Raw genomic sequence first — 70,468 nt, forward strand, 5'->3', positions numbered from 1 at the left:
TTGTTCCTAATATAGGTATATCTTAGTTGTATACTTAAGTTATTCATTATTATACAGTGTGGCCGGTAACAGAATTAGGAATTAAAAGCTAACTTAAAAAAGAATTACTAATGATAAGAGTTTATTTCCATAACTAACAAAGAAGACAAGTGCGGATAAGTGATGTCGGGTTGCCATTAACCTCGCTAACTATATTTTTTTTTAGTGCTGAGATCCATATATATATCATTCGTTGAATGCTTGACGTAACTCCTTCTCCAATTTGTCTTGTGCATTTTGATGTTGTTCCAAAAGAGTAGGTCCTATTCTTCTAAAGGGAAGATGTTTTGTTATGAGGAGCTTTTTCATGGCAGAAATACACTCTGAGGTTTACCCTTGTCTTCCAATTTAACCCTGAACTCTACTGAACTGAAGTCACGCACAAATCCATCCGGCTAAATAAAAACTACAGTATGTTGCAGAAATCGGAGATAAAAATCGAGTACGATATCTTTCTTGGTTTTTGCGATATAGGAATCAAACAAAAAAGATTACGCTTCTTTGTGTTAAACACCTGAATTTCTAAGAATTTGTTTGATATGGCATACTTTTCGAGACATCGAAAGGAATTTATTAACGAAATTTGTGGTACAACTTTTTTAATGAAAAACTTGTTCATTATCTCGCTTAGTTTTCGATTTTATTTATTTATCATTATTTTATTTAAAATAAATTAACAGTTTATTACAGAATTCTTTGACATAAAAATCGTTCAGAAACTGTGATACTGAATTTTAAATAAATCGTGCACCACATTTAAACCGTAGACGTTGACGTAGAACGACCCATGCCTATTATTAGTACATAACACATGGGCTGAAAAGCTCATTTGGACCAAAAAAAAGTGGTTTCTTTGGTATACCCGGGACTTTTCAGCCCATGTGTTAATACTACATCAATTTTCCAGGCAGGTTGAGAATTCAGTCGACTGTGGCAGATTATTAGCAATATAAGTTGCTTCTTCTTCTTGTATTTTCTTCATATCGTTAATAATAATTAAACAAACCAAAAACTCCAAAGTATTCCACCAAAATAACTGAAGAAACCCCTTTCCAAGGGACTTGTCGCCAATGTAAAGAACTGGAATATGTATAGAAATAACAAATTTTTTACAAAACATACATATATGCATGCACATGAAAAAATGTACATATTGTATTGGAAATGTCATGGAAAAAAATGAAGCAATCGTGTAAATATTCCTCCTCTAAACATCCTCATCAATAATTAATATTGCCAAGAATATTGCTCATTATAATTATGCAAGCCTACAGATCGTGTTTTCTTTCAAAGCGATGTTGAAAACAATTTTACGGCAGCTATCAACCATGTTTGTAACTTAGGTTTAAAACAATTTGCCTCATGTATGCCGCGCTTTACGAAACAAATTTAACGTACCACTGAACGCAACCAAATACCGTTTGCCCATGGCGGCATCTAACGAGATATTAAGTAGTTCCTCTTTCCGCCTGGTTACTTTGTAGAAAATTCAAAGTCAAAAATTCAGTGAACACCATCTAACTTCTCACAACAAGCTAACCGGAAACTAAAATAAACAGCACCGGAACAAATACTAGCAACTGTGCCAATAATGAAAAGTTAACAATACGAAAATTGACTTAGCATTAAGTATGTAGTGTATTAAAAATACGAAGTATATATTTAAATTCTGACTAAAAGTGCATTGAATATTTATTTCAAGCCATCTCTTCAGATATAACATACATAAATAATGCCGCAGAAACAGTTGTCTACAATTATGTACAGTGGTCACACAATTTATTCGTACACCCTGCGTAGTACGAAAAAACTTTAGCTTTGGGCAAAATATTTGCTGTGACAATATATTTCTTTTGGGTCACTGTAAGAATGTTACATTCCTGCTGAATTTCCCCAAACAAAACTCCCGTTATTTCAACTCACACTGAGGGGGTCCAAGGAAAGTGGGTAGACGTAGCAAACTGCTGCAAAACATTTATTCGTACACTATCAACTCATGATATTCTTGCTGCAAAAGTAACAGTAAAAATCGTTTGTGTTTTTACTAATATTGCTGAAAACGAAATAAGATTGCTTTCAGTTGCGCGTAATATCTCGATTGAAAGTGACAAAATGGGACGAAGTGCGGATTTACCATTAGAAATGCGCGAAATTGTTATTAAATTGTACTTAGAAATAAGTCTTTGACAAAAAATTGGCAAATCGCATTATACGGTGCAAAGTAATTACGTTAATACTGGTAAATTGGAAGCTAATCACCACCAAGCTGGAAGGCGAAAACTATTGGCTTCATGTGCCGAACGCAATATAGTAGCATCAGTTGCGCAAAATCTAAAAATAACCTCCACGATACTATGCCGAAATATTCAAGTCTTTGCATAAAAAAGTAAGCCCACAACAAGTGCGTAATTGCCTGGATACCGTTGGTTATCATGGCAGAGTGGCACGCCGCAAGCCGCACATTTAAGATATTAACAGAAAGAAGAGATTGAAGTTCGCCAAACGCCTTATAAATGAGCCAGATTCTTTATGGGAAAACGCCAAATTTAGTGATAAGTCGAAATTTAATGTTTCCGGAACAGATATCCCTCCAAAATTTTGGCGGAAAGAAAATACAGAACAGAATGAAAAAAATCGTATTCCTACCGTTAAGCATGGAGGAGGGAATGCAGTGGTTTGGGGGTGCATAGTTGTATCTGGAGAAGGAAAAATGGTTTTTATTGATGGTAAAATGGACAAACATCTGTATTTAAATATTTTGAAGAATAATTTGCGCCCATCACTGCCGTTAAACTTGAACTGGATGCTGAAGGGTTCTTGTTTGAACAATACATTGACCCAAAACGCTCATCTCATCTCGTATAAGAATGGCTTATTTACCACTGTAAGCAGCTTAAATATTCACCTCAATTACCGGATCTAAACCCAAATGAGTATGTCTAGGAGCTCTTAGAAAGGAGAATCAGAAAGCACGAAATAACATCAAAGGCGTCATTAAAGACAGCTTTGAGTGTTGAGTGGGAGAAAATTGCAGCTAATGAAACCAAGGTATTGGTGAAAAGTATGCACTGACTTTTGGGAGCAGTTATTAAAGCTGAAGGCGGCCCAAAAAGCTCCTGAGTACTCGTTTTTTTTATTATTTTTTTAATAAAATATTTTTTATATGGCTATGTACTAATATTTTTTTTTTTTTGCATAAACTTGTGCCTTATTTCATTATTGCCCTAAGTTCTCTAATTCCAGAAATGTATTTGGAAGTTTTTGTTCCTTAAATACTGAATAAATGTTTTTTTAACGAATATATCCAAATTTTGTTCTTTTGTATAAATCGTGCCAAGTATCAGGTGTATCTGTTTATAAACTGTGAGTCTACCTATAAATTGTGTGACCACTGTATATTTGACCCAACAGACAAGCTTGAATTAAGGGGGCAGATACCTGTAAAATTTCGATTTTTTTTCATAAAATATTAATATAAGAATATGTCAAAAAATTTTTAGAATGTAAATTTAAGTATTTCTTATATATTATTATATGTAGATCGTCAGCCGTGACGACTCTTTCGTTCGAGCGCTGGGAGAGGTATAGTTATGTATTGAAATTTTAGAAGCGGTTTTCTCAAAACTATATTTTTCGAATTGGCGTACAATATAACTCGAAAAATTATTGACCGATCTCCATGAAATTTCGCACATATCTTTTTTATGATATTACTTTCTATGTGAATTTTTTTCGAAGCAAAAATAGTAGGAAAATTCGCCCCAAAATTAATTTTTTTAAGCATTTTATTCCGCGATTTTTTTTTTTCATTTGCTTTTAATTCATATAGAAATTATGACATTAATAAACCAAACAATTTTTGGTTTTTTGTATTCAAGTCACTAAAACCGATGCTACAATGCCCGCCGATTGAGAAGCCCCGCTGAGACCTTCCTGGAAGAATTGAGTGTACAGCCGCCATTTTAAATGATTAAAATAAAAAAAAATGTATATTTATTATTTTAATCTCTATACTACAAAGGTGAATGTCTGCACGTTGTCCGCGCATCACTACGAAAGGACAACACCAAATGACGTAAAAATTTTTATATATTCATATTTTCACCCAATGAAGGTTATAGACATGTTTTTATGATGGAACTCCCTTCCCACAGCCCCAGGCCGCTCCACCAGTGGCGTAGATAGGGGGGGGATCAATCCCCCCCATGAGAAATTGAAACTAAAATTTTTGAAAAATTGTACTTATACATGTATATGCGTCCATGAACACCCTTTGCTAAGAATAGCGAAAATGAAGAAAATGCAGAATTACCTGCTGAAACGACTGCGAAGAAACTTCGTTGTGAAGCGTCAGTCAGTGAAAATACAGTCGAAGAAAATTCTCTCGATGAAAGTGGAGAGAGTGTTGAACATTGCATACCCCTAAAGGAAAAGCCATTTTGGAAAACACGATTGAAGAATCTGATGTAACTCCACGAACGAAATCTTTGAATGAAAAGATTGAATCTGACTCGATGGGTTTCGAAATATGAGGCCGTCAACGACTTTTTTGAGTTATTCCCGTTTGTTTACGAAACTCTAGATGCAATGAGAACCTCGGAAAAAGACGCCAAAAATCTGAAAAACGCCATGGATTTCGAATTTTTAATATGTTTACATATTATCAATGTAATTTTTCAACTTTCATTGCCTTTGAGTCGTGAATTGCAAAAGGTTAATTTAGATTTGGTCAAAGCCATGGATCTCGCCAAAGATTTGCGCGAGGAAGTAAAAAAGATTCGCGCAAAAGAAGAAGCTTTTTCTGCAATTTACGAAGCTTCGAAAATAATTGCTGAAAATCTTGACATTGAGATCAAACACGGAAGATTATTTTCGTGTGACAGCGTTCAATCCTTTTCTAGATTTTTACATCATGGATCTTGGAGAAAGATTTACCAAACATGAAAATATATTAGAAGGATTGTCGGCCCTATTCAAGCATGATTTGAACGAAATCGACAAAGTAGCTGATAAATTCATCAAAACAGTCGAGTTTTACCAGAAATTTCTCACTGCGGGGCCACATGCTGTTCTTGTCGAATTAAATGTGTGGAAGAGATATTTAATTCGTAAAGGCGATATCAAACCTGGAAACTCATTGGATGCACTTGATCATTGTCCAGAAGAAAATTTTCCGAATATCAATGTGTTGCTAAGGATATTAGCTACTTTACCAGTATCAACATCTACTGCGGAACGCAATTTCTCTAGTTTGAAACGGATAAAGAAGATTTTGAGAAACACAACAAAAGAAGTAAGTTTCTTTAAGATCTTAATCTTTTCTCTAAGATCTATCAATTTTATTACAAAATTATACATTTATTTTTGTCTCTTTTTTTATTGTAGGATCGCTTGAACGGATTGACTGCTCTAGCTATTCATCATGATATTCCAATCACAGCTGATAAAGTCATAGATGAGTTATCGAAAAAATCCCGAAAACTTGATTTTCTTCTTTAATTGATGCAAGAATTTTTTGCATATTGAGGGCATCCAAGTGAAAAAATGTATCCGTAATTTTTTGTTTGTTTATATAGAGTATGGTAAGTGATTCCCATGATTACGGAAAAAGAAAACCGACAAAAATATATTGAATGTAAAAAAAAGATATTGTCAAATTATATAGTCCTTATGGGTGTTGAATATGTGATATTTGGATCTTAGATGAGTAAGGAGGTTGCAATCAAAAGTTTGGTGTGTGTAGGAGTCGGTAACGCCGCATCTGCAGAGTGCTGTGTTTACAACTTTGATTTTATGCAAGTACACATTGTCATAGGAATGACCTACGATGATTCTATTGCACAATTTGATATCTGGAACGTCAAGGTGGAGACCTTTAAACCATGGTTTAGATGGAATTTTGTCAGTCAGTTTGTGATAGAGGTTGGGATTATTTTGTGAGAACTCATTAAACCTGTGAAACCACTCCCTGTAGATGTTTATTTTGATATTTCTGAGTGCTTCATCAACCGTGAAATTTACTTCTAATGGTAGCCCTGTGTCGACGGTCTCTTTTGCAATAGGGTCAGCTTTTCATTTATTCGAATACCAGAGTGGCCCGGCGTCCAAATAATGTGAACATTTTGAAGTTTGTACTCTAGGATTCTGCGATTTAGTAGGCCAGCGCAATAGTTGTTTGAGTTATCTTTTGCTAAGATTTTGCAAGCGGTTAGACTATCAGTAAAGATTGCAAGGCTTTCTTCATTGTGCCCATGAGCTATGTCAGTAGCCTACAGAAGCGTCGGTTGCCAATATGCTAAATCCATTCCTCTTATACCAATTTATCTTTTGAGTAAATATAGCTTTCATTTCAGGCGCGGATACCTGATTTTTGACGTTGGGGAGCGTCTTTAGATCAACTTTTAAACCTTTATGTCTGGCGAAGGGATCGGGACATTTGGTATTTAAGAAAACACCTGAGAATTTTTGAAAGACAAGGTTATAACTTGTTTTAAGGCCGGGATTTCTCTCAATTGAATTGAATAACTCTTCGTTCGTTTGTTTGAGCTTTAGAATTTCTTTCGCTGTCAACCACCAGGATCTCTCCTCAGGTGGAAGTTCATGTGCCACTGCATAGAGAAGGGGCACAGGGTTTGAGGGAGGAACTCCTAGACACCTGCGCAGGAAGGTGTTCTGGAATGTTGTGATTTTTTTAACAGTGGTCTTATTGGCCTGCGCCGTGGTGGTTCTGCAATATTCTAGTTTGGATCTGACAAAGCTTCTGTAGAATTTTAGTAAAGCTTCCGGGTGCAATCCTGCCCTGACGTGGTCAATACTTTAAAAAGGTTTGAGTTACCGAGAGATTTACCGACCACCTCAGTGTAGTGGTCCCTCACAGCTAACGAGTTATTTATGACCCTCCCCAAGAACTTCAACTTGTTTACTTGTGGTACTGCACAGTTGTTATGTTCAATGTTTACCGTCTTCCTGTTTCCTTGAGCAATAAACACTTTTTTTCATTTATCAATATTAAAGGATAAGTTCAGGTAATTTGCAGTATCTGCAAACCTCTTTATTTTATGGCGCAAATTGGCTTCTGCGATCTCAAAGTCTTTATCGTGAGAGATTAGAGCAAAATCATCAGCAAATTGGAAAACTGAGGTTTTATCATCTTGTACTGAGTGTAGCCATTTGGTGTAAACATTGAACAGAACTGGAGACAAGCAGCTTCCCTGCGGTAGCCCATCCTCCACAATAGTCGACTCCTTGCCTAGTTTCAGAACCCATTTCGACAGAAAGTCGCAGATCCAGGATGTATAGTGTTCATTGACACCAGCCCCGTCAAGGATTTCTTGAAGCTTACTTATTTTTACGCAGTTGTACGCATTCTCAATGTCGAGTATAAATAGTAAAACTTTTTGATTATTTTTCTTTAGAATGGCTACTTCGTGTAACAATTCGTTGATACACATGGCCGCCGACTTATTGTTACGGTAGGCAAAGGTTTTCTTGGGGAGTGTCTCCGTCCGTTCAAGAAATTTCGTCAACCGTCCTTTGATAATGAGGTTGATTGTTTTGATGAACACCGAAATAAGCGAGATCGGTCTGAAGTTTCTGTAGTCGGACGTATCTTTGTTTTTCTTTGGTATCGGTACAATCTTGATCTCCCTCCATGACTCTTTTATTTCCTTGGAAAGAAAGGAGTCATTCATGGCAGTGAGCACGGTGCATAAGTTTTTGTCGGTCAAGGCTTTTAACATTTCATATGTGACGCCGTCACAGCCACCCGCTGATCTCTTTTTCCTCCGGTCGAGGACAGCCACCATCTCCTCATACGTGAAGCGAAGGCTTCAAGGTGCGCACGCCCCACTGAGTCCACTCCAGGAGCCAACATCAGAGGAGACTTGACTTTTTAAAAAGGCTAAATAGTCCCTATTTTTATCATCGTTCCAACTATAATCGGAAGATGACTCATTTACCCCCTTCAGACATTTAACAAAGCGCCAAGCTTCAGTGGTGTTTGAGTTGTGATTGATCTCGTCAATTTTGTTCTCAAAGTTTTCTTTTTTTGCTTTTTTTACATCGGATTTCCATTATTCCCTTCGTTGCAGGGCAACATCAAGATTTTCCGGCGTTGGGAATTGTTTACTTTTTTTGAACGACGCTACCATTAACCGATATGATTTAGCAAGTGCATCATTCCACCAAGGCTTGGGCGCCATATTGTCCTTTAGACGAAAGGTGGCAGCCTTCACCTCCTCTTTGAAAACCTTCTCAATATTTTCAAAGCAGGGGTCGAAGTTTGCATCTTGTAAGGCATGAAGGAGTTTCTTTTTGGCGATGAATTTGACTTGTTTTTTCACAACCGTTTCAATATCCAAAACGATTGGGAGATGGTGGCTGCCTCCGAGAGGAAAGGGGAGGACTTTCCAAGTACAATTTTTGGCCAGGCTAACAAGGGTAAGGTCTAACACCGATCCATTTGAACTCTTTAGGTATTTTTTAAAAGTGATGTTGCCATCATTTAAGCATACGAATTTTGAACCGAAAATGAGACTAGCTAGCTTTTTCCCCTTTCCTGTGTCTATTGTATCACCCCACAATTTGCTTCTAGCATTAAAATCACCCGCGATGATAACATTTTGGCAGCCTTCTAAGAAACCTAGAAGTCTTTCAATTTCTATTACAAAGTCACCAGTAGAGATACTGGGCGGGAAGTAGACTGATACGAAGGTCAAGTTAGGGACTAGGTTTTTTGTTTTGATAATTAGGATGCCTTGAACAGTTTGATATGCCACTCTTTTGAATTTGATGTTTTTTTCGTATGGCTATGGCCACCCCACCATAACCACCCGCTCTGCTTTTCTTGCAGATTTTGAAGTTCACAAATTTTCTACTGTTTGACACTTGAAATGAGAAGATTTCGCTGAGGCAGCATACGTCAACATCATTGTTATTGATATAGTAATCAATGCTGTCGACATTTGCTTTGAGTGATTGACAATTATATTGTAATACTCGAATCGAGGTCATTGTACGAAGTCAACTTTCTTTGGCTCACTAGAGCAATGTCACTACCGATGAGGATTTTGTCCTTAATTTTGTCTAAAGAAGCCAACTGCTGCAGGGCATCCTCATCCTGCAATTTGACAAAGGCAGCCCTGGCCAGTTTCAGCACCTCAAGGAGAACTTTCTCCAGCTGGGAGCTGACCACATATCCTTCTCTTTCGTAACAGGGTGTGCTGGTGGCCTTGGGTATGGCCCCCGTATACTTAGCCTTTGGTTGGGATGGTTCCTTTGGAATATGATGGTTTTTGACTATATTACTAAAGCTACGCTTGGTGAGCTTTTTGTTAACAACAATGTCACTGTCAAAGGTTGTGTCACTTACAGGAGAGAGCGGAGGGAAATCCATTTCTTTATCCTGAAGGAGGCTAAATTGGTTGGTGGACGAAAAGTATGTTTTCAGTACCTCCTTTCTGGAGATTTTTTTAATCGTTTTTATTTCATTAATGTCGTTTTCTTTTCTCCAAACATTGCATTTGGCTTTATTGTTTGAGTCATGAGAAGCTTCACCACAAAGGATGCATTTTACTACATTGCAGGGAGGGTTGCAACCATCCGGCTTGCCGCACTGCAGGCATCTCTTGCCTGAGCGGCATCCTTTTAGTGTGTGGCCCAGTCTGCCACAATTGTGACACTGACGCACAGGGGGAAAAAAGTGGCTTACACCAAATCTAGAATATTCTAGGGTAACGTTTTTGGGGATTGTACCTCCACTGAAGCCAATTTTTACCGTTGTTGTTGGGGTAAAATTGGTTCCGTCAGCTGATCTGCGCTGAAAACGATACACTGAGAGAACTTTCATTTCAGATTTGATGTTTTTACGTATTTCGTCTTCTGTTAGATAGAGTGCAACTCCTCTGATCACTCCATATGTTTCAATGGCAGATCTCGGGATGAAGGGTTTGATTTTCATGGCTTTAATGCTTTCGTTTTTTGTAAAGTTGTTCGCTGCCTTGACATTTAAGAAAAATACTTTATATAGGGAGATTCCCACAGCCTCAATTAAATCAATGTTTTTGATGTTTAAGTGGCGAATGTGCTGATAAAGCCCCATTCCACTTCTAATTTTTTCATTTTTAAAAAGTTCACATTCTGTCACATCTACGTGCACAAAGGCTAGACCTGTATGATCGCTTGGATATTCTATTGGGTCTCTATTACCTGGTTTCCCTGCATTTTTTGCGTCTTGACTCTGTTGCTTTGGTGTTGAATTAGCAAGGCTGGAGCACCCAGATTGCCCCTGGCTCAGGTTACTGACATTTTCAGAGAAGCTGCTGTAGGTTGCTTTGTCTTGGGAGATTGTGTTTACTGGCTCTTCACTTGAACCAGTTACGCCCGCTTGGAGCTCCTTGCCCACGCGTTCAGGTATCTTTTTCCTCTTCATAATTTGCGCTAAATTACGCGCCTTACTTTCCGCAAAATCCTCAAAGTCACTTTCATTGGCTGACAGCGAGTTCCTCACGTCATTACACGTTTGCTCACACCTGACGCCACCGACAGTAGTGGCGAATACCGACACTAAAACACCACTTACCAAACTTATGAATTTGTGATACAACTTTTTTATTCCTTAAAGGCCAATTATAGCAACCGCACGTTGCTAAGCTGTTTGTTTTGTTTTTGTGTAAAGATAAATAGATGCACAAATAATTCCTTAAAAAGATTCACTGAATAATTTAGCACACCAGTTCACTCGAAGGCTCAAGCGAGAATGATGTAGGCGCTTCAAGTGAAATAAACAGTTAATTTATAGAAAAACTTATTTTGAAAAATTTAAATTTATTTCGAGAAGTTTATCAACTACAGCGCCTATAGGTTGAAGGACCACAATTAGTGCTATAAAATATAAAAGTAAATAATTGGAAAAGACCCATGGAAGGAGAATCCACACACCATCTTTTCGTCGACTTCAAAGCTGCATTCGACAGTACGGAAAGGAGTTACTTGTATGTCGCGATGTCTGAATTTGGTATCCCCACAAAACTAATACGGCTATGCAAGATGACGTTGCTCAACACCTGCAGCGCCGTCAGAATTGGGAAGGACCTCTCCGAGCCGTTTGATACCAAACGAGGTTTCAGACAGGATGACTCGCTGTCGTGTGACTTCTTTAACCTGATGTTGGAGAGCAACGTACGAGCCGCAGAACTTAATCACTCAGGCACAATATTTTATAAGAGCGTACAATTGTTGGCGTATGCCGATGATATTGACATCATCGACCTTAACAACCGCGCTGTTAGTTCTGCCTTCTCCAAACTGGATAAAGAGGCAAAGCGAATGGGTTTGGTGGTGAACGAGGACAAAACGAAGTACCTCCTGTCATCAAACAAACAGTCGGCGCACTCGCGTATCGGCACCCACGTCACTGTTGACAGTTATAACTTCGAGGTTGTAAAAGACTGCGTTTATTTAGGAACCAGCATTAACACCGATAACAATGTCAGCCTTGAAATCCAACGTACAATCTCTCTTGCCAACAAGTGCTACTTTGGACTAAGTAGGCAATTGAGTAGTAAAGTCCTCTCTCGACGAACAAAACTAACACTCTACAAGACTCTCATCATGCCCGTCCTAACGTATGGCACAGAAGCGTGGACGATGACAACATCCGATGAAGCGACGCTTGGAGTGTTTGAGAGAAAGATTCTGCGCAAGATTTTTGGACTTTGCACGTTGGCAACGGCGAATATCGCAGACGATGGAACGGTGAGCTGCATGAGCTTTACGACGACATAGACATAGCGCAGCGAATAAAGATCCAGCGGCTACGTTGGCTGGGTCATGTCGTCCGAATGGATACAAACGCTCCGGCTCTGAAAGTATTCGATGCGGTACCAGCTGGTGGTAGTAGAGGAAGAGGAAGGCCTCCTCTTTGTTGGAAAGATCAGGTGGAGAAGGACTTGTCTTCACTTGGTGTGTCCAATTGGCCCCGGTTAGCACGAGAAAGAAACGACTGGCGCGCTTTGTTAAACTCGGCCAAAATCGCGTAAGCGGTTATCGCGCCAATTAAGAAGAAGAAGAAACAATTGGGGCATACAGGAACAGGTTAATGTAATTTTCAACCAAGATATGAAATTAATTTTGAAAGCATACCTATTTGCTTGATGTTAAAGTTCATTGCTTCAGATTTCCAACACTTCATATCAAGCCAGAATATCAATTATATATATATAAATAATTGGCGCGTACACCCTTTTTGGGTGTTTGGCCAAGCTCCTCCTCATATTTGTGACGTGCGTCTTAATGTTGTTCCACAAATGGGGGGACCTACAGTTTCAAGCCTACTCAGAACTTCAATTATAATGTCTAATATATATTCCGATGCTTTAATGCACTTATTTTCAAAGCCTCTTAGAAATGGGGCCTTTATTTATATACTATTTAAATTTTTAAGTAAATCAGTGAATTGATAATTAAACTGACATTAACAGCTGCATTGGGCGAGTCCTATGGATAATGACCGCTTGCTGACAGAATCCGCAAAATTCATCTTTAAACGATTGAGTTCCCTCACTTCATTTCAGCTGTAAGTTATGATGACCGCTCTAAAGATAATCGAATTCATATCTTGTCAAGGACCGTCACTATTGCAAAAACATGAAAAAAATAAAAATACGAAGTTATTATTGTAATAACAATTCCGCACAACTAAAATGTTCACATCTGCATAAAAATGCATCACCTCTTCGTATGTACACATGTATGTATGTATATACATATTTGTTGGTCAATCTAAAACGATTTCGAGTAAACATTACAGCTACTACATTATAATTCAATTTATTAAACAAAAACACTTTGTATTTCCCACTTGTCTATAATACATCTAAAATATTAGGTGTTTGTTACACGCATCGGCAGCTGCGCTAAAACTGAAAAAAACCGCCCAGCGTCAATTATCTATAACTGATAAGAAAATGTTAATTTTATACGTAACTATTTCATAGGCGCATATAAATCTATACACTTATTACTTTATACAAATTTGAGCGCAGACGTTTGTATGTGGGCATAAAAAAAAACAGTTAACTTTGTCAAAACTCTTACATACAAAAATAAATAAATATGCCCCATTGAAGGCGTCCTCTTAGATTTCCTTAGCATAGCCCATTTCGACCAGCATTTGTGTGGTCTCAGCAAACTCCTTATCCAATAGTTCTACGCGCAACTCTCCATCGTTCATTTTTTGTACGACCCGCACTTCGATACGTTGATTCAATAACATAACAACTAACATTTGCACAGCTTGTTCGCAGAGAGACTCGTCCCCGTTAGTAATATCGGTTATACCAGCAAAACGACAAAATACTGCACGAAACGGTGCCGTCTCTTGGGCACTATTGCATTTGGCCATGCTCTTCAATGACACCGTCTCTGTATTACCATAATCCAAATAGAATACCTTCAATGAAAAATACAAATCAGAAAACCATAGAAAAAATTGTAAAACCATATTTACCTTAAAAACATCATCATCGACCACATCAATGACTTTAGCGCGATACCAAAATTCATCTTTCGCATATTGCGCCAATATTATATCACCCAATTTGGGTTGCGCTGTTAGCTTTTGCTCCAACAGAACTTCGCCGGTATTCCAAAATAGTTGTTCCAATGTTTCCGATTTATTTTTAAGTATTTGTGCATGGAAGCAATCAGGTCGGTCAATATGCATAACTTGCAAATATATAATATCATTTTTGAAAACCTTATCTGTGCGCAGAGTTAACAAAAATTTCAAATTCTTATTGCTGTCAAATTTGGTTTTTGGTGGTTGAACGTCACTGTTATATGAATTTTCATTAAAAGAGTTTACGAAAGGGTTGTTTGATAAATGTTCTCCTTTTTTATCCTGAAGTAAATTTTTTTATTATTATGTTACTTTAATGCAATGGACCAAACCTACCTTTGATGATTTTGCCTCAATTTCTCGATTCTCAATTACATACACAAATAAAACTCGACCTGTTTTTCTTACAACTTCGAAATTTACTTCTTTAAATTCATAGTTTTGTAGCTTTGTACCCAATACACATGCATCCATCTGTGCACATTCATCTAGTGCTGCTTTAACACCCAAAAGTATACATTTCATAGCCTGTGCAGGCAAATCCCGGTACACTTTTGGTAAATCATAAAACTGAACATCATTGGGATTCAGGGGCACCAGTTCTCCATAATCGATGAGTAGCACATGTAAGTTACCATTTCCGCCATCGGAAGCACCGTCTAGATACTGGAGTACTCCCCGCAAAATGCTCTTACTATTAATAGAAATACCAAAAACGGTATTCGTTGAAGGCATGCGTACGCTCTTGAGCAGGTTGAACATGTTACTCAATTCGTAGAGCATATCGTTGCGCATTTGGCAAGCATAAAAACTCAATGCTCCTATGTCTTCAACGTATGTCACAAATGCAGAAAAGTGGTATCCAGCAACAAAAGTGGATAAGTCACGCAATTGCACACAAGATGGCCATACTTCTAGCGTCAACGATTCTGGCGTAGCAAAAGTTATTTTACGCACAAGCGGACATTTTTCTTCGCATATTTCATCAGTTGAATGTACTTTTTTACTGACATCTGCCACCGTAGTGGTAGCAGTTGATGGTCCATTTTCACTTCGAAACGGTTTCAAATCGAGACACTCATCGCTGTCCCATAAAACCTTGCGCCATTCCACAAATTCATCAAATAGGTAGGAATCAGGTGCCAAGCCCATTCCAATATCAAGAGCAAATATCTTATTCAGATTATGTAGTTGCAAGTGAATGTTAAATTTCCGTGCAAGGTTTGTTACAGCAGCTAAACGCGACATATATCGATCATAAGCCATAAGTGCAAACACGTTGGCGTGTGTTGGAAAGCCGCTTTCTTTTCGAGAGTTTTTTAATACATCATTTCTCAGTACAGCTTCACTATCTATCAGAAACCTAGACAAATTTGTTTGCAACTGCTCAAGCTCTCGTGCGCACATTGCATGCATTGTTTGCATGCGGTCCATATTTGAGCGAAACGCCATGACCAAAAACAACGTAAAAACGTAAAATTTAAAAAACTTACTGAAATACAACTGATTCAAAATTGTTCACAATTGTCAAACTCAACATTTTAATACAACATCCGTTATACAAGCCAAAGTAACGGCACTTAGCATATGATATTGCCAGCTACAACAAATTTACAGCAAGTAGAAGCGACTCGGTACCCTCGCTTTTTGCTCGTCACTCTTGTGGCTATAACTTACGAGCTTGCCCCACAAAAGTTGCCGTACCTGAACGCAGTCACACAAGTTTATAGCAGTTGTACAAAGTCAAAATACATGTAATACAAAATGCATATATGTAATTGTTTTTTTTTGTTTTTGTTTTTGCAGTACCTGTGGTACACCAACCGCCAAATAATAGCAATTATGCAGACAGTTGGAATCAGCTGAATGTTGCAGCAACATTAAATAGTCCACAGAAATTTTTGTATACATAAATATACTGCTGAAGCACCTTTTAACAGGCTTTTGAAATTTTGTCAACGGTTTTTATTTGCTGAATATTGAATGCGGCACTTTGTGCTTAAAAACAGGTAATCTCAGCTGGAAAAATGTTTCAGTCAACTGACATCTTATCGAAAAATTTGTATTTTTGAAGTGAAACTGGTTGAAGTGATCTAAAACCCTGATTGTTCCTTTGGAACCAGCTGAATAGCTGAGGTTTGTAATTTTCGAAAAAAAAAAATTTATAGATAATGTGGTACAAGAACTCCAATGTATTTTTAATAAAATCTCATCGAAGGCAATCCAAAAAGGTCTCATATCTCCGAGAACATCTTGTTATCCTATTTGTTTATGCATTTTGTACCGGAAAGACCCAAATTATTTCCGGCGAAGGACTGTTGCTGCAGCAGCATTTTCCTTACATGTATGCTTGTTCACGCTCTTGCCAAACTTCAGTCGCGCCTCATAAATGCAACGTTAAGTGTCCTTAAAAAAGTCGGATATGGGTAATCATTTAAAGTTCCTAAATATATGCATCAAGTTATTAATACTCATTTCAAACGAAAATTGTTTATAAAATTTTTATGATGCAAAGCATCGCAGTGATAAAATTCAAAGCGGCGTTCAGGAAGCCAGCCATATTGAGCAGTCAAACCTTTTTAATTTCAGTACCATGTTTCACCCACTCTATAGGTATACCAATATTTCACATATCTTAGTAAACAAACGAAATTTATTTTATTTTCTAATCTCTTTATTCTATGTATATTTATCAGCGAGTGTCTTAAATAAAATAATTTGTGTTGAGTTTCTGGACTTTATTTGAGTAAAACGTTCTAGGTTACGATAGGTTTACAATGAAGCCGCCCAGTTCTATAGAAAATACTTATTTGTTTAATATTTTATCGTCCTTCAACTATAAATAAATAAAATAAATTAGATCGTAATTAGTACTGTACACTATTCCAGATTAAACAAATACTTACTATACGATGATAAATCAATTTCATCTGGTAATTCAGTGATATTGACATCAAATCGGTCTTGCACTTCATTCAAAATTTTAGCATCCGCCTCATCCGATACAAATGTTATAGCCAAACCTTTGGTACCGAAACGACCAGCACGGGCCACACGATGCAGGTAAGTGTCCGAATCTTCTGGCATATCATAGTTAAATACAATGTTTACACGCTCGATATCCATGCCACGACCAAAAAGATTTGTGGCTACCAGAATACGCTTTTGAAAATCCTTAAACTGTTGATAGCGATTTAGACGCTCTTCTTGGGTCATGCCACGATGTATGCCAATTGCGGGAAAGTTTTGTTCGGTTAGTAACTGTGCCAACGCCATGCAACGTTGAACAGATTTTACAAAAATCACGACCTATTTCGCCAAAGTAATTTTTTAGTTCGAATTCAAAAGGAATGAAAATCACTTAAAGCCAAATACATACTTGGTTGAATTCGAGTACATCCAACAATTCGAACAGTTTTTTATTTTTCTCGTTCTCCTTCAGCTTAACGTAATGCTGTTGTAATCCGTGTAATGTCAATTTCGCTTCATCATCCACATAAACTTCCATGGGCTGCAATATAAAATTAAACAAGGCATATTTAAACTTACAGTTATTGAAAACCAGCATAATTAGGAATCATCATCCTGCCGCTGAATCGTCAAAAGACAGATGAGGTGCCTTTAGCTCATTCACTGCCTCCCAATATTAGACTTAGCAAATTTAGAATCATTTATATGCTATAATTACATACGGCCACACAACCACCACATCTCATTAGTTTCGAAACAGGCTACTGGTGCAGGCGCACGCAAACACTTTCAAGCGATCCCCAAGAAAAGTTTACACCTATATCCGTTTCGTTCTCGGCTTACAGATGCATCCCCAAAGGCATTCCATTTGTGAATGATCGATTCAATGACTATATTATTGTCGCATGTTGGACTGTATATAAAAGTACGTCGCATATAATCCACGTTGTTTTACAAAACAATTCGACATACATTGTTCTTGCATTTTTTGATTATGCAGCAAGTGACGCATTACTAGATCTTTTAAATGACCGTTTTGTTCCGGCCTTCTTTGCATTTATAATTAATTTTGTATGATCAGCTTGTGATAAATTAATATTTTGTTATACTTTATGTTTTTTGATATTAACTTAATGTTTGATCGTTTTTTAATTGGTATTTTAATGGTGTAGTGGTGTTTATGGTGTGGCAGTTCAGCAATTGAGATAAAGCTTAGTGGTATAACTAGTAGTAGTAGAACAAGTAGAAGAATGGACACGTAGATATTTACATCTTGCATGAATTTTTTGCACACCGGACGTATTTCCTTGCTCAACGTGGCGGAAAACATCATGACTTGTTTTCCATGTGGAGTGCTGCGGAAAATCTCCTGTACATCGCGACGCATATCTGCAAATAAAACAAAGTTATTAGATGTAACTTTTTCACTCTATTAACTCATTGATTTAGCTTTCATCTTACCAAGTTGTTCCAACATTTTGTCGCATTCGTCAAGAATAAAATGCTTCAAATGCTTGAGGTTAAGTTTTTTGTTGCGTATCAAGGCAAGGATACGACCAGGTGTGCCTACAACAATGTGTGGCGTGGTGCCCTTCAAAGATTCTTCATCTTTTTGAATCGACAAACCACCAAAAAATACACCCACCTAAAATATGCAATAATAAATATGTTATAAAAATTCACAAAATTAACTTTTTGAGGTCATTACCTTCACTGCTGGCATGTACTTTGAAAATCGTTCATACTCTTTGCTTATTTGAAATGCTAATTCACGAGTATGACACATAACCAATACGTATACCACATTTTCCGTCGGTTCTAACTGCTGTAAAGTTGCAAGCACAAAAACTGCAGTCTTACCCATACCCGACTTGGCCTGGCAGAGAATATCCATTCCTAGCACGGCCTGTGGTATACACTCATGTTGCACTGAAATAAAATTAAAAAATAGATACATATGTAACATAGTAGTTAAATGTACATACATATGTCGCTTGGCAGAAGCAAGCATGCAGAATAAAATTTGATAAATCGATCATTTTATATCTTATGCATATATTTCATTACTTAAACAGCGTACATCTTATATCTTATAGCGCTTATTCATTATATATTTTTCCTTACCTTCGGACGGATGCTCAAAACCGCAGTCGACTATTGCACGCAAAATTTCTGGCTTCAGTAGAAAATCACGAAAGCCCGAGCTATGAATTGACACGTATGTGCCTTTCACATCCTTCTTTGGTGCTTCTGGGACCTCGGCGACCGTAGTCTCGGTCTGCTCCTCATCCTCATAATCCAAAAGATCATCATTATCAGCCATTTTTATTGAAAGTTGAGAATCGTGCTTTACTACCCGGGAAAAATATAAAGTTAGGTTAATCGTGTATCGTCGGCAAAGCTAAGCGCCGCATTAGACGCCATTTTATTTTTCTTCCAATTAGGTACAAAAATTTATACCTGTTTTTACTTACTTAAAATTGATTTCAAAGACTGAAGAGGAAACAATTATTATCGTCTAAAGATTTATAGTTAATTGAAATGCAAATATTTCACAATTTATTCTAATTAGTAAAATCGTGTAAAAGCGCGTCACACTTTTTCACTCACCGTCCGAAATTCTACAGGGATGAATTTAAACTTGTGCTACCATATCGGAAAATAATTATCTGTCACTTTTTGCATGCTTCCATTTATCGATAGAAAGGCAGAAAAGCAGCAAATTTAAAAAGTTTGAAAGTGACTTTTTTCGAATGTACAAAAAGGGTAATAATATTAACTTATTTAAAGCCGGCACATATAAGTTCTGCTTTTCCGATTATCAGAACGTTTTGCCGATTCCAACAATCTTTGCTCTAAATATTATATGATGTGAGCGAAATACCGATTTTTTACGCAATCGGCATAGCATTCGAGCCGGGAAGAAAAGCAGAACTTCAAAGAATCGGATCCGGCATCACAGGCTTCTACGATAACCTGAAGGTGTTCTTTCTATATGATATGTTCACATCGCCGCACACAATCGATATCAAGCTCCTTTCCGACTATTTGAAAGTTCTTTCTCTATTGGTTTAATATAGATCGCCACAAACTTGAATTAATTTCAGTTACATTTTATAGTAATTTGCGAAATTGAACATTTAAAATTATCTATTGAAAATTATCCATGTAGTCATTGCTTGTCATTCCCTTTCCGGCAATTTCTTTTGTCATCTCAATCGTATCTGTGGATGATCGCTTCTTCCTCTCTTCCAGTCCTCTATAAACAAATGTTTCTAGTTGGTTTTTGACGTTAAGATCGCATAACTTGCCGGTAGGGTCCAACATTCCTATCGAACGATATGCAGGGGGGGGACAAAGCGCCTGAATAAGTTACTTTTATTAATTTTTACAGCCTCCAGCTACTTGGAAGAAGCCCTTCTTACAGGTGCATATATACGGATTTTGACACCGCTTTCTCTCAGCGTTCCTCCAGTATATCGGCTTACATCTTTTACACTCTCTTAGTCGGGTCATAACTTAGCCGAATTATGGCTTGGAATTTCAATTTCATTTTCATTAAGGTCTGATTAGCTGATTTCGCACTAATTCAATCATTGTGAATATTTTAAAATGTTTGTAATTCACAAAAACCATTCTGAAAACACGAAAACTGCACATTGTTTCTTTAAAATTTAATTGTGCCATTGAACTGGTGGTAGCAGTAGCGAAGAAAAAACAAGAAAAATGTATTTTGTTTTTGCTTTTGGTCCTTAAAATGAAAACGAAAATGCACTAACAGAGTAAACGGTATCTCTGAAGACAATTTGATTTCTTCCACCATTATTCAGCATCCTCCTCGACTAATAATTTTTTATACAATTTCTTTTTTTGGCTCTGTTATTATAAAACAACTTTTTTGAATATTAATCAAGGTTTATTCATTTTATTCCATTGTTTTCGTTAATTTTTTCATTTCGATGTGATAGCTAATTTCGATAAATTTCCGATAAAAAATAGGCAAGACAACAATTTTTTTGTAATTTTCAAGGTATCAATAAGGCTGAATTACTTACAAACGAGTTAATTCGCTTTAAAAATATTGTATAGCGAACTATGTAATCGAAGCAAGGATGATAGATTACCTGACATTTTTTTACAATATATTCGAATTATCTGGGAAGTGAATTACGAATGAGAGAGCGAATTATGAATGGCAGAGCTAATACGTGCCGTGGGAACTTAGCTTAAGAGAAACCTAAATAATCAAACAATCCAACATGACTTTATTGAATCAAGTAGCCGGTCAATAATATAAGAATATATAAATAAGCGCTGGTAGGAGTGGTTGGTGGCTGGTTTACCTCTTCTGGTGACATATTTCAACTTCAAAAGGCCAGTCTGTTCGTGCATGTTATAAAGCCAATTGATAATAGTGAACATACGAACATGCCGACCACTGCCACATATTCACTTCTAATAACCGTATTATTGATTGTGTTTTCAACGATTGAAGCTACATTATCACCAAGGAAAGGACGTGCTGAAAAAACCAAAACAATTAAACCTTTAAATGTGTTAGCTGGGCCTCACGATGAATCGGTTTTCGAAAGAAATCTAATTGATATGCGTCCCCTACCCCAAGATATTCTAGAGCACAATGCGGCATATTACAAGGATACTTCATTACGGAATTTCAACGGCACTGTACTTGGCTATGTTACGGCGGTAATGTTTTTAAATATCTTTACTATATTTGCTATTTATAATAAAATGTGTATGGCCTTGCAGTGGAACTCACATGGGTATGATGTGGCAAAATGGTTTGCGCGAAAATTCGATATTATCTCCCCGGTGTGGTTTCAAATTGTCAAAAATGGTGATGAATATGAATTAGCTGGCACACACGACATTGATCAAAGTTGGATGCGAGAAGTGCGCCGCAAGGGTAAAAACGATCGTGGTACTACAGTAAAGAGTAGGTATTTGGCTGATAATCCATTAAGAAACTAAAATAGTAAGAACGCTTAGTTTTTCCACGCTTCATATTTGATAAATTTACGGAACGGGATTTTTCTCGATTGTTGAGTTTGGAGAGAGAGAGGGTGCGTCTAAATGAACTGTTAGTAAATGCTTGCAAACAAAATGAATTCGATGGCGTTGTTATAGAGTTTTGGACGCAAATTGGAGGACGTGTGGACGAACATTTTCTCATTACATTGGTGCAACAATTACGTAAATTATAATATATTTATATTATAATTTCGATTAGTTTTCATCTTGACTATTATTTCTTTTTTATTTAGATGAAGCACTCAAAAAGGAAAATTTACGTTTAATCCTTGTGATACCGCCATATCGACAAGAGGTTCCAAACTTATTCACTGAAAGGCATTTAAATCAACTATATAAACATGTTTATGCATTCTCACTAATGACTTATGACTATTCGAATGTACAAAGACCAGGTACGTTTGTGTAAGAATATTTTATATTTACAACTCGTCTTGAGTTTGAATATTTTCAGGCGCAAACTCCCCTTTGTATTGGGTCCGCCAGTCAGTTGAACTACTAGCTCCTGCTACAAGCCACGATGTTAAGACGAAACGTCGCAAAATTCTTTTGGGCCTTAATATGTATGGAAATGATTATACGTCTGACGGTGGTGGGCCAATTGTAGCTGCACAATATTTAAAACTTTTGAATTATGCAAAAAAACGTGTACCTTTCGATGAGCTGGATGTGGAAAACTACTTTGAAGTGAAGTAAGTAAATTTGTAAATTGTAATGATTTGAGTATATATGAGAGGTATAATAATTATATAAATTTTAGTATTTCAATATTTATCGACCTAAGCAAATTATGTAAGGTTATGCAATGAAAATTATTTAATTGAACAACTTTCTCCGGTTGTTATAAAGTTGAAAAAATTAGCCAAAGTTGAGGTTGTAATAAAGCACGTTTTGTTGTTGTTGTTATAGCAGCTTACTATGCTTATCAGCTTAGTAATTTTCTAGTTACGATTCATATGCCCGGTACATTCAAAGGCCTAGAGCAAACGAAGTTGAAAGTACTTAAAATTTCGCAAAGAATAAAGCAAAAGAAGTGCGACTAAAAATATCCACCTTTATAAATCATTGTTTCTACACTCAGTCGGCTCTACATTACCGGAACGACCGGGATTTATATCCGGCCAAGACCTGTCACTTCAGCAGCATTATCCGCATATGTATGAGGAATTTTTATGCTGCTACAACAACAACAATGAATTTTTTTTTATCTTAAGTAATATCCATTATTATTACTATTAATCATTTTAATTTCGATTTCCCCTAGAGCCGAGGATGGTCGACATATGGTGTTTTATCCCAGCCTTTATTCCGTGCATGAACGCATAAAACTCGCTCAAGAATTGGGTACTGGCATTTCTATTTGGGAATTAGGTCAAGGCTTAGATTATTTTTATGATCTCTTTTAATGATGTTATTTAAATACTTAATAATATAAGCAATTATCGTCGTGGGTAAGTAAGTTATTATTTATACGAATGCAAATCAAAAATAAGTGATAAGAAACTAAACATTCCCAGTAAAATGCTGATATAAGGACACAAGCGTATTTGAAATCCGTTTGCGACTAAGAATATAACCAATAAACTTTATGGGTGTCTATTCTCATATTTATATATTTTTTAATTCTATCACTTTAAAGGGATATATGTATAAATAATTTTTAAATTTGAAATGGTATTAGTGATAGTAACTGCATTTTTTAATGTGTGAAACATCGGTTGTTATGTTGGAAGTTGTTTTTAGTTCGATCCCACCTTCTCGTACATGGGAAACCTGTTAGTTGTTCTTAATGGCGATAGCGATTGGAAGGCAATGTCTCCAAGAGTATTTCTATCTTAAAACCCCAAAAAATTAGGAATTCGTAACACGTAACACAAGGGATTTTTTTTAATAGAAGTTAGAAACATCATTACATAGTGCAGACCCTTCAAAAAAACACGTTTCCTAAACCTAGCGTTAGATGTTCTCAATTAAACACTGAGCGATACACCAAGATAGGCAGGACCTAGTAACAACAGCAAAACCAATCGGTGTGTTCTAAGTTTCTGAATTTTTCTATGTACGATTATATTTTTCGATTCTATTTATTCTTTGTTTTCTACTCTTCTCAACAGAGTATATACCAACAAAATACAATGTGCTTATTTAATTTTTTACTTTATTTATTTGCATTATATGTATTGTAGAAACAGGCTTAATAACCTTTCAGTCTAGATTGAAAACATATACATTTGATTGGATAATGACATGAAAGTATAAATACTACATAGTTACGCGAAAATAATATGTAATGGATGTACTTTGTGTAAATGAAAAATTATGTTGTAGCTCTAAGTATAAGTAATACATAGATAGATACAATAAAATTTAAATTAGTAAAAACCAAATTAATTTATGCAAAAACTAAATACAAATTTTGAAAACTACAAAAATGCTTATGTTAATCAAATGCTATGGCGTCTGAGCTGATATTTTCGTTCGCTCACAAAGTTTTTTTTTGTTGTTTTTAATTTCACTAACGCCACAGACTTGTTCATTTGTAGTATACTTTATAATCCTAAATTATATTTAAACTATTAACTAATTTTTAAACATATTCCCACAATCTACAATTCTTTTTATGCTTTGATCAAGTCTAACAAATTTTACTTCCATATCCCTTCCACTATGATTTTAGCGGCGGCTTCAAACAGAAATGCGCAAAACTTCACTGCCGTTGGTGCCGCTTGGATTTGCAGTCGCATTCGCGCCCTTACAGTTACCTACTGCCGTATTTAATTGCCCATAATCAGTGAGCATTTTGAATAATTGCTGTTGTTGCTTCAACAATTTTTGCTGCATCTGAAGTGGTTGCGTGCGTTGCTGTTGTTGCTGCTGTTGTTGCTGACGAGTATTGCGGGCGAGGTCGTATAGTTTTCGACGCCGCTCGTAGAAGTGAGCAACACGATCTAATTTCAATTGCTCATCAGAATTAGTTGAGGTGGTATTGTTGATGCTGGCGTTGTTATTTATAATGGCTTCGTGGTTGTTGTTACCGCCGTTAGTGCCAATATCCGCACATTGTTGTCCCGACATCGACTTATGGTTGCTACTACTCTTATTATTGTTGTTGTTGTTATGGTTAACGCCGCCTAAGAAATCAGCAATTTGACGCGGTGAAAACTTCTGGCGCTTGCCGCCATCATTTCTGCTATTGCTGTTGCTGCTGTTGACGAGCGGCATACAACGCTTGATCAATTTGACACGATCATTCCCAATCGCAGGTGTGTTGTTCACAAAGATGGTTTTGCTGCTTTGCGCAAGCACCGGACCAGCAGTGCTGGGACGCGGTGGTGGCGGTAAACGGCTCGTGGGCGTGACTACGGCAACAGGTGCGCCAGTTTGTGATTTACTACGCACAAGTGTTGCGCCGCCTGTGGAACCGCCGCTACCGGCCGATGAATTGCCCGACTTTGAGCGCGAACGTTGCATTGATGACACAGGTGACATAGCCGGCCCACAGCCATTGGAATTCGTATTGAAAGTAATCTCCACGCAGCCGCTGCCTGTCCCACTATTATTACTACCCGCGTTCTGGTGCTTTTGTTGTGCTGCATATAGTTGACTTTGCGAAACAGACGAGTTAGTTATGGTAATACTGCCAATCGAAAACTCATTGCTAACCAAAGAATTCGAGGACGAGGTCAAATTGGAGAAATAGTTTTGCATCGACTTGGAATTGTTGGACAAGCGTGCAGCGGCTGATGGGTTTGAACAGACAATGCCGTTAATGCCACCGCCGCTCAGTGTAATAGGACTGTTGTTGGCTTTACGTGCATTCAGAATGTGTTTTCTGAAAGTTGTTGCGGCAGCGAATGGCAGCTTGATCAGGCCAAAACAGTTGATAGCAATCGGCTTAGGTATGCCCGCGTAGAGGTAAGCATTCAAGTAAACGTCCTCATAATATTTACTGTTGCTGCTAGCGCTGCTGCCGGGTTCAGTTTTAATGGGTTTCGAGTTACCGCCGCTGCTTCCGCTAACCCCGCTATTACTGTTGTTGATGGTTTTCACCGTCTCTAATAGTGAGTAGTCGAACTCGAATAAATCTTCATCGTTTTCATCACTAGCTTCTCTCATTGGCATGTTGTTGCCGTTGTTGCTTTGTTGCAACAGCGAGCCTACTTCGTTTGTGGCATCAATATTCGGTGCATTCGCTGTGGCATTCATATCTGTTGTAACCTGATCGTAGTTGGCACGTGTTAGAAACTCGGTAAGCATTTGTTGCTGTCGATGTTGGCTTATTACAGCCACCTGATTATTATCAGTTATTTCATAAATTAGGTGGTCTTCACCTGTGCCGCCAGGCAGTACATATTGTTGTGAAGCGCGTTGCATGCCATTCACGATGTTAGGCATTAGAATGCCAGGTTCACCGCCATTGGGTACATGCTCTGCCGTTTCCACATTATCATCAGTGAGTGAGGGCACATTGTATAGCTGGAAGTGTGCTGCCATATTATCATAACCACTAGCAAATGAACCAGCTGAGGACATCGTGGAAAAATCACCCAACTTATTCGATTTTATATCAACCGTGGCACACATATCAATCAGGTGCTTTGCACTGACAACACCAGTTTGATCGTATTGTTGCTGCTGCAAAGCTAAATGGTTCGGATCGGAAGAATCATCAACCATACTGCTGTCGTAGTGTGTATTCAATGTTTGTTGTTGTTGGTAAAGAAGCTGTTGCAGTTGCATTGCATCAATAGCAGTGAGTTGCTGTTGTTGTTGCTGCTGCTGCTGCTGTTCTGCCGCATGCTGTAAATGCGTTGATATCTGTTGATGTTGCTCCACCAACGGACCGGAGCCATTAAACATCTTCAAATCCTCTAATGTCGCAACATTGTAGGGCACATACTGTTGCTGCTGCTGATAGGTCACGAATTCTCCTGTTATTTCGACGCCCTGACCTTGCTGTTGGTGTTGTAGCTGTTGCTGTGGTACACTTTCCAATATTGTCTCATCATAGCGCATGCGCTTAGCCGGTGTTACCTGTTGCTGTTGATAAACCTCATGTTGTTCCTGTTGCTGTTGTTGCTGTGCCACAGCTGCGGTATCTAATTCATTTTCGTCAAAATGTATTTCCGTATCGGCCGTGCTGAGAATCTCATTAATAAATTTACTATCGAAAACATCGTCAAATGTGAGTATGGAATTATCGTCGGAGGTATTGTGTGGAAGCCCATCTTCGCAGGCTTGCACCATTTCTTGCGGAACCACATAGTTTGGTGGCATCGCTGCTTGCACAACATTCATGTTATTGGGTGCAGTGTTGGCAATGGGCTGATGCAGTTTTTCATTGTGGTTTTCCGTAACCGCTGTAGTACTTGGCATATGAAAAATATTATTTGAAGTTGCTGTCAAATTAGTTGTAGAATCAACAACGTTTTTCATGGAGCCTCCCATTTTCTTATCAGATTTTCCTTCCACTGCAGGACATTCAGTAATTGAAGATACGGCCTGGTCAAGTTCACTTAACTGGGTTGAGTCAAAGCGTGAAATTTCTTTCACAGCAGAAGCTTTAGCTACTTCTTTGACAACAGGAATAGAGCAAGAACTGCTTGTAATTGCTTTGGTTGTTGTTGTATTCGCTATAAGCGACGATTTTGAAGATACCGCTTTGCCACTTGAACTAGTGCGCTCGTACTCACTGCTCGAACTAGAAACCGATGAATCGGCGAACTCTTGAGCAACGAAAGCAGGGCTTTTCACCTAGAAATCCAAAATCATATTAAATGCATTAGTGAAATACAAGCACAATTTCCAATTTATACAAATTTTTAGTACCATTTTCATTAATGAATTTTTATATATTTTGGTTTAAATAGTGAATGAATCATCCAAGGAGTAGTATATATGCATCTACAACCTTTACCTACCTCAGGCAAATGTGTAGTCAGTTTTGGTGTCGGCGGCAATGAACATGACGAATTCGACGAGGACGAGTAAAGTGCTATAGGTGTTGTCACTGTCGCATCCAGCATTCCTGTGGTTGGGTCTTTACTATGTTTGCTGCTATTTGCTACGGCACTAGAAGTTGTTACTAATGCGGACGTTACTACTGCTGGTGTATTGCTCACGTTCTCGTTTTTGTTCGTTTTAGAGCCTGAGGTGTGGGCAGTTTTTTTCGAACTTTTCCTAGGCGCTTGCGTATTCTCCGAATTGGTGGTGTTGGGCGTATGAATCCCGACCGATGCTGCATGGTTGTTACTACTGTTGTGACGCGATTGTTTGCTCCGCGATCGACTGCCACTGGTGCTACTACTTCTGCCAGAGGAACTGCTCCCAGCCGTTGTACCACTACTTTTGCTACTTTTATGACGCGGTTTAGCTGTATAAGTTGAAGATGTTGTTGATACGGAAGATGAAGATGACGATGCATTTGACGATGTCGACATTATGCCGGATAAATCTGAAGGCGACCCTAAAATTTCAGTTGGTGCTGTTGAACCTGATCCATCACGAATGCAGTCTTGACTATTATCGTTTGGTATTAAACTGTATATGTCACTCGTGGTTGGTGCATTGGATAATTTCGAGGAAGCGGCGCCCCATGCAGCTGGATGTTGCATCATCATGTGATTGTTGAAGCCGACCATAGTGTAAATGCCGCGACATATACTGCAAACAATAACATCAGCCGATGTCTTCTTGGGCACGATGCCATAATAATGCATGTCGTTGCCATTTAAACGTTGCACCTGTCGTAGAGATCGTCCACCTCTGGAAGTAGAAGTACCGGACTTTGACGGTGGGGCAGATGAATTGGATGAAACATTCTTTCCATTATTACTTGAAGAACTATCACCTTTATAGCGGTGATGGTGCTTTTCAGCGACACGGATCTGCTTTAGCAATTTATCAAAATCGAAGTATTGGTGCCACTTTTGTCCCTGATGCTTAATCAACGAATTTTCGATGTTTTTATTAGAATTACTCGAGGGCTGGGTCTCTGAGGATGAATTACTGCTTTTACTTGTTGCCATTGTAGTTGAAAAGCTACTGCTTCCCGATGAACTTTTTGATATTTTTTCGGAGTGTGCTGCAGTAAAGTCGTTGCTGATGAGCATGACTTACATACAACGATTAAGATATAGTATCAAGGCGAATTCGCTTTTTTATAGTATTGTTTCTTTATTTTGCAATTATAAATGCGTATGTTATTCGATCCGTATACCTGGTATGGACTGGATTAGTGTTCAATCACAATGCGTATACAACCTTATTAGTGTAATTTTTGCAGAGTGCGTTCTTGTGACCAAACGATATCAAACCAGAGTACTGAAATTTTAAAATATTCCCTTGAAATATATATACATAAATATGTAAGTGTAATTACGTTGCTAGCTTTTAAAATTCTGTAATAATACACTAATGCCATGTCATCCTTAAATAATTTGTTTTTAACTTTTAACTCCGTGTACTTGAATTTCGTTTATATTAATTCCCCTGTGGTTGCGTATTTCGTTCATTTTAGATCTTCCAATTAGCCAAGGAAAAGAAAAAATGTACCGTATGTAAGTGATTCAATCAATATTAAAGGTACTAGTTGGTAATACAAATAATATACAACACTGTTATGGGCATAATAATGCCTAACAAACAGCTGTTACCACATATAACAGCTGATAATCCGTAACTTATATACCTCTCTTTTACACGCCTTGTCAAGTACACTAAACATTGAATGAAGGACAGGTAGATAAAAAAGATGAATGTGATGCAGAAGCATGTCAATGCAATTATTTTTTTACCCAAAAAAGATGTGGTGGCTTAAACTACCTACTCAGGCCACATCACCAACGCACCATGTATATACAAATCTCGACAAGAAAACCCAATTTCACTAATATCGAATTTGTAAAAGAAAGCACGAACTCAAAGTACTGCTAAATAACCAACGCGCTTTAGAGTTTAGCCAATCATGTACCGAACACCTATCGATAACTCATTTTGCGTTTCCGGTGTACGAATAGAAGCACTCCTCACCCAATAGCCGTGTGAATGAAGCCCTGCCGTTACAGCATATCCCGTTCTAGATTCGATTCATTATTTAGGAATTACTATGTAAAATTATAAAATATATGGTCGGCTCTCTGTCCGAAACAGACACGGCAGAAAATTTTACGTATTCGTTACTTTTATACGATTACTTTATAGTGCTGAATGAAAAGTGTGCTGTATTTTGTAGAGTTGTATTATGCATCGGGACACAATAGTTCTTATACACGTCTTCACTGGCAAAAGTTTTTAACATATTAATTTTAACAGTCAATACTCTGCCAATGGAGATATCATACTGCTTATTGAAAGTAGTAATTAGGCATATTTGAGATTCAAAACAATGAACATACTTTTTTAAAGCCTCTTACAAGATACTTTTATCAAGGTAAAAAATTTGCACACACAAATATTACCACTGGTAAAACTTATATCTGGCAATCAGAATGACAGGAAAATTAAAATGGAATGCACTGCAACTGAGATGTAACCGCTACTACGTACATCACGGCGTACATAATACTAAAGGTCTCGCCTTCCGAAAACCACTACTTTATTTTTAGCGATTTCAACAACCAGGTGACAACATCACTCGGCTGTCGGTTCTACGTTACCGGAACGACCCGGCGGCAAGGCTTAATATTGTATATTGAATTTTCACAAACATGTAATTTGCCCTCCATTTATTTGTTATTTGGTTTGTTTTGTATTATTAAGGTGCCTGACTTCATACTTGTTAAAATCGCGAAAAATAGAATAACTGTTTTGGCAAGACGCCGCCTTTTGTACTCAATACGTCTTGGTATTCTATCATTATTGATATCACCTTGTATGAAATCGCCTTACTTATTATCACTTAATAGAAATAATCGCCCATTTTTAGAACTACTAATACTAGGCGGCCGCCGTAGCCGAATAGTTGGTGCGTGACTACCATTCGGAGTTCATAGAGAGAACGTTGGTTCGAATCTCGGTGAGACACCAAAATTAAGAAAAACATTTTTCAAATAGCGGTCGCCCCTCGGCAGGCAATGGCAAATCTCCGAGTGTATTTCTGCGAACGTTGGTTCGAATCTCGGGGAAACACCAAAATTAAGAAAAACATTTTTCAAATAGCGGTCGCCCCTCGGCAGGCAATGGCAAACCTCTGTGTGTATTTCTGCCATGAAAAAGCTCCTCATAAAAATATTTGCCGTTCGGAGTCGGCTTGAAACTGTAGGTCCCTCCATTTGTGGAACAACATCAAGACGCACACCACAAATAGGAGGAGGAGCTCGGCCAAACACCCAAAAAAGGTGTGCGCGCCAATTATATATATATATATATATAATGCTATGTTGTCACAGCAGATAATTCACTACGTAATTCGCGAGTAATCATGTTTTCACGTTGTATTCGTAATTAATTTTGCCAGCTCTCCTTTTTGTTATCTTATTATGTACTGTGAATCGGCGATGGAGAGAAAAAATAAGTTTAAACTAAGATTTGTTTTTTATATGTAGCGTACTTAATTATATAATATTAACTAATTCCTTCTATTTTCCAGCAATTAGAAAAGTGGCAGCAGGTCGGCCAAAGACTGCTGATAGAGATATATGGCAGTTAGCGAATAGCGTGGGTGCTGTAAAAACAGCCAAATCATTTTAGAAATGGTGCCGAAATAGCAGAACCAAGATTTGTGTACTCGTTGCTGGAGATGAAAAAGAAAAAGCACTACTTGAGTACATGGCGCCCACCTCTCAAGGCGCATCCATTAAAGATGGTGGCTATAGACCTACAACAGTGTTGCGAAACAGTACATATTGAAATCATTAGCAAAACAAACTTAGATAAATTTATATTTTTATGAAAATATTTTAAATACGCTCTTTAATAATGTTAATTATAGATAAATGAAATATGTATTTGTATTTGTTGGTTGTTAGCTTTGGTTGATTATATATTATATTATATAAAATGAAAAATTGTAGCTGATAACACGGATGTGTGTAAAAGTAAGTATACCAAAATATAAATGGCAACATTATGTCGATGCAACCCACACAAACCGATGTATTGGGAAATATGTAACCAAACGAAAGCAACTGTTTTCTACGGGCTCAAGTTTTGCTCAATTTTGTGTATCTCATGGGCAACGGACAGGGACTACGGTAGAAGCGGTGAGTGGGCACCAATATTTGTGCTTTTCAATTTGATAAACAACGCATATTCAAAATTAAAAAAAAAACTATATAATATATAACTTTTAAATAAAAAAGTTTTTTTAACATAGACTTCAACAAATTATATATTCGATTTATTGTCTGAATAAACCGCTGGGAGCTATGCCGATAATATGTAGTCCTGCCCTTAAAAAGCTTAGCAATAAAATTATATCTTTCGATTAACGATAAATAAAACGGGTATCGTTTATCGGCTTTATATTATTAGAGTTTCACTAGTTTTTGCTTAAAGTTGAATTGATTTTTACAGTTCATCTATGGACAAAAATAAAATTGTAAATAGTTTGAACAAGCTAGTATGCATTTGATTTCAATGATAAAAATATACAATACCATCACCTAAAGTGCAAACAGACGTGACTGAATTTCAATTAATGCATTTAAGGATTGTGGAATGGTCTATATAACTTTATGCAAACACCAATCTCGGATCTGGACGTTGGCATATAAATAAGTTTCTAATTCTAATATTGTTAAAAAACTGTTGCATTTCGTTTTGATATACAAGATATTGAAATGGAGGAGTCGCCAGGCACAATGACGCAGGAGACAACAAGACCGTCCACACCAAGTACTGATGTCGACCCTACTGAGCTTGCAGTAAATGTGAAACAAGAAGTCGAATTAATGGTAGACGAATATGAAACAAACTCAAACATCGAGGATGAAGATTATGACGGTAGTGACTCTGAAAGTGGTTATCATTTTGACTATGAACCTGAAGTTAAACGGCCTTGCCCAGTCTTGCCTGATTTAGATGCAAAGAAGAACGCGTACATAAAGAGTGCAAGTTATATTTACAGCAAATTTGTTATGAGACAATGCCCGATGTGTGATTATGAGTTTAATTCGGCACATTGTTGGAAGAAGCATTTAAATTTTGTTCATCATCTAGAGAAACCGGAAGATTTGCAGTTTAAGTACAATGAAGTAGGCGCGAAGTGCAAATTGTGCGACTTTCAAACGGCAACACCAGACTTCAACAAATTACTAGATCATCAAATTTCTCATATGCCATTCAGTCATTATTTGAAATGCAAATTATGCGAATGGAGGACAAAAACACATCCAAGTATGAATTTTCATTTGCGCCAACAGCATTCGGATATACTCGATGTAACGTGTAAAAGTTTAGAGTTAACGGTTTGTCCATATTGCCAGCAAGAATTCGCGTCCCAGTGGTATGTGCGTAAACACATCATACAAGAACATGCAAAAACTATCGACGATAGAACATGCTTTATTTGCTTAGAATGTGGTGAAGAATTTTTGACAAATGCCAGTTTACGTGCGCATGTGGCCGAAAAATTCAAAGACAAGTCCGTGATCGAACTAGGTTTTAAGGAATTTCCTGCTAATGGCGATGATGAAGCTATGTTTAAATGTATTCAATGTCCAACTGTTTTCCGAAAAATTACATCGAATCGCACGATAATTAATTTGCGAGAACATTATATGTTGCATTTAGGAGAACCGACAGGTAAACATGCTTACAAATGCAGATATTGTGAAGAAAGCTTTCGACGTTTCGATAATATGCGAGTACATGTTTGCGACGAATTACGTAAGGTATTGGAAACAATGGCGGGCTCCAAAAATATGAGTTTTGGCACAAATAAAGGTAACTTTTCATATTAATCCATTTAAGAAATATGCTCATCATTAATCGTACATTTCAGCACCATCGCTTAGTCGAAAACGTAAGATGGCAAAAAGTGAGTTGGAAGACTTTTATAAATATCTAAAAAATTCGGAAATGGATTTTAGTTTTGGCTTTAGCTTAGATTTGGCACCTTAATCCTATGCCTATGGGTCCATCGCGTCCGGCGCCTATTTCTACTATATAACGCTACTTGCCCTTGCTCCAAGGTAAACCACTACCTCGCCAGCCTTTCTCGGTTCTTCACTACGAGGCATCTACAACTCTTTCCCACTAAATCCACGGCGACCCTTTTCACCACCTGGACAAAGGAGGTCAAGCTACAACTCAAGGTGAAAGTCGATGATACACAAATTCCGACGGTTAACCCCAAAATATTGGGAGTCACCTTTGATAGCTTGCTCTCCTTCTCAGCGCTTAGAACCGTTATTGCAACTAAAGTACAGAATCGCAACAAGGTTCTCAAGTAGCTCACCGGCAGCACTTGGGGCAACGACAAGGAAATATTGCTGTCGACTTTTAAAGCAAAGGCCGACCGGTTCTAAACTATGCTGCGCCTGTCTGGTCGACTGGAACCAGTGATTCGCAGTGGACGAAGCTTCAGACCTGCCAACACACTGCTTTAAGGACCGTGACAGGATGTCTTCCGATGTCACCTATACAAGATCTACATAATGAGGCCCAAATGCTGCCTGTTAAGGAGCATAACAAATTGCTCAGTAAGCAGTTTCTGCTAGGGTGTTACCGCAGGCCTCACCCATGCAGACACCTGCTCGAGCCTGAGCCACCTCCCAGGCACATCTGGAGGCATTTCCTCAACTACGCGGACGAGATCTCCGACATAAACAGACAGTTATTGGATCGGACAGTGTACGGACAGGCCACAAACGGCATTCATCGGGAGACTCTCACTACCTTCTTAAGCTCCCGACCCCCCGAATGTCGTTATCGGAGTCCAACCACCACCAATCGCAGACGAAGAGCTCCAACTTCAGATTTCTCAAAACTTTTTATTTTAATAATATTTTATCATAAATGGTATGAAACATGCAACGTGCAGTAGTTTCCTAGAAAATGCATGATTTTTCAACGAATTGGCCGGACACGAACGAACCATGGGCATGTGATTAGGGTTAATAGAGCTGCAGATACCGAAATAAATTATAACCGGAACGCGCAAGTGCAATACTATATGGCAGGTATATCAGAAGCACGCAGCTAAGCTCTCTCAGTCTGGGTAGTGCCTTTATGGAACACTAGGACTTTTCTATTGAATTGTTTACTTAAATAGCATTATTTGTTGACAATCAGATCAGAATTAATGATGTTGTTGTTGTAGCAGAATAAACATTCCCCATACTTATATACGGCGAATGCTGCTGGAGTGACAGTCCTTGGCCGGGTCGTTCTGGTTACGTAGAACTGACTATCGTGGGAACGCAAAATTAATGATCTGATCAGGCGATGAACATCATAATATACTACTTCCTCCCATTAACACCAAACACACAGGATGTACCTGTTTGGTGACAATCTAAACTGGGAAGCTTCAGCTCGCTTTGTCCGCTATCTTTCCATATATTTGTATTGTACGTGATTAATATTTCATCACCAGTTTCAGTAGCGTTTCGAAACCGGAAATTCGGTCCATTATATCCATTCTATGCAGCCACAAATGCTGTACGCTAGCAATATCAGCAGTCCTCCAAATTTTTTTTTTGTTTTCCTCGGCATTTGCATTTTCGATCATGTTCCACTACATTCTGTTCTACGCTAACGGAAGCACTCGGCTAAGGACTGTCACTTAAGTAGTATAAAAAAAATAAATTGGGCTTATGATTTAAAATAAGAACCGTCCAAATTAATTTCAATTGAATAATAAATTGAAATCCATCTATTCACAAACTTGTTTCCGAATTTTTTTGGACAACACAGTATATAAAATATTATTTATTGTAGCTTTCGTTTTGTTTTACTTAGAAATGCAATATGAACCCGTTATTGGCCTGAAAAGAGATTATATGAAATATATTCGGCATGTTTGTTTAAAATGTGGAGTCTCATTTGGTAAGTTGTTTCATTGCAAACGGCATATGTTCCAGAAGCATGGGATGAACAAACCGGAGGGTCTCGATTTTAGAAAGGTCGGAAATCAAAGTGCCTCGGATGTATACGAATGTACAGTATGCGAAGAGTTTACCTCCGATTTTGACTTAAATACGATGTTAGTACACGCACGAATACATACAGTATTTGATCCTTTACAATGCAAACATTGTCACCAGTCTTTCGGCTATGAATCCGAAATACCTGGACATGAGTGTGTAGATGTGGAAAGCGTAAACACGTTGACTGGTAAGCATATTAAATGTTTATAACAATGAAAAATTTTGTTTTAACAGTGATTTTTAAACAGAAAAAAGAGGTCCAAGAGAGATACCCATACCTAACATGGAAAGTTTTTGCCCAAAATGTGGGCAAACCTATTCAACGCCCTCTTGTCTAACTAGACATATGAATAGAGTGCATGGAATGAATGAACCATACGGGCTCGGTTTCGAAATCTGCGAACCGATTGACGTCACTGAAAAAGTATACCGTTGCAGTGAATGTGAAAATTTCACAGCTATGGAGAAGAATTTGAAAGCTATGCTAGAGCACGCTCGGGAACATTTTCCCTTTGACAGTTTCAGGTGCACTCTATGCAAAGAGCGTTTCCGGTTGAAAGATCAAGCGAGGAGACATCAATGTTCAAATGACACCAGCAAAGAAGATGATATGTACGATGAAAAGATATTAAAGAAAGCACGGCTGAATAAAATGGGACGATTTTGCCCTAAATGCGGCAAAACGTTTACTAAAACTTGCATTTGTAAAACGCATATAACCCAGGTGCATGGATTCGATAAACCGGCTGGTCTGGGGTTTGAAAAAATTGAATCGATGGATGGTACTACTGAAGAAACATATCGTTGCATTGAATGTATCACTTATACAACAACACTGGATTTAGGTGTTATGTTGGAACATGCCAGAGAGCATTTTCCTTTTGAGAGTTTTTGGTGCATGTTATGCAATGAGCGCTTTAGATTAAAAGTACATGCAAAAGAACACAAATGCTTAAATGCTACAAGTAAAGCTGAATATGAAAAGGATGGGGAGAACGACAAGACGTCACGAGCGAGATATCCAAAGACTTTTGAGAAGTGTATAAGGAAATTTTGTCCTGAGTGCAATACTGAAATGCCAAGTGTGAAAACATGGCGCTGGCATTTGTGTAGATATCACGAAATGGGAACTCTTTCAGGTTTACATATGAAGCAAACAAAAGGCAATTTGGTAGAATGTTTGATTTGCCAAGTACAAATGACATATGCAAGGAGACAAGAGCACAGATTCGTGCATCTGCCTTTCAAACCGTTTCAATGCAAATATTGCAGCGAATATTTCATCGAGATTGAAAAGGCAAAATTTCATTGCAGCGAATGCACGCAAATACCATTAAATTTCGAGGAAAGTGAAGAGCCAAAAGTAATCGTAAGAGATTTATATAAGAGGTTTCCGCGACGCGTTGAAATAAAAATTGATGATAAAAATGAACAAATGAACGGCTTACAAACAAACGTGAGTGATGAAAGAAAAGCGCAGACGATGAAATGCCATAAACAAACAAGCAATAATATGAGTTTGGAAAAATTAAATGAACAAGAAGAATTGGACAGTGGAAACGAAAGCAGAGCTACAAACAAAGGCATATGCGTAGTACTCACGGATGACAATGATTTCGCAAAGTTTGTTAGAATAAGCTGCCCATTATGTCCTGATACCGAATTCGAATCCAATCTATTCCTATCACGTCATTTTAACGAAGTACACGATAACTTCCGCGAACACTTTACAGTTCATAAAACAAACTCGGCGAATTGTAAAACGTGTAACAAATATTTCAATATTGTATACAAAAAGACAATGATAAAGCATTATTTAAGTGAAATCAACGCAACGTGTTTCTGGTGTCGACTATGTGAAAAGAACATGTTATATTTTGAGACCATGCGGACACACCTTTTGGAGGATCACCAAGCCGTGATAGCAGGGCAAACACAAGAGGCGAGTAGTTCAACATCCACGACGGCTGATGTGACGGATCCTTTGAAAGTAACATCTGTAGACATTTCAAAAGTGTCACGCACCACCATGGCTATACCCACAAGCAAGACAGCTGTTTTCAATGAATTTAATGCTTACATTTCATACGCATGTCCCGAATGCAATGTGCCATTCGATACATCCGAGCAATGGCATTTGCACATAAATGGGGAGCATGATTTCTTTGATCAGCATCAGTTGAATATTGAAGCCACACCGGATGGCTTTAAGCGTTGTAAACAGTGTAGTGTCAATATAAGTGGTGGCGTATTGGCGGAACAGCGTCATAAATTGACGCATATGCAGTTTAAATCGTTTATATGTACCCTCTGCCAACATCGCTCAACCACGCTGGGTGTGCTCACTCAGCACTTTCGCAGACGTCACTTTGCCAAGGGTGCGTTTAAATGCGGTTTGTGTCCACGCGTTCTAAGTACTTCATGTGAACAAATCGAACATATAAAGAGTGAGCACGATCCACGTGAATACCCACCAAGATTATGTCGCGTTTGTTTTAATATTTTTAGTTCAGCCAGAGCATTGCTTATGCATATGGATTTGCATAATCCCAATCGCGAAGTTTTCCAATGTAATTTCTGCGATCGTTTGTATAAATATAAAAGAGAATTACGTTTACATGTGCGGGCTAAACACCCCGGAAAAGAAGTTACAATTAGTGAAAATAATTAAACTTAAATTATGAACGAAAACTTGATAAAACTTTTAATTTAAATAAATTACAGTCATAAGAAGAAATGCAATATAATTTAAAAAGATTTAAATTAGACACATAGTTTAAAAAAAAATTAATTTATATTTTAAAATTTAAATTTTTATAAAAAGGAATTTAATTTAATTTGTAATTTTAAAATTACATTGTTTAAGTTTAATTAATTAACCTGTACAATAAATAAATAATAATAATCAAAAATTATATAACCTTTTATTGCAAAACTTTTAGTATAAAAATCTGACGCAATCAATTCACTATACATACATACATATACGAAAAATAACTTAAAATAAAATTTAAATCAATATCTTACCACTATTCAAAAATACAAAATTTTATTTTAAATTATTTTTCGTTCCCAGTTTTAAATATTTACATGAATGTTATATGTATATGTATGTACATATCTATGCAACATATTAATAATTAAGTTAAAATTAAACAAAAAATTCCTTGTAACATTTTTTAAACATTGTCAAATCTTCATAACCATTTTATTGAAAATGGCAATGAAAAGGAAGATCAAATTATGAACTCTTATTAGTTATGAACTAATTTTAAAGTTATAATATATAATAAGTTATATAAGTATGAACTCACTTTACAATGTAAAAATACGATAATGATTGATTTCAAAAATGTATGAATTCGAAAATGATCCATTCAAATTTCTTTCCTACCACTTCAAACATAAGAATTTTCCTACCATAACAACAACAAACAACAATTTTTAAATTTCAACACAAAAGTGTAAACAAATAAGTTCAATCAAATCACCATCACTTAAAAAATTCACCTACTTTATTATTTTACCAATTAAAAAAAAAGCTAGAAAATACACTAAGAATACTTAATTTAACCCTTCGTTGGGCACCCGGGTCTTTTCTGGCCAAAATTTTCGACTTTGGGCGTGAATTTAACATATCTCTGTTATAGCTAACGACTTGAGCTTTCAGGTAGCTTCCTAAAATTTAATTTTCTATCGATTTATGGATGTAACCTTAAAAAAGAATCCTCGAACAGGTCGAAAAAAGGCCGGACCCGGGTGCCCAAGCGAAGGTTTTAAAAAAAGACCCTCCGTTAAAGTTATAAAAATTAGTTCAATTCAAATATAGCAGAGGGCATAAAAAGTATACATTTTTTATTGAAAATTTTGTGAAATTAATCTACCTATAAAAATTAAAAAAAAGAGGAATTGGTTTTATGAAATACATTATTTAAGGTCGCATCTGCTTTCATATATAAAAAAAAATATTTAATACATAAATTATTACTTTAAAAGAATGTGTGAGTATCTACACACTGTGCGCTAACTACAAAAAATGTCGCCATTCAAAATTGATCCATTAAAATGAGAGTAAAGGGATCGGATATTTTTTTCTGATAGTATTATTTATAAAAACTGTCGTATCTAGTTCTACTTATATATCACATTAACATATCGCACCCTAAATACAAAAGGGTCACAACTCAAAATGTACCTTCTGCTCAAATATGAACGAGACGTTATCAATAAAACGGTCCGCGGATGACATATGGCAAAAATAATTTTTTTGTTTTTTGGTAGGACTGTTATAAGCTTACATGGCAAATTTCAGCGTGATATGTCACATAGTTTGTTTTCTGTGCTACTGTAAACAAGTCAAGCTCGAGTGTGGAAAATTTTGAGTTGTGACCCTTTTGTATTTAGGGTGCGATATGTTTGTACGTATTTAGTTTCAAATTTGAATCTATTACAAATTTTCCTATGTATAAAACCAAAATTTCTGTAGAGATTGGAAATATTCAAGCCCATAACATAAATGCGTTGCTGCAAAATATCAAATATCATTAAGTGCATATGTTTGTATGTATATGCGGGTAAGTATATACATGCATACATGCATACATCTATACATACATAGTTTTATTTTCTAATTTAATGGCTTACTTGATATTCTTTTATTATAAAATGTAAGAAATGGTTTTTTAGTTTGGTTTTTTCTATTCTTAAAATTAAAACTAGACAAAAATGTATTGAACGTTGATTATTATTTTTTCTGAACTTTATTTAGTTTAAAATATATTTACAATTTATTTTAGTTAAAAAAAATTATAAAAAAAGTAAACAAATTTTAACTTAAACCATTAATTTTTAGGTATTCTTATAAAAGAAATCAGTTTTTTCATACATACTTTTTTATGATTTAATTTATTGTTGTTTTGGGTTATGAGTGTGACGCCTGAGGTTGGACGCTCTCAAAACGCCAGGTTGTCGCTCTTCTTCGCATCTTCTCAGTATGTAAGTTCGATTTTAACCAAGGGGGGTTCATAGAGGGTGACTTGCGTAGAGCAAGAATAACATTAACATGTGGAATGTAAAGAACCAAATAAGGCAAAACAAAGAAGCAGGACACTTTGACATTCAAACCACCAAAACGAAAAACGAAAAACAAATAATCTGTTATACCGAAGTCACCTTATGTGGATTCGCTCTGTATGTACTGCACTACTTTAACCTCTTTGCCTAGTGTTGAGCAAGTATATTGCATACCGCATTAGATTATGTAGTAGGCAACGAAGATGGTGGCTTCAATTTGCATTAACAGCCTTAATGCGCACTAGTTCGTGATTTATCGCATCTCTAATGTCTAGTACGGGAATGTCTATTTCTAGTACGATTGCACAATAGTATGAAACGTAAAAGTTCAGTACATGAGGACCCACATTGCACGCTGTAAAGTTACAATAAAAGAATAGTTTCGCATTTGTCATGCTAGGCATTTAATAAGTTCATCTTGTTATCTGTATCTCCCGCGGAGTCGTCTTTTTTCGACTTATCGAGGCGGCCAACTCTTCAAAATTGAGTCGATTTCTCTCGCAAAATCTTTTTTTTTTTTCTTGTTTAACCATTTCTTTCCACTCACTTTTTATATATTATCTAATAAGTTTTACAAGTTTTGAGGACATGCTGCAAAATACTGATCTAGCAAACCGCTAGGTACTTGTATATTACGTCCGTGTGCAAATCGATCGAAGCGTCGCTATTTTCTTTCGTTTTCAGTGGTTCGCTGTACGCATTTGGATTTAACTCGAAAAGTTATGGCAATCCCATTATAAAACTTTCAGAGATTACTGAGGATCGTCTCAGCTCTCAATGGGTAAAGTAAGAACAAATCTGAGGGGAATACTTTTCAAAAATGGTAAAACAAAATTTTGAGCGAGGAAAGAAATTAGAAATAGTGGATATAAATGTTAAAAAGAACCGAAGATATTTCAGTTCAAAAAACTCAGTACAAAAATGCCCAACAAAAATATATTTTTTTTTTAATTTTCGCAGTTTACTTCTTATTATACTCAAGCAACCAATTTTCAAAAAAATTCCAAAATACTGCGATCACTTGATATGTAATCGCTCTATAGTGCAACGGTACCCCTCTAATAGCGCCATAAGATTCCAGCGCAGTGCGTGGATTTTACCTTGTCATGTAGAATAAAAATATTGATTGCGGCTGACTTGTGAAAAGTTATCTGGAACATTATTTTACCAATTACTTGAATAAGGCCGATATATGTAGTTAATCGTAGCATTTTCGATGACGACCGCTTGGCTTTAGATTTTTTGCTGTAGTTGGAGGTATTCTTTTTAAGCAATCAGTTTTACATCAATAATGCTGATACATTAAGATACTCCTGGTTTACTCCAAATTGGTGGTTGAATTACAGGCGCCAAAACTGCAACTGAAAAAAGCGTTTGCGAAGTACAATTTAGTGCGTGCCTGTCACACAAAAGTCAGATATGCAGTACTTGCGGGCACAACGCACACTTTAACAAGAGAAATATTTGACCACAGGAAATAACAACATATGTAGGTATATTTAAACGCACGTCAAAAGACAAGCTTACACGCTCGTAATCGAAGACGTAATGGTTTAATTTAAACAAATAATTTTTTATATTCCAGTATGCAACGATTTTTTAAATTTTAGATTTTCGTTATATACCATTTTTTTAAGAAAATATTTTTGCATAAACAATTTTTATTGCTTGGCCTTAGAATCCTGTACCTTTTTCGTATTTTTTTGATTAAAATAGATTTCATTTGTGCACATATAATTTACCTAAACTATTTTTTTATTTAATGCAGTTATTCCTTGCAATTGAATTTTTTTATAACTAAGTCAAAATCTTTTGTTTTATTGTTTACCCTTTTTTGAACTTAAAATCATTTGAGTTAGTACCCGCATATTTTCTAATTAGTTTTAGTGTTGTATATTAAACCTAAATAAATAAATAATAATAAAACCATCCTAAACAAATTCACTTATTGGATAGTTGCGGATGAAACCAACTGTTTTTTTTTATCGGTTATAGGCAATTGTCGATGAGAGTTGTCTTTTTTCAGTTTAAGTTTTTTTCGTTTTAATTTTTGATGATCTTACTATTTATTTATGCTATGCGAAACTTTTTACTTTTTAATCTGTAAAAAATTTGCTTTAAAATTCCTAAAGGGTTTTCCAATAACAGGTTTTATCTATCGCTATCGAGAGATGATGAACGATTTTTCATGGCCGGAATTGGATGGTATTGATTTGGACAACGTTTATTTTCAACAAGACGGCGCAACATGCCACTCAAGCAACGAAACCATTGATCTTTTACGAGAAAAGTATCCGGATCGTGTTACCTCTCGAAGAGGTGATCACAATTGGCCACCGAGATCTTTTGATTCAACACCTTCTGACATTTTTATATGGGGCCACGTGAAAGAGAAGGTCTACGCCAACAGCACAGGGTCGATTCAAGACCTCAAAGATGGAACTCGTGAGGCTATCGAGGACATAGGGCAGCCACTTTGCAATTCGGTTATGGAAAATTTCATGAAAAGGATATTGTCCTGTAAGCGTGGTTGTGGTGGTCATTTGCCTGATGTTATTTTCCACTATTAATGACATACCTTCCTCTTTATAATGAAATAAACATCCGATCATTTATATTAAAAAATAGCATTTTTCTTTGAATATCAAAATAACACCTCTGTTTGGAAAACCTTTATTTTTAATATCAAATATTGATTTATTTCACTTAAATACATACATACATATGTATATATAGGTATTGTGAATCTCATTATTTTTTAAATCTAAAAATGTGATGTTTTTTTGGCGCTGTTGCTTTCAATTTTTTTTTTTATTCCAAATCGAATTTTTAATATCGAATATTGGTTTATTTCACTTAAATACATACATACAAACATGCATATATTGCTAACGGCATTATTTTTTAAATCTAAAAATTTTATGCTTCTTATTTTGTTGGTGTGCCAATATTTTTTTATGCAATTTCTATTTAGTATGAAGGTTCATTACTTTCAAAATATTTACGTTTGTATACACATATGTATGTGCACACACATATATATGCTCGTATGTGAACACCTACACACGATGAAATAAAATTAAGAAGAGAAAATAAAACTATAGTTTTAAGATTAAAAACAAATTTTACGTACAAGCAAATACATATACAAGCATGTATTTTTTAGGCTTAGTAACATTTTTAAGATTAAAATTTATATTTCCATACGCAATCATTTTTATTCCTTTATTTTTTTAAATTAGTTTACCAATTTTCCCTCATTTATACGATGTACATATCAACAACGAAGAATTAGTATTGAATTTTTGACATGTACACACACACTAACTCCCAGTTAAAATTTATGCTGCAGCGCACAATACAACATCACTGAGCCAACGGGAATTCACACAACTGCTAACTGATACTTCATTTACCTACATTCTTTTTACAAGATTACAATAAGAGCTACCTACACCCAGATTGTTTGTTTATCCGGCCGAGAGCGCTATGCTGCTCTTCTTTCGATGGCGTTTCGGAGGCACGACAACAAACATTCTTACCAGGCAGACATGAATAGTAGTGCGACGGACAGCATCACTGGCGGAAAATGCAATAGACAGTTGTTAGAAAACAAAGAAGAAAATATTAGAATCATACGTACACCAATGGTCCATATGTAAGCAATATGTGTTAGTATGTATGTATATGTGAAAACAAATGGCCATATAATACCAGCTGTTACGGAGAGCGTAGTGTTTGTACTGTGAAATTAAAAATAAATGAATGAATTAACAAATTGTATGTGTGCTTCGTTGAAAAGGTAGACATAAAAATTTACGACAGTATTTTTATGAGCGGCATTCGGCATTTTAGCGTAAACTGCCTCGCACATATTCCATGTTAAAAGGGCTATTTGATTAAATCGTATGGGGTAGTTAGAATGCTGCACGAGTACAGTACAGAAAAAAAAAATCGCATGGGAGCGAAAAACGTTTTTCGTGGTGGATGATTAAACTGAATTTAATCGTTTGCTACTGGGCGTTCAGTAGGCGTCAGCAAGCAACTCAACTAATGTTTTGCCGCCGCAGCAGCAGCGCTAGTTATGGGTATGTTGGTTGTGAGCTCGGAAACATACATTAGGGTGGTTGACAAAAAAATTTTGCATTGGAAAATTGGAGGATGGTAATTGAAGTTCAATTTCTTGCTCAAAATTGTTATTTGTTAATTTTTAGATGATACTGAAGTAAATAAATAATAAATAGATAGTGAAATAGGATTAAAAATATGTAAGCAAAGAAAGTGGGAAACGTTTTTTTCTGGAATTAATTCATCGAACAATTCTATTTCTATCAGAGAACTTAAAAATCTCGATACTTACAAACTAATGCACAATATATCAGTAAGGATCCACGAGAAATATTGTGTGCCGAAATTTCAAGCCATCGAAGCAAAATTTAAGAAGTTAAGAGCAATTGAGTCCGAGTTTCTCTACCTACTCGACTTGAAAGTGTTTTTCGGAAACTTGTTTTGAAATTTAGTACATCTTCACATAATTCGCCAGGTATCCCTGCCAACTTTTTTGCATATTTTTAATAATCATTGATCTTACAATAACAAATTAGCCGATTTTTTTGAGTGAAACTTCGTTTTTGGCTTTCAAGTGCTACGAAAAGTCTAATAATCGAAAAAAATACTCCCGGAGATGCTTTATAAATAACAAATACATATAATAAATGCAGTTTGATTTTTTTGTTTCAGATGGTTTTATTTGCGATTTATGATACACATCGCAACTTTTTTTTCGAGTGACCTCGACATTGACTGAATTAAATAACGTCGCCGAAAAATATTCTTGAAAGCATGTCTTTTTTCCATCGAATTAACCTTTTCATCTCGGAGCTCCTTCTTTATGGTGCTGCTCCTAACCAATAGAGCAGGTATCTCGTTCCCGCGGATACTCTTGTGCCCCGGTGACCACAATAGCTGAGTGCAATTGCCCAGTCCTGGTAAGTTTAATCTCCTTATATACTTATATAATATTGTATATCTACTACCTATCTATTGAGGATTTAAACTCAAAGAATGATTTGCTGATTTTTTCCTCAGAAAGCGATGACTTTTTTGTCGGCGTTCTATTTCCAGTGAAAGCTGATTTTAAGTTAAAAATCATATAAGAAAATTCTCACTCAAAAAATATTTATTCTAATTGCTTACTAATAGCAGCAACGACTAAAATTGTTCAAAATTTAGCTACGAGTACGAACTATATTTTATAATTATTGAATGTCGAATGACTATAAACCAGAGCAAGCCGGAAATGTTAAAGTATTAAAAGCAATAAAAAATAATAATTTTAATTCTATAACTTTTTGTTAATTCTATATTAAAATTATTTGAGGTTCTAGGAAATTGGGTTAAAACTTTTCAGCTCGTCCTATTATGTTTCTAATATAATGCTTTGCTCCTCTGCTAAGTATTGGCTATTTGTATAAAATATTCTCATAAATGGAAATATATAAAATAAGTAACTATCAAAGCGTGTCCTTGCAATTTCTTATTTATAAAAAGGGAGAAAAACTTAAACGTATGTATATAATATATACCTACATATTTCTCCGTGGATAACCGGCATAACCCAGTATTTCCATTAGCGAGGAAGAAATTCCTACGCCTTGCCAGCTTTGCCACTACTCATCTTTAACTTATGGATTAAACATTTGTGCACAATTAATATTAAGACAAAACAAATAAGCATTTTTTTAATTAAGACAATTCAAATCCACATTACAATGGAACAAATAAAGACATTTAGTCGCAACTATACTTTGATTTCGACTCGTCATTTGTTTTCCGTACATTTTTCTAAAATTCTTTCCACCATGGAAGTGAAGTCTCCATAGATATAAAGATGTGCGCCACATTCAAGCACACTTATGTTACATTTTTAATATGTTTTGAACCGACGAAAAATTATTTTTTCTTCTCGCAAGTTTTTATGAATATAAATCGAGTAAAATTTGTTTGTCTTAGATTATGTCCAAACAGACACCTAATTAGTAATTAAGAACTTTTCAGCAATTTTTTTCTTAATTGTAACCCAATTTAACATACAACAATTAAAATTATTAATTGTCCATTACGTCCCCTTAGTATAACAATAGCCTATGTGCTCATAGGCTATTATTTTTTTATTGAATTTTTGGATTCTCCATCGTCGATTTTATATGTGGTCAAAATTTTCTCAAATTCTAGTTCCACAAAGTGGGTCAAAACGTCAGTCAAAAAATAATAAATATTTACAGACATAACGAGATTTGAGTGAGAGCTACTTTCGACAAAAAGTTTGAAATTCATTTTCTCAAAACATCAAAAAATTTATAGGCTATTTTAATACTAAGGGGACGATTAATACTTAATTTTCCATAAGAGTTCTCTAGTGATGACGGTCAATTGAATTTCATTTTTCCCACAGGCTGCTAAACTGTTTGGGTTGTGGCACGAATAACAAGAAATGCTAATAGCAAATAAAAGTATGTGATTGAAGTATAGTAACTGGTGTGTACTCAAATATTGTATAAGCATCGGTGGTTCAGTGGTAGAATGCTCGCCTGCCACGCGGGCGGCCCGGGTTCGATTCCCGGCCGATGCAATGTTTTTTTTCATTTTTTAAATTATTGCTTCGTGCTTTTTTTCAATTCCATATTAAGAAAAAAGTTGTGCACATAAATTATATATATTTCTTTTAGTCGTATCCATCAGATAACTTTTCCGCATCTCGTACAATAAGTGTAAAAAAATATAGTGCATACTGTTCTAAATACGCGCAACATTAATGCGTTCCAAACCAGCACTAGCGCCACAAAGCTGCCAACCATGCTACCTTCACGTGCGTCTGTGTGTTTTCGTGCACATTCCTTTGCGTGCCATGACGTTTATTCGTCGGTACGTCGACTTGAAATACCACACATTTTACTTGCGCTGTGTGTTGTGCGCTCGCACAATGACGGAGCTGGTTGCTATTGTCCATGTCGCCCTGGTATAAATGGCATATCATGCAACAATTCTTTGAAAATTTCAGATTCCCCAAATTCCATCATGCGATTTTTCCCTCTCTGTACGATTGTTGTAAATTTTCTCTGTTTGTTTACAATGAATCTGATTGCTCGTGTAATTGATTGGTGAGTGGTGTGAAAAGGTGAAACTCATTTGCTTTAGCAGCATTCATTGCTTTGCGTGTGTTTTATATATTATTAATTATATATATTATAAATTTATAATTTATTTCAAAATAAAAAAAAAAACATTCAGTTTATTATTTTATTATTAATCAAAACTTTTTAGCACATTGCAAAGTATTTTAAACAACAAAATCTTTTAAATATAGCGAAATTAAATAAGTGAAACAATTTTTATAGTTTATCAAAAAACTGGTGTCTTACTTATTTTTTAAGCACACATATTTTGACATGGATAACTGTCGAATCAGTTGTTTGACATTTTGGTTTAGTATACTCTGGCAAAAGCCACAGATCCCTTAAAGTTATAACCGAGCAGTTCGTTATCCAAAACGCATCAGGAGGTGCCGGGCGAGGCCCCTAATACCGTGATCAAGTGGGATTAGCTTGAGAGATTACCGCTACTCGAAGTCTCAAGTTTAGGTCTTTGGGATTTGCGTCTAGCATTTGTTCCGGTTGCAATCACGACCGCTGCGCTCTGCACGATTTTTTAAAATATCACGTTCGATGCGGAATTCTGGCAAATTTAGCAAAAGTGTAGTGTTCTGACTGTCAGAAAGTCGGGCATTGTTGCGCACGAAGTCTTTTAAAGTGGCATCATAAAAATTTTGTTTACACGATTTTTTCATTATTGTCTTAGTCAGTTTTGATAGTATCTTACATTACCATCGGTATTGAAATTATTAAGGAAAATATTTGCAGTAAACTCCATTATTTTTATTTACTTATTCATCTTCGCCTATCTGTGCAATGTAAGTGCCGAGCATCAGAAAAGTATCAGCATAGCATTTGCAGCAAGGTTGCACACGTTTAAAAGTGCTGCAATACTGCCGCTTTTATTTCGTGCCTCGAATAAGCTCATAATTTATTTTAAAGCGAAAGTATGTAAATTTGAATTTTTGGAAACAGTACAATTTTTAGCAGTGACATTTTTTTAATTATTTATAGCAATCAAAATCAGATAAATCTCTTTGTGTAACCCGCCCGCATATAATTTCTTAACTGTTATATGCAATAAATGTTATAACACCCACGATTAACAAAATATACTTTGAGATAGGATGTTTTGAATGTTGTATCCAACAAAAATACGCATTCATCAGCAAATCAGCATTTTAAGTTTGAGACCTCTGGATCTACAAAACGGTTTGGTACTGAATATCTCTGCACCGCGGCACTAAATTGTAAAATGGAATCGATAAAGCAGAAGAGCTTGTGACAAAGGCACTTTCATATCACTTTCAAAGTCAGTCGAATTCAAGCAGCCCACATTAAACAAAAGAAAACCACGCTAAATAGCAGGGAAGTAGTGCTTATAGCCTCGAGGCTACTTATATAACGGCTTTTTTACAAAGTCTCTCGGAAATATTTTAAGCCTTGGGAGGTTTCAGACCGACCGATCTATTTTCGGACTACTTCTGTAACTATATAATGAATACTGTTTTACACGAGCCTAATAAAGGGTTTTTCAATTGACGCGGGTCGATTTTGGCGCCCTGTGGCAGCCATTTTGTTTTGGTAACATCTGTCAAATCTTTTGTTTATTATTCAGTTGTTTATGCCAAATCATCATGGCAAGTTACACGATTGAACAGCACGTTCAAATGATAAAACTTTATTATCAAAATGAGTGTTCATTAACGCAAACATTGCGCGCATTGCGCCCATTTTTCGGTAGACGTGGTGGCCCTTCCAATTTCTTATGGCCTATATTGAACCATATGGACCTAGACGACATGTGGTTCCAGCAGCACGGCGCTACGTACCCCACAGCCAACGCCATTTTATTCCATTTGAACATCTACCCGCCCTTATTGAAAAACCCTATATATGCTCTAATAGGATAATAGTAGAAACGTGGTCCAAACTAGCAAACTAAAACCTAAAATTTTACATCGCCACAGCATAGTTGAGCATATAATCGTTATTTTTTTCATGATAACAAATAAAATCATGGTTAAATTCGTGTTTTCTAAAATCATGTTCATAGATGTAAAAGCTCTTGCAAAAGACGCGCCTAGATGTGGCTTAAAAATAAAATACGCACAAATTTTGCTTCTTTCATATTTGACTATTTTTATTCAAAATACTATACAGCTCTTAACAATTATATATGAAAAATAGCATCATTTAAATATCCACGTCATTATCTAAGAAAATCTATAAACAGTCGATTCATGAATGCCTAATTGTTGGGAACGTCGAGCTATCGATGTTGAAGGTTGTTCAGCAACACTTCGCGCTACAACAGCAAAACTCTCAAGAGTACGTCTAGCTTTTGGTTCGCCAATCTTTTTTTATCCTCGACAGCAGCAGTTTCTTGAAATTTTTTCGTCAAACGTTGAATTGTCGGCTCATTCGGACGGTTATTTTCACCAAAAACCATTTCACCATTACGAATTTCGCGATATGCTTTTCTGAAATACCGACCATTTTCATAATAAGCTCTACAGCCTTAGCGCCTTGTTCTATTGTTTAAAATAGTACATTTGTCTACACAAATTTCAAATATGACATAAAAAATGTACCGTCTAGGTATTATTCACTACTGAAATCTGGGCGTCACTTTTGAAAGATCCTTTATAATTAGAGAGCTCGGATTCGAAACCCGTTGTACGCATAAAACACCAAATGATAGAAAAGGGGTTTTCTATAGCGGCCGCTCCTCGCAAACGAAGGCAAACCTCCGAGTTTATATTTGCCATGCAAAAGCTCCTCATAAAAATTCATCTGCCGTTCGGCGGCGACGGCATCAAATTATAGGTCCATTCATTTATGGATACAAGACGCACACTATAAATTGAAATGTTAAAAAAAAACATGCCGAATTTTATCCAAACATTTCTGTAAATTTTCTCAACTTTAACAACTTGAATACTGGTATCAAAGCCTACGTAATTTTTAATTACTTTGAAATACTTCTGCCTTGAGTGTGGCTGGTAAGGAATCTTTAGTGCGGCAAGTCAGGTCTATACGGGCGCATGGTGCCACTAGCAAGGTGAAAAAGCCGGTAAGCTAATATTTTTACATTACTATGGTGGAATAATACAGGGTTTTCCAATAAGAGGTGTTATTGTGATATTCAAAGAAAAATGCTATTTTTTAATACAAGTTATAGGATGTTTATTTCAATTTAAAGAGGAAGGTATGCCGTTGATAGTGGAAAATAACATCGGGCAAATGACCACCACGACCACGCTTACAGGATAATATCCTTTTCATGAAATTTTACATAACCGAATTGCAAAGTCCTCCTATGTCCTCGATGGCCTCACGAATTCCATCTTTGAGGTCTTGAATCGACCCTGGGCTGTTGGTGTAGATCTTCTCTTTCACGTGGCCCCAAAGAAAAAAGTCACAAGGTGTTAAATCACAAGATCTCGGTGGCCAATTGTGATCACCTCTTCGAGAGATAACACGGTCCGGAAACTTTTTCCGTAAAAGATCAATGGTTTCGTTGCTTGTGTGGCACGTAGCGCCGTCTTGTTGAAAATAAACGTTGTCCAGATCAATAACATCCAATTCCGGCCATGAAAAATCGTTAATCACCTCTCGATAGCGCAGTCCAATTCATTTAGGCAGGAAAAACAAACACCAACAATGTTAAAAGGGCTATACAGATTTTACGCCAAAAGTTATAACAAATAATTTGGGTAAAGAAACGTATATAAAAATGGTGAAATTAGTAGTGAAGTACTCACAAAATGCATATAAAAATTCTAGATTATTTTATGAAGCGATGTAATTAAATACATATCCATATCCATATCAAGAAAGTCGATAACGTGATTACGACAAACGCAAGACTAGAGCTTATTCTATAATATGTATATTTGAATATCATCATCATCATCATAGCATCACAGTTCGGGGTGAATCATTGCTTCCGTTACAATTCGCCTCCACGTCACTCGGTCATCAGCTTTTCGTTTGATATCAGATATATGCCTATAGCTCCAAAGTCGCCTTCATGTCATCTCTCCATCGTTTTCTTGGCCGGCCTCTTCTTCTGTCGCCTTGTGGGCTTGTTTGGGAGATCTTTTTTGGAGTTCTATCGTTGCTCATTCGTAAAATGTGATCGTACCATCGAATCATTTGCACCCCTGAAAAATGTGTCTAACTCGTCGTTGTACCGAATACGTTTATTTGAATAAATGAATTTAAATTAGTCAATATTTAAGATTTACAAAATTTTGTAAGGAATGCACCCAAAGTTCTTCAAGCTTGAAGATTTTATGCGAAATAACACCTGCACTTGGCGCAATCTTTTTAATGAGTTAGTGCGTTGGAAGTTACATCCCTCGCTGACTTCGAGTGAAAGCTTGGTGACATTCGGTTCAGTGGAAGGGAAGTTATTGCATCTAAAGTGTCAGTATGTTTGTGTTATGGGTACAAAAATGAGTTTCGAACAAAAAGCTAATATCAAATTTTGTTTCAAAATCGGTAAATCTTTTACCGAAACTTTTGTATCTCGTGCCAGAGTTCATGAGTGGTTTACACGTTTCAGAGATGGTTGTCAGTACATAAATGACAATAAGCATACGGGCCGAACAAAATCAGTAATCACCGAAAACTCCATCGAAATTGTTCGTAAATTTATCAAAAATGAACCAAAATTATGGTTGAAATTCATGGAATCGGAGTTGAATATCTCCAAAGCATCGATTTATCGCATTTTAACTGATCATTTAAGCTAACTTACATTTCATTCCGCACAAGTTAACTGAGGACCAAAAATTGCTCAGAATTCAACATTCGAAAGACCTCATTAAAGAGGTAAGAAAAGACGAGAACTTTCTTTACAACATTATAACTGGTGATGAAACGTGATGTTTCCAACATGAACCTGAAGCTAAGCGTCAAAGTGCCGAATGGAAAGCCCCAGACGAGCCACCACCCAAGAAATGCCATTTGGAGAAGTCAAAAATCAAGTCGATGCTTATTTGTTTTTACGATTCCAAGGGAATTATCCACAAGGAGTTCATGCCAACAGGCCAAACCGTCAATGCATTTTTCTATCTTGGCGTTCTGAAGCGTTTGTTGCATCGCATTCGTCGAATTCGCCCTGAATTCTGCGCAGGAGAAAGCTGCCGCTTATTGCATGATAATGCACCATCTCATACAACAACTACTTTAGCTAAGAAGAGAATTGCGTGTTTGTACCGCCCAACTATTTGAAGATAAACTCGTATGTATGTATGTATACCCAGCCATAAGTATTGTACGTACGTATTATGTATGTATATTTAGCCGTAAGTATTTGCATAAGCTTAGCAAACAGTGTAATTTCCTGTGGGGTTCCAACGCCACCAGTCAACAAAGTGGTGATGGCATTGGATGATGATGATGTCTTCAATTACTTTAAAGAATGGATCCAATCAATATACTGCTTTGTGGTGAGTAGGTCACAAAATTTAGACGCACTATTGTCCTCTGCAAATCCTAAGAGTAACAGGGTAACAGAACAATTGTGAAGCAAATAAAGTAAATGTCCCTGCAAGTGCATATTAGGGTGTAGACACATACATATATATATATTTACAAATAATACATACATATTCGTAATCAACTTATAAAAATAATATAAGAGTAAAGATACTACAAAAAAAGAGTGATGCTGTCAGAGACGAAGACGCAAAAAAAAAGAAAAAAAGAAAACAAAATTGCACTGCAACACTTGGAAACTAAAGGCATGCGTCTCCATGCCGGAATATACATATGTACATATGTACACATATCATCAGTGACTTACACACTCGCACAAACATATATGCATGCCCATGAGCATATGGAGACACCGTCGCTACTGCTGCTGTTGCTGTCTCCGTTGTGTTGTCGCTCTTGATGATCCTGCTCTTGAAGTGAAGGTTATAAACGTCGCAAGCAAAAGGTAAGCAAAAACTGGAATAAAAATACACCAAGAAATTGAACAACCGACTTGCTTAAGTGGTACAGGAGCATAGTTGAACTTGTTTTTCGTATGCCGTCCGATTGATTTAAGTGTTCATGAAGAAGAGCTGTGCGTCATTAGCGTAAGGCCGGTGGCCAAAAATACAGGAATACAAATTTCTAAATATAGGACTATATTAAAATATCTTCAATTAAGAAGTATTTATGCAAAAAATGTCGAGAAAAGCGATGAGTTTGAAATTGGGGTATTTTCCTTCTTTAGTTGGTGAATGGTGATTATTTTATTATTATGTTCGATATGGCTCATGGCTGCAAGGATGTCATAATAAAAAAATAACTATTTTTAGATAATTGTACAGAAATGATCACCTCGTCGTAAAGGGTGATCAGATTTTAGGTACCCTATTGGAAAGGGTTGTTTTGACAGATCACGTGTGACTACTGCCAAACTAAATACATAATTTTTTTCTGTATTCATTGACATTTCATCATGGCAAGACTCACGCCTCAACAACGTTTACAAATCGTGCAATTGTAATACGAAAATGGACGCTCTGTGAAAAGTGTTCATCGCCAACTTATGATATTCAGCGATTTTTGGCGTCAATAAGCAAAGTCGCCGTATTTGGGCAGAAGAGCAACCACGAAGCCATTCAAGAACAGCCATTGCATCCATTGAAAACAACAGTTTTTTCATATTTCTTCAGAGACGAGGCTGGCGCCAATGTAATAGTGAATGTCGAACGTTTTCGCGCCATGATAAACAACCTTTTCAAGCTGGAAATTGATCTTTGGACTTTTATTTGTGGGGGCATTTAAATTCGAAATACTTTCTGGACAAACCAGCTTCGATTGAAGAATTGGAAGCCAAAATTACTAAAGCGATTCACGAGATACCGATCGCAGCCCTCCAGCGAATCATTTAAAATTGGTATTCACGGATGGCCGAATTATGGTGTAGTTGTTGATTATCTTTAAAAAATAAATGTCATGCATGGTTTTACACAAAAATAAAAAATATTGCTCAATCAATTTGAATTTTCCTTGTTTTATTTCAAATTAAAATCCGATACCTGTAAATTGATAAGCCTTTGTTTAGGGTACCGAATTTTCCAGAAAGTTTTCTGAGATAACTTTTAAATTTATTGATCTAAAAATTGGTACACATTTTATGTTATCTTTTAACTGTATTTTAAGATTTAGTATTAGTAAAAATATTTATTTGGAAAGGAGCTACAGCTGGTCTCCGGAAGCTCCTCTCAAAAAAGACGTTTTGTGTTGACCATTATATCCCTGAACTGGATCCTCTGAAATTAAAAAAACCGAATAGATTTTGTTATGTTAAATCTAGTAATTCATCGAAGGAATAAGCAAATTATATTATATTTTTTAACAAAATGGCGGTTTCTCAAAAACAAAAAAAAATCGATTTTTGACCAAAATTTCGGCCTTAAATTGTTTATAAAGAAAAACTAATATTTATTTATATTTATATAAATATATTTATTTATTTATATTTACTAATTACTAAAAAATATATTCAAGAAGCTTGAGGTAAAATTTGTAACCAATCGGTTTAGCCGTTTTCAAGTAATGTTGGTCACCGACTTTCAAAACACCATTTTGAGAAAAACGCGTTTGAAGTTTGCCTTGTACTTTTAAGCACTCTGAAACGCCTTTTTAAATTTGCGTGTAACTTCAAAAATATTCACCGGAACGATATTACATTTTTTGTGTTTATTCTTAAATATACCTATGTACATTAAGAAAAAAAAAACAATAAAAAAAATTGAGTTTTTGAAAATTCTAACTCTATATAACCCCTTAACTGTATCTCATTAGATGAAAATGTGGCTTTACTTTTATTTAGGGAAGCAAAAAACTATTTTTTTCATTGAAAACATAACATACATTTTTCTTTACAATACTTTAAAAAACACAGGATAATGACCCAAAATGAAATTGTATTCAGAAATTTAATATCCAGCATATTAATTTTTCATTATTTTGCCTTTACAGAATTTCGAAATACAGAATTATGACCCAATCGTATTTAGACTCTTTAGAATTTGTTTCACATTTTTTCCAGAATTTTTACTCACGAAAATATTTTAATACGGAGTTTAGAAAAACTGAAAACTAAAAGTTCTGGATTTCGCAAAGCATCTACAGATACCCGTCAACAGAAAGCCGCAAACCACAGAAGCCTACACACAATGATTGCTCATCAACGTCAAATCAATCACCAAGGCCCTCTTTGTAGCGGAGAAGGAAAAAATATCAAAATCTTGGTTGGAAATTCATATACACCGATGGGTTAAATGTCTGAAATTAACACCACCTTTGTAGTAGTAACACAAAATGGAGACCAATCAAACATGGCATACTGCACTCGATATGCTCGGTCTTTACGGCGGTTGCTGCTGCGGTGCTCGAATCAGCCATATTACCAAGATAAACAAAGGCAAATTCATTGTCTGCACAGATAGCCAATCGTGCATCGACCCATCGTATCACCAGAGTGAAAAGGTGACCAATCGCAACACATTAATAGGCTGTTCCAATAAGATTAAACTAATGTGAATACCCGGGCTCGTAGAAGTGATTAACTTCACTAACCATGGACTAGGCAATATGCGCCCGTAGTGGTACAATCAATCCGAGTAGAAAGAGACCAGTCCACGACCTTAACGTACCTCTCCGTGCGTTAAGATGCTTTACTCGTCTGCGGCCGTATAATTATAACCCATGCCCATCTTTACAACGATCCTTGAGCGACATTTGTGCGTTATGCGCGGAAACCACAACGCCTTAACACATCTTAATCATGCCCATGCAAAGGAATACGTCGACCAGAGATTTTGGAATACGCCGACCTCATCGATATGTTGAAAAATCATCTCGTTAAAAATGTACAACCATGTAATGTATAACTTTCTGAAAGAGGTTTTTCTGCTCAGACGAATTTGACACGATCGCTTAAAGCAATTCATAAATTTCTTCGCATAAGTTGCAAAGGACAACAGAAGAACTCCACCGTCAGTGCTGCGAGTCGTATTGTTTAAAAAAAATTATATTTGCATTAACCGTCGTTAATGTAACGAGCTAATCAACCTGTTTTTACTAGAGTTTTTATTACAAGTTTTTTTTTTTTTTTTTTTTAAATCACAGATTTTAGTTGAAAAAATATAGTCTTGTAGCTGTTAGTTAATTTTGCAGAGGAAATATGCCAATTTGACTTACAATATAGCAGTAAACAAATTATAATAAGAGAAAATAAGGGAAGAAGTAAAGTGGTTGTTGGTAAAAATTTAAGGTAGTAGTCTGGTCAGCCCTAACTTTCCGTAAAAACAAAGCTCGCCATTTTGTTATTTTTCAAAAAAAAAAAAATTCTCATTGTAGCACCTGCCAGAATGACAAGCCTACAGAATAATAATCATTTTTAATTTTTCGTTTCAGATGTCAAATCCAGTTGACGAGCCACCTATCTTATTTTTAAGACGCTTACTTTGGTGCCACACTACTACAAAAAAACATGTTAAAAAAATTGCTTTTGTATACTATTTAATGTCAATAATGACATACTATAAAATCAAAACGATCGCATTTTATTTTCTTAAAAAAAATCTATTAAAAATGAGTATTTGACCAGACTATTACCTTAACAAAGTTAACAAAAGAAGCGGTGGGTCCATTTGTGGATCGACATCAAGACGCCCACCATAAACACCCATTAAAAGGACGTAAACGTCAAATAACAGAAGAAGTGAAACATTTTGCTTAACACCGTTAACTACGTTACCAACTCGACCCGAATTTATATACGTCCAATAACTGTCACTCCAGCAGCATTCCCCGTGCATGTGTGGTGAATGTTTATGCTGCTAAAACAGCAACAACAATTCGCTCACATTTGTTGAGATTTTTGATAACGATTTATCTATTGTAAGTTTAATAAGATTTTATGAAAATGAATGATATAAAATAAAAGAGCAGAGTTGGTGAACTCGTAGAAAAAAAATTTTCGAAGAAATTAAAAACGATTAGCGGCAGTTCAATGTCCCATAAGTCGGTTCTATGTTAAGCGACCGGATATAAATCCGTTCAAGGACTTCCACTTTAGCAGTATTTCTCAAAAATTCATGGGGAATATTTTATGTAGTTACAATACAACAGTAGCGGCAGAAGGAAAATATAAGTATAGTTTGGGGGAAAATAAATCCATTATTTTGCCGATAGATGGCGGTAGTGATCGATATCTCGATCAACAATTTAAAGTTTATGCTCATACTAAAAAATTCTTTAGCTGTTTTCGGTACATTTTACAGTTTTTCTTTGATAAAGGCGAAAATGCAAGCCAGGCCGCTAAGATTGTTAATGGTGTCGACACTATAACGGATAATTACTTGCAATTTTGATTTCGACGATTCCGTTTAGGCATTTTTGATGTTAAGGGGTTATACGCAGTTATGAAGCAAATAAAAGACGGGTTGTCAAGGATTTATCCTGAAGAAACTTCAGAATATTTTAATTTGAAAATTTTTGGCGGTTATAAAAGCATCCTTTAAGAACGTAACAAATTTTTTTATTTATGAAAATGTTGATTATAGAGCGCGCTGCAGGCGATTTCTGGAACCTCCTTTAAAAAAAGACGATTTACGGTGTACATCGTAACTCAGGATTGGATTATCTGAAATCAAAAAACCAAACAAATTTTGTTAATATATTAGATTATCTAGTAAATAATCGTTCGGCTAATCAAAATAGTGAATTTTCACAAAATGGCAGCTTTTAAAAGAAATGATTTCGATTTTTACGTTAAAATTTGGCCGTAAATTGATTATAAAATGAAAATAAGTATCAGATTTACAAAAGGAACGATTAATTACTAGAAAATGTATCTTTAAAGATTGAGTTGAAACGGTTGACCGATCAAACAAGCCGTTTTCGAGATATCGTGTACACCGACTTGAAAAATGCCGTTTTGAAAAAAACACGTTTAAAGTTTCAATATCTACCTTAAAACGTGCCGAGGCATCTCTACATATTTAGGTATAACTCCGAAAGTATTGCTTAGATCTACTTCAAATTTCGTGCGTATACTTTTGAATATACATATGTACATTACAAAAATGCAATAAAAAAAACAGTTTTTTTGAAAGTCATAACTGCGTATAACCCCTTAAAGAAAATGTGGATAATGGCAATAAAATCACAGAAATAATCGAAGTTCACCGGCATATTAGTAGTCGTAGCATCGTCCAGTAGTATCGACCATAAACAGCTTTAAGCCATTTACGCAAAAATAATGGATTTCTTCTTCCCCAAACTAATATTATATGAAAGCTAATTTTGAACTACTATTAGAAAGAAAACAACTCAAAATGTCGGATAGTCACTACGACAGACAATGAAGACTTTACAATTACGTTCTGGTTATTGTAGCAGGTTAAACTCCACCTATCCAGAATCAACCCCGACATACCAAACCTATGTCCAGCATGTGAAGGCACCCGCACGACACTAACCATCTTTCCACATGCTCCTTCAAACCAACTCATCTAACACCCCTCTCCCTCTGGACCCAACCTGTCGCAAAAGCAAGTTTCTTGGGCCTACCGTTATATGAGCTAGACGAAGACGGCCGGTGATTCACAGTGCACTGACAGGGTTTATTATTGCTGCTACAACAAGAACAACCATGAAGTCTTTAGCAACTGACTTTTTCCCCCGACTATTAAATTTTGTTCAGGGAGCAAAACAAAGTAGCTTTAAGCTTATAAGTAAGTGCCCAAGAGCTAAAAATGTATGTATAAATATATGTCCTTAAGTAGTTTCACCTCTAAGCCATTATTAAATGGTATACTTGTATATTTTTTCTTGCGTTTCTTTTATAGATTAACATATATTACACTTGCACTATATTTACTTACAGTTAATAGCCTAAAGGATGTGTGCCACCCTCGCATATTAAATGGAACTAAGTGGAATGTTTACACAAAAACTTTTTAAGTCAATATCAATTTTTACGTAAAATATGTAGTTATGTTTACTAGAATATTGTGTACAGAAATATGGTATCACCTTTGAAGTCAATAAACTAATAATAAAATTGCATTACATATTTGATTACTATTACGCTTTGAATTGTGCGCACAATATACATAAGCACTTACATATGTATGTGTGCACACATTCAGGTGCTACATTTTTAGTTATTTTTATTTTGTAAACTAATTACGTTCTGGTGGATTTAAAACATTTACAAACTAACATAAAAGCACAATATTCCCACTTTCATTGCCGGCCAAAAATGTGCGATTCAAAGGCAATACCGCCAGAGAGGTCAGCACACCACGGAATGTCTCAGCGCGCAGCTTTGTTACTGTGTGTATTGCGTGGGAGCTACCAATGTCTGCATAAATACCAACACGATTTCCTGTGGTAGCATAAACCAACTCTGAACCGATGGTTTGAAGGAAGTGAGCGGGTTCGGCGGGTGGTCTGCAAGCAAAGACAATACAGAATAATATGATGAAAATATTGAATAAAGTGAAAACACGGAAAAAAAACTTACTTCATTTGGTAATGTAAAATGCCATCCGTTGCATGCCATACTGCCAAACTGTGATCCAATGCCGAACTGATGAGTTGCTGATCATTTGGTGCCGCCAATTGCAGTAAATCGCATTCCATTGGGCGCCAAGCGTTCAAAATACAACCTGTACGCGTATCCAACATAACAATGCTGCCCGAGGAGAGTCCCACGGCGAGCCAATTGCCCGATGGGGCGACCGTTAAACAGCGCACTGTTGCATTGCCTTGCGTGGCAGCGTTGCTCACACGCCATTCATTTACATATTGCATGCAACGAGAATCAATTATTTTCACCGACGACTCAGCTGTGCCAGCCACTATAAGTGGGCTCGGTGAAGGCAGTGCTTTAACTACGGTTATGGGATTGTGTTTGGGAGCATCTAGCACACCCAGTGGGCGTCCAATGAAGGGGTCCCAGATATGCACACCCGAATCGCAGGAGATCACAAAACGCATGGCCTCCAGGAAGGCGAGTGAGTTTATAGATTTTTTGTGTGCTGTGTATGTGAATTGACAAGAGGTCGTTTTACGTCCGTCGCCTTCGCTGCGTAGTGACCATAGTTTAACGGTTTTGTCCTGAAAAGGGCATGCAAAGTGTATTATTTCATTTTAGTTTTTGCGGCTAGAAAACAGAAATATTCTATTTCTTGGGGCTAATTCTGCAAGGAAAAGTAGAAGGCAAACGAGGCATAGGCAGAAAACAACTATCCTGGCTGAGAAATATAAGACATTGGACTGGAATCGGCAATGTAGGAACTTTATTAGAGACAGCGAGAAATCGAGACCTTTATCATGAAATTATAACAAATTTATATTAAACGTAAAATATTTTTGCAATTCGATATTTAATTGTAATATATATTATATAAATTGTATGATCGCCTATATTCGGAATCGAATTGGCAAATAAAGAAGAAGAAGGGGCTAACTAAAATCTGCTTTTATTTGCATACAAAAGTGGAAAATATTTGTTAAAAATTTGGCTTTATCACAAACAAAAAAAAAAAAATGAAAGAAGACCCAAGATTTTATCTGAACAAATATTAAAAAAATATTAACAAATTAAAAAAAAAAAATAAGTATCAATAAACATTAAAAACAAAAAAATTAAAAATAAGTATTTAAGAAAAAATTAACAAATATTAAAAAAAAATTTTATCAAATATTTAAAAAAAAATATTAACAAATATTTAAAATGCAATAAGTATTAATTAATATTAAAAAAAAATTAACAAATTAAAAAAAGTATTTAAAAAAAATTAGCAAATATTAAAAAAAAAATATTATCAAATATTTAAAAAGCTATTACCAAATGTTAAAAAAAAATATTAACAAATATTTAAAAAATATATTAACAAATATTAAAAAAAAAAATATTAACAAATATTAAAAAAAAAAAAATAACAAATATTTTTCTTAGAATAAATTAGTTGGGGGGAAAAGGAATCGCAAATTGTTTAAAATTGTTTTATGGACTTTAGCTCCTGGGCGATGGCACGACTACTAACATGCCGGTCAACTTCGATTATTTCTGTGATTTTATTGGCATTATGGAAATTTTCTATAACATCAGAAATGTATGATCGGAATCGACGAAACCAAAATTGCACGTAATTAGCTGTTCAGCGGCCTGAAGTCATTTTCGCCTTTATCAAAGAAAAACTGCACGAAATTTTCTCTTTGTTGATTTCCATTGTTAACACCCTGTAACTCACAACTGGATGGAACAAACAAAAAACAGCAAACGAATTTATTTAGTGTGAAATGTCATCGTGACAACGAGCATAAACTTTAAATTGTTTGACATTGATCACTTCAGCCATCTACCGACAAAATAATGGATTTCTTTTTGCCCAAACTAATATAATGCCACAGTTAATTTAATAATGAGGCAAGAAAGGCAATCAAAGGAATAATGATTAGACAAAAATATACAAATACCACAAATGATGTATTGAAATTTATTAATTAATAGTTTGCTAATCCCAATTAATTATTTCAAAAATTATTTTTATAGACTTTAGCTAAAAAATTATCAAAACATTCGCATTTAAAAAAAGTTATGCTGCTATTAACTGTTGTTGTTGTTGTTTTTGCAGCAGCAAAAATATTGCCCAAACGTGTACGGGGAGTGCTGCTGAAGTGACAGTCCTTGGCCGGATATAGGTATAGTATATTCGAGTCGTAAAACCGACTGTCGGGGGAACGTAACTGTTGTTGTCTTTTTGTCTCGCTGTTGTCGAAACTGTAGCTGAAGAGCAAAGTTCGATGTCATGTCTCCGTTTTAAAGTCAATCTAACGAATAGTTCTAACAGCAACTGTTTTAGTTAAATCGAAAAACTACTGTATATTGATAATGAAGTTGGAATAGAATATAGGCAACGGATGCTAAAGGATTTAAAAGTGCGTACATATCGAATTTAAATTAATTGCTGTCTGACATGTTTATTTCTGCGCTTACCTTAGAGGCCGACAAAAAGCTGTTTTCGTTGTCCAATGCCAAAATCGAACGCACCGAATTCGTATGGCCCGCAAACGATTGCAATTTTATCTGCTTCAAATTCAGCATTGTATCCTTGTCAGAACGACTGATCTCGTGCCGCCAGTAAGCTAACCAATTGCCCTTCAAATGTCTCGAAGTTGGTATTTGTTCGAATTTATAAGCGACCATATCCAACACCTCCATGGGACCAACTTCTTGTTGCGATTGGTTGGCTGCGACCGCTCCACTGACCACCTCAATGCGATTACCAATAATGTTCGTGCCAAAGCTATTGGCCACAGACGACTCAAGCTCCGTCAAATTATCTTTACTCTTCGATGGACTATCGACCGTGTCGTTTGATTTAGCAACGTCGGTTTGCAACGATTTGTAATTGGGTTGCTCAAATTCATGACAAAGTGTTAAAATAAATTCTAAATTGCAGATTGTACGTTGCATTATGGCCTCACCCAGAAAACGCAAGAACGACAAGTAAGATATATGCGCAAGTGCTGGACTAAACACGTCGCGTAGCTCTTCACGTTCGCGACTGGAATTTGCGCCGTCTTCAGCTGATACGCCACTTATCGGTGGTGATATCGCTAGTGAGCTGCTAGTGGGATTTACAAAATTCTCTCTTATACCAAATGCCTTATCGAAGATGAGAAAGAATGGACGAAGTGCTGGAATGCATAAATGCTCCTTAGACATATCAGGACCGATACGTACGCAGAGCGTATAAACTGCATCCAACCATTTACGCGCCAATACCGAGCGTCCCAAATAGCCACTGGGCATGAGAAGACGTGTAGAGCCAAGTATACGCACTATTGGTAGCAATATGCTGATGAGTATTGTTTCCTATAAAATTGTGCAAGTAAAAAAAGTTGTGAAGGGAACACAACCGTTTTATTATTTTAAATATTTGAGCATACCTTCAAATGTTCCATTAGTGTGGCATCTATCAAACAAGGCACCAAGTACTTGAGTAACTGTAATGTACTTATAATAGCGCCCTCAAGACTGGCTGTTATGCGCTTTGCGCCCAACCCAATCAATTCGCTTATGTGTGGAAAGTACTGCATGAGTATGACCTCCTCGCCGAATAAGGCTGTGTTAAAATCGCAATAGTACATAATCTTAAAGATCAAAAAAGCATTCACCACCTACCGGCTATGGACATTAGACACTCCAGCACACGCGATGCGCTCCGATCACCCACTACACGCGCATCGGCCATGGAGAAATAATTTAGATTACCCATTTCTGCTTGCTCACCCGTTTCTGGCAACAAATTCTCTTGACCAACATAACACAGTGACAGCATCTTCAGCAGATTGCGTGTAATGTAACGCGAAGTTAGAGATGGTCCCAGACGGTGGGCCAGCCACATCAAACTTTCCGCACTCATCTCTGAGATGCGATTATTTTGAGCTGCCTTAGCCTCAGACATTTTCGATATTACCGAGGCTTGCAGTGAGTCCAAAGCAACTTGCGATTGCGTTTCATCCGCTTCCACCGTCGTCTTTCTGCTTTCAGACAATAGCTTTTTGTCACCAACAATTTGCTGCGACTTCAATTGTTTTTGTTCCTCCTCCACTGCTTGCGTGATAATCTCAAAAGAATCAATGCTTTTGCGTGAGCCAATATCACAATCGATGGTGTTTAGTTGGTAGCTGCGCCTTATGGCGTTGGCAGGTATTTCGATTGTCGGCGATTTGGGGCCAAGTTGTGCGGTGGGCGAATCATTTGCGCACTGGCTGCTCAACGACACCTTATCGGAATCTTCCAGAGATGTACTGGAGATTTTTGAACCGTAGAAAATCTCTGAAATTGCTATTTTTTCTAATGTTGCATCGCCTTGACTGTAATCCTCCTTGGCTTCTTCAGCAGGCGCAGGGCGCATGTCAAAAGAGTCAATTGACTTATTTTCACTGGTGCCACAATTCGAGACGTGATCAGAGTTGGCATCATCGTCAAAGCTGAAAACATCTTCGACTTCCTGCTTCACTGAATTGGTAGCAGTGAAATAAGGAGAGAAGTTAAAGTCTAGTGTAAATGCATTTGAAGAACTGGTTTTTTTCTAAGTTTCTCAAAATTATAATTCTCTTTGTGATCTATAGGCTATTTCAACTACTTACCCGGTACTTTCATCTGCAGCGTTGCATCATCAACACTTACATCTCCTTCCTCCGTCGACATTAACGTTAAAGAATATTCTTCCTCCGTAGAATTATAATTCAAGTTCCGGCTCGTTCTTCGACTGCCGCCACCTCCACCATTTGTTGAGCTGTGATAATGGAACCCATTACCATCTTCTGGCTCCTTATATCCCCCAACAGCCTCAATAAGTGGCGCAATAAAATTGTGTAGAAAACATTTCAATCCGAAGCGTACAATTAAACGCAAAAGAAAACTGTGGTGGTAAAGCTTTACCGACTTCCGTGACTTAAAGGAGCTGCTCATCGAAAATCGCAACTGCCCACCGGATGAGCTATTTGCATCCGCACTACGTGTGCGCACCGAAATCATGCCGCGTTCAAAGCTTTCCACATCGTATAATTTCATAATTGGCAATAACAGGTACTTTTGCGTATTAACAATGCCGAGCGCTTGCGCAACTGGATCGAATAAATTCCACGCAGTTAAAATCGACGTCTGCTCATCCAACAGCAGATCGATTATATGCGGTAGCAGTAGTTCCACGGGAGAAAATTGCTCATATCCAATTGGTTCCAGCAATCGGCCGATGTATGCACAGCAGGACATCACCTTACACTCGGCTATTTTACGTTCGAAGAGTACCCGCTGGCGATCCATGTCGGTGTATTTCGCGCAGTCGCGGCCATTGCAATTGAAATGTGTACACAACTCCAGTAGTGAAGCGTTAAAATCGAATTGGTGCAACGCGCGTATGAGCGCATAGGTAGGATAAAAATTGGCGGGAAAAGGTATTAGTTGGTTAGAGAAAATTGGCTCGAGTAATTGTGTAGCTGTTGGGGGCGGCAGCCCCTTTTCGGTGACCAATTCAGCGCGCTGCAATTGCAGCAGCTGGGCGACAACGTAACGCAAACACTTTGGTATATCTTGACTGTATAGTTTAGCTACGGTGCGACACGCTTGCAAACGCTCTTCGATGCCGACATTGACGCCGTTCATGAGCATTGCGCGTAGGCGGTGCATAGCGAACAGTTCCACAATCAGGCAACCGAGCACTTGCAACTCACGCTCGCGTTTCTCAGTTAGCAGCTGCTTAATTGAGCGTTTCTTTAGAAAATTTGGACTTGGCGCGAGCAAGCTTTTGGGCTTCTGTTTATTTTGTGTTATGGTCGGCTCAGCAGGATTCGTTGTACCTTCCACAAAAAGACGATTTGTAAAAGAGTTCTCCGAGAAGTGCGCTTCAAACAACATATCGCTATAAATAATTTTTTCCGAAGTATTTGTCGCAGCCTTTTGTTTTGGAAATGTGCGGGCGAAAAAAAGCTCCATTGTTTCCAGTGACTGGAGTAATGCGCTTGGGTTGTAATCTTTCGGCAAGTCAATAAAATTAGTGCTAGGATAAAAACTGGAACTGTGTGTCATGTCGCCAGCAGCGTTGCTTGTACGCAGAGACATACGCGGCGAAGATGATGAGCCACCCGTACGACGTAGGGAAGTAGTTGCAGCTATAGGGTCTGTTTCAAGCGCAATGGATGGTTCGTTAGCATTGAGATTCTCTGTGCTCTTAGCAAGTCGTCTAGACTCGTGAGGACGCAGCGTGGAGTTGGCGGAACGTGGAGAACGCGGCTGTGCATGGAGCTGGTTGAGTCGTGGTGGCGTTTTAATAAACCACGATGATGGAAAACGTTTAGTAGGGTGTGGTGTGGTGAAAAGTTGCACAATACCACGCTGGCAGAGCTCTTTGTGCTGATCGACCAAACTGAGACACACATTTTTCGACTTTACAGCAGCCTTACCAGATAATTTGTAGCTGTAGAGGTAATAAAAAAAATATAATCGAAAGAAATCTTATAACAATTTATCAGATACTCACCCAAAATTGAGATCTATCCAGTGCTGCAGCCGTTCACTGACATATTGAGACTCTAAAGCTTCTCGATGCTTTGCAATGAAATCTTCGGGACAGGAGGCCCACGCGGGTACCTCCAAGTCTGGTAGATCTTCATGTATGCTCTTAAAAATCATTGGATCAGAGTAGAATTCCGGTATGCATTCGTCTGGCGTCCATTGTTGCAAACGTTGTATTGATGCCGGATATTCCGCAGGCACCCAAATCGGGCGCACATGCTGGCAGAGTACAGGTTGTGGTGTGCGACGCGCCATATAAACAAAGTATGTGATTTCTGAAAGAAAATCCGACACATGATGTGGCGCTTGAGTGCTTACACCAACCACAGTGGCGGTATTTCCAATCGTGTTTACCCCTTGATGTGTGGCGTGTGAAAACATCAAATCTAAATGCACATCTCCTTTGTTGAGACGATATTTGCTTTTAGTCAAATCACGCCAGTTCAGTCCATTGCGTGCTGTAAAATCAGTCACCCATGGCATTATGTGATGATAGGCAGGGTTATTCAGACTTCGGCCAGCAGCATTATTCAATATGGTTAGGTAATCATAATTGGAAAGTTGACCATTGCACCACATCTCACAGTATTCCCGCAGTGTAAACTGTTCCAAGTCGTAGGCGAACTGCAGATCGAATTTGGTGTTGCTCGAGCAATCCGCAGTGTCGTCATCTTCGCCGCCATCGTCATTCGCATCGCAAACAAAACTTCCATTTTCGTTTTCCTCCAATGCGGCAGAAATGTCGCCATCCGCACCGTGTGCCGTCTCGCTGGGTGAAGCCGCATGCTCATCAATATTGTGCCGTAGTATGCAAGATTCCAGCCGAGGCAGCACTTGTATCCAGAGATTCTCACGCACCATTATGTCATGCAAACGTATATCACCCAAAAAGTGTCCACCCTCTTGTAGCGCCTTTGAAAGCTGTATGATTTGGTAAATGATGAAGAGAGATTTGTTGTAAGATTTACCCAATATGGATGGTGAATAGGTAATGCAGTCATAGAGACTTGTAACGATGGCAGGCGGATAAAACAAAACGCAGAAATGTGTTGAAGTCTCCACTGTAATGAGAGCGGGCATAATATTGGCATGACACTCCGGTCCTGTAAAAATTAAAGGAAGGTTAATAATAGTTTAAAGTTACAGGCACTACGGCAAGAATTCACACCATTAAGGTAACTAAATAGTTGAAATCAAGTACATATCGCCTTACCGGTTACGTCTTCTGTAACCACACTCCCAATATTGTTTCCGCTGTCCAGCCCTTCCCGCAGTCGGTCTATCTGACAATGTATGACCGGGCAGTTGTATACGCGCTGTATCACTTCTTTCAACACCACATCATAAAATGTCAGATTACATGCAGTAGGTGAAGTGAGCATTTTGCCTGTTGTTCCAGAAGCTTTTGCATACTTTACATTAGCACCTGGATAGCGTTTGTATGCAGCCTCCCAAAGATTTTTGAAATTTGTGCTGGTCACATAGGCTAATGCTTGAGAGTAAGTGAGCGGACTGTTACCCCCACCTTCTCTGAGCGGGTCTATGCCCGCATCGCTGGTTTGCCGTTGCAATGGAAATACTCTTAAGTTTGGTTTCTTCGGATAAGTTTGCAGCAATATGCGTGTCCATGGATGATCCAAAGGACCACTTGGATGGGCACGTCTATCCAGTTTTGGCCATATATTAAACGGAGCAATCTTGCGCCGCTGTTCCAAAGATTGCAGCCATTGCTTGTCGCAAATCAATTGGTAGCGTCCCGACACATTGGTTTCGCACAAATGCTGTATATTTATGCCAATTTCATTACAAAGCGTGTCCATTTTTAATCTTAATATGAGCGTGGTGCTTAAAACTATAACATTTTTTTTTATTTGCGAGCACAAAAATTTAGCAACACTTCGCTATAAAACGACGTAACGCTGGCCGAACGACACGCTGAATAACCAATCTTCTAATTACACACTTTCACAATTTCACAGTTCCACAAAGATTTCACATGTTCTTTTATTTGGAGGTCAATTAATTTTGATAATTGGTAAAATTGTTATAAGAAAACAAAGAGAGCTATGTTACGTTCTGCGGAGAAAGAAAATTTGCGATTTATTGGATGCGATTAATGTGGATTGGAGACGATCGCCAATATTTTATCGATGACATATCGATTAATTTATATACGCGTTTGCTAAACTCGCTGGACTCGCTTTTTAAATAGCGACTTAAAAATCTATATGTTGGGGCTTGCTACAACGTCACGGAATCTGTTTTCGAAGCATTTAATATGTAAAACAAAAGTGAGTACTTCAATGCCCATTTCATTACTTGGACTTATCGGTTAAATAAATACATCATCTCTAGTGCCAATCAGCTGTCTGAAAACACATAAACACAGGATGACACAAAGACTCAATACAAAAATACTTAACTCGTGCGTGAGCATCAATAAAAATGAAATTTCACTTCGGCAGTCGGTTCTACGTAACCGGAACGACCCGAATTTATATCCGGCCAAGGACTGTCACTTTAGCAGCATTCCTCGTATATGCACGGGGAATGTTTATGCTGCTATAACAACAACAACATATTTCACTTTGAAAATATAAATTTCAAAATACTTGCAAGTTTTAAAATAAAATAATAAAAAAATAAACGACTTTCCTGAAAAGAATTTATATTTACTAAAAAAAGGTTTCTTAGAGCAACACAGACAGATTTTATGGCCAACAATCTCATCGGACTTTCTTTCAGTACGACATTTCCGCATACTATGATCTGTCTGGGGATAAACAGATAATTCAATTCAAATTTATATATTTGGTGTTTTTGTAGCTGCATGAAAGCTTTCGATATCGATAAGTATGGATTATATATATTAGTTTGGAGAGAAAGAAATCCATAGATAGATAAACAGATAATTGGCGCGTACACCTTTTCTGGGTGTTTGGCCGAGCTCCTCCTCCTATTTGTGGTGTGCGTGTTGATGTTGTTCAGTTTCAAGCCGACTCCGAACGGCAGATATTTTTATGACAGAAATACACTCGGAGGTTTGCCATTGCCTGCCGAGGGGCGACCGCTATCAGAAACATGTTTTTCTTAATTTTGGTGTTTCACCGAGATTCGAACCTACGTTCTCTCTGTGAATTCCGAATGGTAGTCACGCACCAACCCATTCGGCTACGGCGGCCGAAATCCATACCTTTGCGTAAAATGTTTGCCAAATGGCTCAAATCTGTTTTGTGGTAGATCTTTTGCTCCTGGGCGACACTACGACTACTAACATGTCGGTCAACTTTATTTCTGTGATTTTACGCACACATCACAATTTCGGTGATCTAAGAAAAACTGTAAATTG

At 36.8% G+C, this 70,468-nt stretch overlaps 6 protein-coding genes, 2 long non-coding RNA genes and 1 other non-coding gene across 13 annotated transcripts; 5 read left to right on the plus strand and 4 right to left on the minus strand.

The window, feature by feature from the left end:
• Window positions 1-12,851: 12,851 nt before the first annotated feature.
• Window positions 12,852-15,311, minus strand: LOC128863243 (tudor domain-containing protein 1-like). The gene is made up of 3 exons (XM_054102319.1): window positions 13,994-15,311; window positions 13,547-13,939; window positions 12,852-13,489 (listed from the first exon to the last, which is right to left on the minus strand). The coding sequence occupies exons 1-3, from the start codon at window positions 15,107-15,109 to the stop codon at window positions 13,175-13,177; spliced, it is 1,824 nt and encodes a 607-aa protein (XP_053958294.1). The 5' UTR covers window positions 15,110-15,311; the 3' UTR covers window positions 12,852-13,174.
• On the plus strand, window positions 15,277-16,263 carry LOC128863245 (uncharacterized). Its single transcript, XR_008454584.1, has 3 exons — window positions 15,277-15,793; window positions 15,876-16,083; window positions 16,173-16,263. It is a non-coding gene; the product is annotated as an uncharacterized LOC128863245 (long non-coding RNA).
• Window positions 16,264-16,384: 121 nt separating this feature from the next.
• Window positions 16,385-19,270, minus strand: LOC128863244 (ATP-dependent RNA helicase WM6). The gene is made up of 8 exons (XM_054102320.1): window positions 19,102-19,270; window positions 18,752-18,979; window positions 18,336-18,556; window positions 18,089-18,272; window positions 17,898-18,016; window positions 17,037-17,168; window positions 16,564-16,966; window positions 16,385-16,493 (listed from the first exon to the last, which is right to left on the minus strand). The coding sequence occupies exons 2-8, from the start codon at window positions 18,948-18,950 to the stop codon at window positions 16,480-16,482; spliced, it is 1,272 nt and encodes a 423-aa protein (XP_053958295.1). The 5' UTR covers window positions 18,951-18,979; window positions 19,102-19,270; the 3' UTR covers window positions 16,385-16,479.
• Window positions 19,271-20,548: 1,278 nt separating this feature from the next.
• Window positions 20,549-23,286, plus strand: LOC128865394 (chitinase domain-containing protein 1). Its single transcript, XM_054105728.1, has 7 exons — window positions 20,549-21,334; window positions 21,398-21,584; window positions 21,638-21,841; window positions 21,913-22,074; window positions 22,134-22,371; window positions 22,944-23,130; window positions 23,197-23,286. The coding sequence occupies exons 1-6, from the start codon at window positions 21,056-21,058 to the stop codon at window positions 23,083-23,085; spliced, it is 1,212 nt and encodes a 403-aa protein (XP_053961703.1). The 5' UTR covers window positions 20,549-21,055; the 3' UTR covers window positions 23,086-23,130; window positions 23,197-23,286.
• A 534-nt stretch (window positions 23,287-23,820) lies between these two features.
• LOC128865393 (DEP domain-containing protein DDB_G0279099) lies at window positions 23,821-29,869 on the minus strand. 4 transcript variants are annotated; one of them, XM_054105725.1, is made up of 4 exons: window positions 29,711-29,869; window positions 29,061-29,200; window positions 27,601-29,002; window positions 23,821-27,433 (listed from the first exon to the last, which is right to left on the minus strand). In XM_054105725.1, the coding sequence occupies exons 3-4, from the start codon at window positions 28,789-28,791 to the stop codon at window positions 24,365-24,367; spliced, it is 4,260 nt and encodes a 1,419-aa protein (XP_053961700.1). In that variant the 5' UTR covers window positions 28,792-29,002; window positions 29,061-29,200; window positions 29,711-29,869; the 3' UTR covers window positions 23,821-24,364. The 4 variants fall into 4 exon arrangements, with proteins under 4 accessions (XP_053961700.1, XP_053961699.1, XP_053961701.1 ...); XM_054105724.1 differs by lacking the exon at window positions 29,061-29,200; XM_054105726.1 differs by lacking the exon at window positions 29,061-29,200 and having other exon boundaries at window positions 27,601-29,022.
• Window positions 29,870-32,165: 2,296 nt separating this feature from the next.
• Window positions 32,166-38,659, plus strand: LOC128863786 (zinc finger protein 208-like). Of its 2 annotated transcripts, none has more exons than XM_054103128.1 (4): window positions 32,166-33,565; window positions 33,624-33,659; window positions 35,585-35,959; window positions 36,021-38,659. In XM_054103128.1, the coding sequence occupies exons 1-4, from the start codon at window positions 32,461-32,463 to the stop codon at window positions 38,441-38,443; spliced, it is 3,939 nt and encodes a 1,312-aa protein (XP_053959103.1). In that variant the 5' UTR covers window positions 32,166-32,460; the 3' UTR covers window positions 38,444-38,659. The 2 variants fall into 2 exon arrangements, with proteins under 2 accessions (XP_053959103.1, XP_053959104.1); XM_054103129.1 differs by having other exon boundaries at window positions 33,624-33,644.
• Window positions 38,660-44,417: 5,758 nt separating this feature from the next.
• On the plus strand, window positions 44,418-46,147 carry LOC128864260 (uncharacterized). Its single transcript, XR_008454664.1, has 3 exons — window positions 44,418-44,503; window positions 45,586-45,833; window positions 45,934-46,147. It is a non-coding gene; the product is annotated as an uncharacterized LOC128864260 (long non-coding RNA).
• A 1,258-nt stretch (window positions 46,148-47,405) lies between these two features.
• On the plus strand, window positions 47,406-47,476 carry Trnag-gcc (transfer RNA glycine (anticodon GCC)). The gene has a single exon. It is a non-coding gene; the product is annotated as a tRNA-Gly (tRNA).
• A 12,328-nt stretch (window positions 47,477-59,804) lies between these two features.
• On the minus strand, window positions 59,805-69,235 carry LOC128862751 (WD repeat-containing protein 81). The gene is made up of 8 exons (XM_054101457.1): window positions 68,333-69,235; window positions 67,085-68,222; window positions 65,193-67,021; window positions 64,222-65,061; window positions 63,987-64,162; window positions 63,031-63,912; window positions 60,550-61,145; window positions 59,805-60,476 (listed from the first exon to the last, which is right to left on the minus strand). Exons 1-8 carry the CDS (start codon window positions 68,937-68,939, stop codon window positions 60,242-60,244), a joined length of 6,303 nt encoding a protein of 2,100 aa, XP_053957432.1. The 5' UTR covers window positions 68,940-69,235; the 3' UTR covers window positions 59,805-60,241.
• Window positions 69,236-70,468: the final 1,233 nt, after the last annotated feature.

This window comes from Anastrepha ludens, chromosome 5 (assembly GCF_028408465.1).
Source record: "Anastrepha ludens isolate Willacy chromosome 5, idAnaLude1.1, whole genome shotgun sequence".
Taxonomy (NCBI): domain Eukaryota; kingdom Metazoa; phylum Arthropoda; class Insecta; order Diptera; family Tephritidae; genus Anastrepha; species Anastrepha ludens.

What these genes read in the sequence shown, in the direction of transcription:
- LOC128863243 (XM_054102319.1), bottom strand. Translation starts at nt 15,109, where the DNA reads ATGGCGTTTCGCTCAAATATGGACCGCATGCAAACAATGCATGCAATG. An exon ending in TTGAGGCAAAATCATCAAAG is followed by an intron (nt 13,940 to 13,993) that starts GTAGGTTTGGTC and finishes AATTTACTTCAG; the next exon opens with GATAAAAAAGGAGAACATTT. An exon ending in TCGATGATGATGTTTTTAAG is followed by an intron (nt 13,490 to 13,546) that starts GTAAATATGGTT and finishes TTTTCATTGAAG; the next exon opens with GTATTCTATTTGGATTATGG.
- LOC128865394 (XM_054105728.1), top strand. Translation starts at nt 21,056, where the DNA reads ATGCCGACCACTGCCACATATTCACTTCTAATAACCGTATTATTGATT. An exon ending in TCGTGGTACTACAGTAAAGA is followed by an intron (nt 21,585 to 21,637) that starts GTAGGTATTTGG and finishes AAGAACGCTTAG; the next exon opens with TTTTTCCACGCTTCATATTT. An exon ending in TTCGAATGTACAAAGACCAG is followed by an intron (nt 22,075 to 22,133) that starts GTACGTTTGTGT and finishes GAATATTTTCAG; the next exon opens with GCGCAAACTCCCCTTTGTAT.
- LOC128863244 (XM_054102320.1), bottom strand. Translation starts at nt 18,950, where the DNA reads ATGGCTGATAATGATGATCTTTTGGATTATGAGGATGAGGAGCAGACC. An exon ending in TTTTGAGCATCCGTCCGAAG is followed by an intron (nt 18,557 to 18,751) that starts GTAAGGAAAAAT and finishes ATTTTATTTCAG; the next exon opens with TGCAACATGAGTGTATACCA. An exon ending in AGTACATGCCAGCAGTGAAG is followed by an intron (nt 18,273 to 18,335) that starts GTAATGACCTCA and finishes TGCATATTTTAG; the next exon opens with GTGGGTGTATTTTTTGGTGG.
- LOC128862751 (XM_054101457.1), bottom strand. Translation starts at nt 68,939, where the DNA reads ATGGACACGCTTTGTAATGAAATTGGCATAAATATACAGCATTTGTGC. An exon ending in TGGATAGATCTCAATTTTGG is followed by an intron (nt 67,022 to 67,084) that starts GTGAGTATCTGA and finishes TTACCTCTACAG; the next exon opens with CTACAAATTATCTGGTAAGG. An exon ending in CACTAATGGAACATTTGAAG is followed by an intron (nt 63,913 to 63,986) that starts GTATGCTCAAAT and finishes ACAATTTTATAG; the next exon opens with GAAACAATACTCATCAGCAT.
- LOC128865393 (XM_054105724.1), bottom strand. Translation starts at nt 28,791, where the DNA reads ATGCTCATCAGCAACGACTTTACTGCAGCACACTCCGAAAAAATATCA. An exon ending in TGACTACACATTTGCCTGAG is followed by an intron (nt 27,434 to 27,600) that starts GTAGGTAAAGGT and finishes TTGGATTTCTAG; the next exon opens with GTGAAAAGCCCTGCTTTCGT.
- LOC128863786 (XM_054103128.1), top strand. Translation starts at nt 32,461, where the DNA reads ATGGAGGAGTCGCCAGGCACAATGACGCAGGAGACAACAAGACCGTCC. An exon ending in AAAACGTAAGATGGCAAAAA is followed by an intron (nt 33,660 to 35,584) that starts GTGAGTTGGAAG and finishes TGTTTTACTTAG; the next exon opens with AAATGCAATATGAACCCGTT. An exon ending in AAGCGTAAACACGTTGACTG is followed by an intron (nt 35,960 to 36,020) that starts GTAAGCATATTA and finishes ATTTTTAAACAG; the next exon opens with AAAAAAGAGGTCCAAGAGAG.